The sequence below is a fragment of the Acipenser ruthenus genome, chromosome 6 (assembly GCF_902713425.1).
Source record: "Acipenser ruthenus chromosome 6, fAciRut3.2 maternal haplotype, whole genome shotgun sequence".
In the NCBI taxonomy this organism is placed as follows: Eukaryota; Metazoa; Chordata; class Actinopteri; order Acipenseriformes; family Acipenseridae; genus Acipenser; species Acipenser ruthenus.
In genome coordinates this window covers 17,821,788-17,893,876 of record NC_081194.1, presented here as the reverse complement: position 1 = coordinate 17,893,876, position 72,089 = coordinate 17,821,788, and the positions used below count along the sequence as shown (strand labels likewise).

The following is a 72,089-nucleotide window of genomic DNA, read 5'->3' as shown; positions in this document are numbered from 1 at the left end:
TGGTCCATGTTCAGGGTAGTGCACACAATGATACCAAACAGCACAGTGACTACTTTTCTCCATTTAAATAGGCTGAATGACTGATTACAAGATTGGAGACATGTGTGATACTAATTAAAGAAACTAATTAGTTTGAAATATCACTATAATCCAATTATTTATTATCTTTTCTAAGGGGTACCAACAGATGTGTCCAGGCCATTTTAGAGTATCTTTGTAGAATAAGCAATGATTCATCTCTTTTCACAGCTTCTTTGCTTTATTCTATGACATACCAACGGCATGCAAATATACATGATAAAATAGCTTTTCATTTCATCACTTTTCAGGAGGAATGAAGCATTATTTCAATGAGCTGTAAGGGTACCAACAAATTTGAGCACGTCTGTATTTGAAAGATCATTGGTCTTGTGTCTCAAAATGAACACTTAATGCAGAGAGTCTACGAATCATACATGATGGTCAAAAAACTGAAGCTATGTAAGAAAAACTGCAAAAACTGAACAAAGAGAGAGTACTTGAGGACTGTAAAATACCTTACATAACAGAATGAAGTTTAATAGTTAATGCCACAAGCACAGGTGCTATGCTGCTTGTTACTAGACATGTGCCTTGTGTGATTTTATTTCACAATCGAAACAATAGGATTACTCAGTGTAGCACGCTGTATTCTACTTAAGATGTTTAACTATTATTGCAGTACCCAAAAATATCGTGTGGGGTAAAAGAGTACACCATATCATAGCTTCCCGTAGAGGTGCTGCATTTAGAGAATCCAGATAACTTTGTTTTTTAACCAAATGAACATCATGAAAAACATTATTCAGCCAATTACCAACAACATTGTAGGTTGAGAATTAAATTTGACAAACTGACAGAACAAGTTCATTTTCAGCCCAATATATTTGCAATCAAAAAACCAAAGATGCGTGGAAACTGAATGTTTAATATAAAGCATTTTGATCAAAGTGCGACTATTGAGAATTGTAACAGGTATATCGGATTTTAAAAGACAAATACAAATGTGTATCAAAGCAGTTTAAGATTTACAACAGAAATGTAAAATATATTCTGACAATCAGTTCATTGTGTTTTTTAAACTTACATTTGCATTAACAGAAGTTGGCACATAACAAGTTAATTTGTTTTGCATCGTGTTAACTGACATAAACAGCAAAGCACACTTGCCATACTTAATACCATTGTAATAAATAGCATATTTTTATTTAAAAAAAGTTTTTATTCTGGATTATGTTTTTTGACAGATTAATTTATTGTAATTATTCATTGCATTCCAGATTTAAGTTACTCAGGAATAACTTTTTCTTTTGTGTGCCTAGGTGTCTTGATATCATCAGATATTTCTTAGCATGTAGCTTTAACGGATTACCATTAATCTTGGACCACTTTATCTAGGGTAACGTTAGCTAGTCCAAGAATAATGCCAATCTGGGTCTGAAACCAGCCATAAATGTCAAACAATTGTAAGATTTTAACTATATATATATATATATATATATATAGTAGCAGGGCGGTAGAGAGCCCTGTACGTATTTATTTATTTATTTGTTTTTAGAACGGGGTACCCCTCTGCCCCTGTGCAGTGTATTGTATTGTATTGTATTGTTTTGCATTTGTTTGTTTCCATGTGTGACAGGAATGGCTGAGACATGACGTCAGGCAGAGGCAGGAAGGTAAACAAACTGACACCAGTTAAAGGCGGCGCCGTTTTATTTAAATACAAAAATAAAATAAATATTTAAACAAAAACACTTGCTCACAGAGCAAAACAAAACAGTCAAATGAAACAAAATCACAAACATAAAAATACAAACTGAATAGGTCAGGCTCGGCTATCGCCTTCACTGTTCCTATACGGTTTAATTTTTAGTTTCGTTTTTCTCTCGTTCCTCTCTCCGCTCCTCTCATACACCCACCCCAAGTGCAGAGAGCTGCCGGTTTATATATCGTGGCCGAGGGGTTTAACTAGCTGGCAATTATTCTATTACCCCTCGGCCACAATCTGCACGAGTTTTCTAAATTACTGTGGACGGGGCTACCATCCACGCTACTAAAACAAAAACAAAAAATTCGGATACGCCGTCACTAAACAAAACAATAACACAACCCACGGTGCTTCGCCGTCACGTATACTTTTAAATAATAATAATAATAATAATAATAATAATAATAATAATCGACTACTACTGCAAAACTAAAACAAACGAATGCAAAACAATACAATACACTGCACAGGGGCAGAGGGGTACCCCGTTCTAAAAATAAATAAATAAATACGTACAGGGCTCTCTACCGCCCTGCTACATACATATATATATATATATATATATATATATATATATATATATATATATATATATATATATATATATATATATATAATATATATATATAATTTTTTATTTATTTATTTATTTCTTTTTTAAGATGCATAATGCCTTTTTCCCTAGAACAACCTGAACAGTTGTGACAGGAAGAGTCTTGAAAGAGATTTGTGTCCTGTTGTTTTTTTGGACATTGGCATCAACTTAACAAAGAGGACGTATACAAATCGTTCCATCAGAGGTCACATTTTTGTTATGATGCTAAATTAAAGTCATTAACCATTTCTTCCATACAAACTGGTGAAACAAAAGCATGTCTGTTTACAGCTGTAACTTTCCTTTTAAAATAAACAGCTTGTTCGTGTTGTATAACAGCACAGAACTGTTTTTGTGGGCTGCTTTGTTAAATTGTTATGACAATTGAGATTACATGATATTTATGACATTTACAAACATATTCTGCTTCTCCAAAATTGGATATACAGAGGCTGTTTTTAGAATGGCTTCATGCACTACTATGAAGTCTTCTGTCTGTCTCCATTGAATACTATCTCTTTCTTGAGCATAGTGCAACCTGTCACTACAAGTGTATGAAAGGTACTGAACAGAGGTGCCCACACAGACCAGTCATCAACACCAGAGAACACGTATGGGAGCATCTTGACAAGTAAAACAAAGAAGACCACACCCCTGTGATCAGCAAGAACTGAACATCTGGAAGCGTGCTCAGTCATTTAGAAATTCAAGGACAGTTCCTGTTATCTGTGCGAAACAAAAGTAAAAATGAGAGAAACAGCAAAAAGGGATTGAATTATCTATTTGTGTCAAGTGTAACTCAATAACAGTTTTAAAATACAAATCAAGGCTGATGTCTTAAGAAATCTAGAACTGAGCAAACGCAGCTAAGACACAATACTGTATTGGATACATTCAGTGGGTCCGTAGAACAAAATGCCTAACTGAAGTTATTTTTGCTTTAGGCAGTGATTTTTTTCTTTTTTTTGTTAATCCTGTGCCCATGGAAAGTGATTGAGTTTTGCAGTAAGACCAGAACTATCAGGAGGCTGATCTGAAGATAATGGCTATTCCAAATTATTATAATTTTTTTTTTTTTTAAACTCACTGTGGTTTACTAACTAAACAGAGCGAATACAACACAGAACCAATTTAATGACTGTATCCATTTTGTTTGGGTTCATATCATCACCTGTTTAATGAATTTCAATTCAGAGCATGAAATCAGCAGAATACATGCTAACATGTTATGCATTTTTTTTGTTTTGTTTCGTTTTGCATATTAGCAGAGGATAAAATAATGTAATTATTTCAGGAAATGTTCCATCTGCCCTAGATGTGTTTGATTCAGAAACACATAAAAAGTTAATGTTGCCATCATGTCTTCAGAATGAAAATCCTCATTTGGGCCTCTTTGTATGAAGCAGAGTACCTGGGAAGTATTGGATCTCTTCCATGTGCATGCTCTTGCTGTACATTTTGGAGTGCAGGTGGGATAAATGTTATATTTTGCTTGAAACAAGTTAAGGTCAAAACATGTGCTTTTATCTGACAAAATGACCAAATACATTTTGCATCGTTTTGTTTTTGTATTTCTTTTTTTATTACTTTTTTAAAGACAAAAACAGAAGGAAACAGACAGTGTATTTGTTTTGTAAATTCGATTTCAGACATTTGCACCATTTCTAAAATATATTATTTGAAAGCAATATTGTTTGTGTGTATTTTTTAATAGATTGTAATACATATAAAGAAAGGGATGTAATTCCAAAGGTTTAGTGCCCCATATTGTTTTACGAAAACATGTTGAATATGTTCATGAACATTCATAAAATATTCCTGTGGATGGAAAATTTGACACTGAAATCTGTACAGTACAGAAGCATCTCATGAAGATGCTGGTTCACATCTCCAGTGTGTCCCAGACTACGAGGATAGTCGAGGCAGACAGACATACAAACTGGTGTATTGCTATTCTATATTGAGATGTACATTTAGACCAATTGTGTCCATCTATGTCCAATTGTAAAAAAGTGACATTCTTTAGCTCTAAGTTATTATGTGTATCACAATCTGGTTGTCAATGAAAACTGTCTCACTTATATTTTTACATATATACAGTAAAATCTCTTTTGTAACTGTAATGAAACTTGCTATTAGAATATGTTACTGAGTGTATCATAATCTGGGGGTCACAGCAGATGTCTTGTGTAGTTTATACATTTCTTTCTATTTGTTGCACCAGACTGCATGAATCAGGGTCATTCAGATTTTGGATCTTCAGAGATAAACTTTAAATAAAAAATGTGGAGTATTAGAGAAAATGCTATTCAGAAGCTGCTTGTCCTGTGCTAGAAAATAAATAGAAACAGTAGTATCATAGTGTGTATGGAAAGGACCATGGAAGAGTAATATGACAATGGTGTTCTGACATTTTCTAGAATGCCTAAGGCTATACAGTTAGTTCAGGCATATCATGTTGGTATTGATATAGGACTGATCAATCATAATTATAAAAATCCTTGATTTGACTGGATGAAATAGTGATGTCACAAGAACTAATTATACCGAGACTCATTCAACTCTTTATGCCTGTACTAAATACAGAATGCATGTGGTAGTGTGTGATATGAGAACTGAATGCCCACCCAAGGGGTGAGATGCTAAATAAACCCTGAGGACAAAGCCAGAGGGGTTTACCAAGCAGCCCACCCTAAGGGTGGGCATTACATGCTCATTCATCACACACTGCCCTGTGCCGTATTTATTATAATCCCTGAGCAATTGTTTCCTGCCACAGTTCTAAAGTTCTGTGCTGCTTGTTGTGGAATTCCTTTCATTTTGACAGCTTGTGTTGGTGTCGCGCTCTGTTGCGGTGAGCCCATTGTTAAAATTGCTCACCAGTTATTAGAAGAAATAAATTATTATGTAATATGTCATTTTTAGTTTGAAAACTTGCAGTTTGGTGGTGTTGACTACTGTGGGTTGTACTGTAGTTTCTTTGGAGAATGCAGTTTAGCTGAATTTGCAGAAATATTCAACTAAGATTAGTAACCCTAGTACAAAGAAATCCAAGTTTTTTTTTCTTCATATTTTTACATACAGTTCTCTAAAATATATAATGCATCTAAACTATTTTTAAAATACAGTACTGTTCATGTACATGTCATGAACAGTACCAGGATCACTACAATATATATAAAGGAATGTGATGAAATATGATTATACCTCTGGTGTAAAACCCCCATGTTTATTATTTAATTCATAGATATACAGACATTTAAATAGATATAGAAAGTATATCTGACTCCTATGTTTTCCCATTTAAGCATGCAGACATGAACCCATCACTTACATCAATCCATTATTTCAATTGTATAGTAAAACATCCTGTTTTAATGCTGCTCAGATGCAACAATCAAGAATGAACACTAGGTGGAGATGTATCCATAAACTTCAGCTACAAAGATTACAGTAGTATTTTTATAACATTCAATTTTTTACTTTCTTTAAAATATATATATATATATATATATATATATATATATATATATATATATATATATATATATATATATATATATATACAGACGTGCTCAAATTTGTTGGTACCCTTACAGCTCATTGAAATAATGCTTCATTCCTCCTGAAAAGTGATGAAATTAAAAGCTATTTTATCATGTATACTTGCATGCCTTTGGTATGTCATAGAATAAAGCAAAGAAGCTGTGAAAAGAGATGAATAATTGCTTATTCAACAAAGATATTCTAAAATGGCCTGGACACACTTGGTAATATCCCTTAGAAAAGATAATAAATAATTGGATTATAGTGATATTTCAAACTAATTAGTTTCTTTAATTAGTATCACACATGTCTCCAATCTTGTAATCAGTCATTCAGCCTATTTAAATGGAGAAAAGTAGTCACTGTGCTGTTTGGTATCATTGTGTGCACCACACTGAACATGGACCAGAGAAAGCAAAGGAGAGAGTTGTCTGAGGAGATCAGAAAGAAAATAATAGACAAGCATGATAAAGATAAAGGCTACAAGACCATCTCCAAGCAGCTTGATGTTCCTGTGACAACAGTTGCAAATATTATTAAGAAGTTTAAGGTCCATGGAACTGTAGGCAACCTCCCTGGGCGCAGCCGCAAGAGGAAAATCGACCCCAGATTGAACAGAAGGATAGTGTGAATGGTAGAAAAAGAACCAAGGATAACTGCCAAAGAGATACAAGCTGAACTCCAAGGTGAAGGTACGTCAGTTTCTGATCGCACCATCCGTCGCTTTTTGAGCGAAAGTGGGCTCCATGGAAGAAGACCCAGGAGGACTCCACTTTTGAAAGAAAAACATAAAAAAGCCAGACTGGAATTTGCTAAAATGCATATTGACAAGCCACAATCCTTCTGGGAGAATGTCCTTTGGACAGATGCGTCAAAACTGGAGCTTTTTGGCAAGTCACATCAGCTCTATGTTCACAGACGAAAAAATGAAGCTTTCAAAGAAAAGAACACCATACCTACAGTGAAACATGGAGGAGGCTCGGTTATGTTTTGGGGCTGCTTTGCTGCGCCTGGCACAGGGTGCCTTGAATCTGTGCAGGGCACAATGAAATCTCAAGACTATCAAGGCATTCTGGAGCGAAACGTACTGCCCAGTGTCAGAAAGCTCTGTCTCAGTCGCAGGTCATGGGTCCTCCAACAGGATAATGACCCAAAACACACAGCTAAAAGCACCCAAGAATGGATAAGAACAAAACATTGGACTATTCTGAAGTGGCCTTCTATGAGTCCTGATCTGAATCCTATCGAACATCTATGGAAAGAGCTGAAACTTGCAGTCTGGAGAAGGCACCCATCAAACCTGAGACAGCTGGAGCAGTTTGCTCAGGAAGAGTGGGCCAAACTACCTGTTAACAGGTGCAGAAGTCTCATTGAGAGCTACAGAAAACATTTGATTGCAGTGATTGCCTCTAAAGGTTGTGCATCAGTTTCAAGTTATTTCAGAGAAAATTGTGCATTCTTTGTTTTTTGTGGAGGGGTACCAACAAATTTGAGCACGTCTGTATGTATATATATATATATATATAATATGGTTTATTTGTGTTGCTTATTCAGGCATAATCTTCACATCCTCTTAACTGTTTTGCTGTCAATGAACAGTAAGACCTAAGGAAAGTAATGTAATAAGCTACGGTTCTTACAGGAATTACACTATATTTAAATCAATCAGAGCTGTGGTAAACATTGAACTGTGGTTCAACAATACTCCTGGGGCTTATACAGGCTTATATTCAACAGTCCAAGTAAAATAAGGCTTTGATTTCCTTATATGGTATTTACAGCTTGTACTACTTTCTTTATTTGGTCTAGATTCAACTTGCACACAAACGCAATTAAGAAGGTTCGTAGTTAAAAAGCTTTCTGGTGAGTAGGAGGCGAGCTTGTGTGGCGGCTGAGAGCTGATTGGACATGATAGTGGAACCGACTAGCCTCCAAGCAAAATAACTAACACCTTTCTACCAATCAGTTCTCTTGTAAAAGTTTACCATAGTAAATTTACACAAAAATGTTTTTGTGTAAATTTTCTATGCTTTTCCCAAGCATTTACCATAGTTTGCCATGTTGTATGTTTTTTTTTTTTTAATATAATATTCTTTAACATATCTCTAGGCTTTAAAATGCTTACCTATGCTTTACCGTGTTTTCACTATGCTTTTACTTAAATAACCATTAATAAGGACTTATAGGACATAGAACTATCTGCTTCTAACTGATTAACAAAAACAAGGCTATAATTAAAATCATTGAGCCAGTCGGCTCATTTACAAACATTCCTTTTTGTTATTCATTCACAAAGATTCATTCACCCTGTCATTTATGGTAAGACTATTCTTCTTCACACTTCGGGTGACAAAGCCGCTGCTTCATGGCCCTCTTGGCCACCCAAAGTGCTTCTCACGAGAATTCATACAATGAGACGGGGTCAACTGTACATGCTTCGTGTTCAAAATCAAACATTAAAGCATCCGTCTGCCTAGTGTTTGTCAGATTCATCTGGCATTTTCTATTCTGTTTCACTTCACTAAACGTCAGTTTACATTCCTTTCAAATGGTTACGTTAACAGCAGCGACCACTTGCGACAAATTAATTTCCATAAAAGGTAAATGAGCGTCACTCATGATGAAAGCAATACTGTTTCACAAGCTCCGTCTGATTGGCTGTTGATCTGTTATACCTGTTTCATAATTCTGTCTACCTACCAAACCCATCCATGGCTGGGGTTTGACTACCATGATGTCTGGAAAGTCAACAGCTGTGTATATCAGAAAATCTGTTTGAAGGCTAGTGCTTCAGGGGCATCCACACATCCTGGAGTATCTACACATAACCCTAATCAATACCTTAAATCACAATTTTACACCAAACCTTTAACTTAATCCTAACGCTAAAGTCACCATCAGATGGAAAAACTGCAATCCAGTCTCCCACCGGGTCGAGTTAAATAGTACTCACTAATTTCCTCAATTATTTATTGGGGTGACCCAGACCTTTCATTCCTTCTTAAATAAGGTACTTTCCTTATTATCTTAATTCTAGGGTGTTAAATGCGCAGGAATGGCCTGCTGTGAAAGTGATTATTCACCAGTTTCTAAGATGGGGAAACAGGATATTTTGCGAGCTGTCCTCAGATATAAAGAGTCTACTGTGGGGGCTCCCGAGTGGCGCATCCAGTAAAGGCGCTCCTCGCAGGATGTGCCCTATAGCCTGGAGATCGTTGGTTCGAATCCAGGCTATGTCACAGCTGACCGTGACCGAGAGTTCCTAGGGGCGGCGCACAATTGGCTGAGCGCTGCCCGGGTAGGGAGGGCTTAGGTCGGCAGGGGAATCCACGGCTCACCGCGCATCAGCGACCCCTGTGGCCGATAGGGCGCCTGTGGCTCTGCAGCGGAGTCGCCAGATCTGTGTTGTCCTCCGGCACTATAGGTCTGGTAGCATTGCTGTGGATCTGCAGTGCGAAAAATGACGGCTTGGAAGGAGCACGTTTCAGAGGACGCGTGTTTCAGCCTCCGTTTCCTGAGTCGGCGGGGGGGTTGCGAGCGGTGAGCCGGGGATACAGATATAATTGGGCATGCTAAATTGGGGTGAAAACCGGGGTAAAAATAATTGGCGACGACTAAATTTAAAAAAAAAAAAAAGTCTACTGTTTTAGTTAGGTCATGGTATTCTTTTCAGAGACTACTGTTCTTATTATTTTAAAAAGCGACAATCAAAAATGTTGTACTGTTTGTGCTAATAGGGAGAAACTGAACTGTTTTGTTTTTGTAGCCCTGTTGATGGACCTTATTGTCCACTGAACAACCTGCTCTTTTTTCTATTGCTTTTACAAATAGTTTCTAGATTTTTTTGTTGTTTTGTTTTTTTGTAAAACGCTTTGTGATGGTGGTCCACTACGTAAGGCGCTATATAAAATAAAGATTGATTCATTCATTCATATACATTCACCTAAGTGTGTGTGTGTAATATATATATATATATATATATATATATATATATATATATATATATATATATATATATATATATATATATATATATATATATATATATATATAATATATTGTAGTGAAAAAGTATTTGCCCTGATTTTCTGTATTTTTGCACATTTTTCAGATTGTATTTGGTCAGATTTTTTTGTGGGTTGTAGTAGTATATAGAGGGAGTCGGAGAGAAAAAATGACACCAAAGTCTGGTGCTCCTTTCATTTGTTTGGTGTGCAAGGCAATCAAACATGCAATCTTCAGGTGTGAAAAAGTTATTGCCCCCCCCTAGTTAACTCAACCCAATTAAAGGTATAATTAGGGTCAGCTGTTTGAGTACTTTGGTTAACAACCAGGCCCGATTTGGGCCAGCCCTGCCCAATATAAATCTGACTAACTTTGGCCCTTACCATCAGAGTGAAGTTGTCAGCACACAGGTTCTACAGGCACATCATGCCACGAACAAAAGAAATTCCCGAAGACCTCCGGAAAAAAGTTGTTGATGCCTGTCAGTCTGGAAAGAGTTACAAAGCCATTTCTAAGGGTCTGGGGCTCCACCGAACGAACCAAAGTCAGAGCCATATTGTCCAAATGAAGAAAGTTTGGGACAGTAGTGAATCTTCCCAGGAGTCGCCATTCTGCCAAAGTCTCTCCAAGAGCAAGGCGTAAAATCGTCCAGGAAGTCACAAAGAACCCTAGAACATCCAGGGATCTGCAGGCCTCTCTCGCCTCGGCTAAGGTCAGTGTTCATAACTCCACCATCAGAAAGACACTGGGCAAAAATGGGATTCATGGCAGAGTAGCAAGGCGGAAACCATTGCTCACTAAGAACAACATGAACGCTCGTCTCAAGTTTGCCAAAAAGCACCTGGATGATCATCAAGAGTTCTGGAACAATGTTCTATGGACAGATGAGACAAAAGTGGAACTTTCTGGCCGACATGGGCCCTGTTATGTCTGGCGAAAACCAAACACTGCATTCCACAGTAAGAACCTCATACCAACGGTCAAACATGGTGGTGGTAGTGTCATGGTTTGGGGATGCTTTGCTGCATCAGGACCTGGATGCCTTGCCATCATTGAAGGAACCATGAATTCTGCTCTGTATCGGAGAATTCTACAGGAAAATGTCAGGCCATCCGTCTGTGAGCTGAAGCTGAAGTGCAGCTGGGTCATGCAGCAAGACAATGATCCAAAACACACAAGCAATTCTACATCAGAATGGTTGAAGAACAAGAAATTGAAAGTTTTGGAATGGCCTAGTCAAAGTCCAGACCTAAACCCCATTGAGATGTTGTGGCAGGACCTGAAATGAGCAGTTCATGCTCGAAAACCCACAAATGTCACTGAGTTGAAGCAGTTCTGTATGGAGGAGTGGGCCAAAATTCCTCCACGGTGCTGTGAGTGACAAATCAATAACTACAGGAAGCGTCTGGTTGCAGTTATTGCTGCTAAAGGTGGCGTAACCAGTTATTGAGTCTAAGGGGGCGATTACTTTTTCACATGGGGGCATTGGGTGTTGCACAACTTTCTTTAATAAATAAATGAAATATGTATCAATTTTTTGTATTATTTGTTCATTCAGGGTCCCTTTTATCTAATATTAGTTTTTTGTTGAAGATCTGATAACATTCTGTGTCAAGAAAATGCAGAAAATCAGACGGGGGCAAATACTTTTTCACGACACTATATATATATATATATATATATATATAAGTAAATGAATGATAATAATTGAAAGGCAAAACAAGTACATGACAGGGTCATTATTCTGTTGTGTGCAAGTGGAATCTTGAATTACTATTAAAGAACACTGAATTGTGTCAGTTAATTAAAAAAGAAGAATTAAACAACCTGCATCATTAATCCTTAGTAAAAATATATATATATATATATATATATATATATATATATATATATATATATATATATATATATATATATATATATGTTTGCCTTTCTCAGTAATCAACCTAACTTCCCATTAGGTAGAATTTATGAGTTAGAGAGATAACAGCAGAATGCCACATAAGTGGTAACATTTCCACACTGTCTCAAAATTCCTTCCTCTCACTGAGTTATAGCATTGGTTCCTTGTTCCATACACCGACAGATCTTGATCTTTCCACTTCAGATTGCTTGGTGAAAAGGCTTTTAAAGCAACAACAAAATAAGGTGCAAGACATTTTCAAGTCACAGTATGAGATAACATTGACTTTAAAAGCTATCAGACAGGAACAAGAATCACCATAGGATTGACCTTGTAATTCAAACTGTTGTTTCAATCTCAAACTTGATTCAGAACAGGAAACAATTACTGTCTGCAAGGCGTCACTTATGAGTGCAACTACTGATTGATACAGATTTAAATATTGTGCAACAAAAAAAGACTCCCAACCTAACCTGGTCTGACCTCTTGTGGATTGAATATCTGCTGGTTGCTCTGATCCTTTGTGAAGCGGATATCAGCTTGTAATACACTGAACAGAACTCGATATGATAATCTGTGTATTTTGTTCTATTTTGAATTATCGAATACACAAGACTTGTTATAAATGTATCTTCGAATTAAACAAACAATTATTTATTTTATTATCACCGATGGATTTCATGTAGTCATTTTGGTATTCCAAAATTATAATAAATGAAATAAATGAAACAACTCAGTAAACAGCACAGTATCTGAAACTGAAGACACTCTTGCAATCTCATTCCCACCCTTCACCCACCACTGCACTGTAGCTTAAAGAATGAGTCAGTATGTCTGGACCTCCATACTTAAATATAGCAGCCTGAGCTAGCGGGGAGAGACAAACCACGATAAAGCCAAGGGTTAAGCCTGAGCTAGCGTGGAGAGACAAACCACGACAAGGCCGAGGGTTAAGCCTGAGCTAGCAGGGAGAGACAAACCACGACAAGGCCGAGGGTTAAGTGTGAGCTAGCGGGGAGAGACAAACCACGAGAAGGCTGAGGGTTAAGTGTGAGCTAGCGGGGAGAGACAAACCACGACAAGGCCGAGGGTTAAGCCTGAGCTAGCGGGGAGACACTAACCACGACTAGGCCAGTGTTAGCTAGCGTGGAGAGACAAACCCACGACATGGCCGAGGGTTAAGCCTGTTCTTCTAGTACTGGGTGCAGGCCAGGAAATGCCCAATAACTAAATGTTTCTTAAATTGCATTGACGCTAAATATATTTTAAAAGAACATGACAGGAGCTAATAAAAGAAAGAAATATATCAAGGGTACATCAATTATAGAAAATGTGTATACTCTTTAAACAAATATTTGAGTGTTTAAAATCTATTCAGGAAAATGTTTTTAAAAAATGGATATTTGGCTACACCAATTCTCTGATAAATGGGTGTTTTTGAAGAAGTTAAATTAAATGTACTGTATAAGGAGACATTGGATAATCATATGTTAACTGCATATCTGAAATATAATCTAATATCCGTATATTTAATATATGATATATTTAATATATGATTATTATTCATATGTGGTATGACTCGTACCAGCGTCATATGATTTTAAGAGGAAAGCTTAATAATAAGATATGTGATTAATTTGCAGCAATGGCTGAAAAATACACTCAACAATATGAATAGTGCAGGTGCAGGTACTAAATAATATACTTTACCAATCCACCCAATGGCAGAAGCTGTGGAATGCTTTAAATATTTTCTGGTCTTCTTTGAATAAAAACGAAGCTCTCTATTTTATCTGAGGACTACATGCATTCTGCCGTACAGCTATGTAACATGTTTGCCTTATTAGTTATTTAATTCTTCAACTTGTATGAATCCTTTAATATGAACAAGTAATATTTCAATATTTTTTTCTAAGGACCATTTAACTGCATCTGCATATTTTAAACAAAGCTCTAACCTACCTAACCTGGCCCCAGTGGTTTCCTAGCACTAACAATAACCCCCTTCCCATGAGGCAGCCTGTCCTACGGGACTAAAAAGTGAAGGGCAGAAAAGGAACCACCATCACCTTACAGCAGAGTGTATGGGTGTTTTGCCTCTGGAGAATGACAGCATGTCAGTCCGGAATACGAGCTCAACATTTGAGAGGATAAGCGGACGGATTCCGGAACGTGCTCAGTAGCGTTTACACTAGCAAAAAGTGACCGGAATCCGGCCTCTTATCCTCTCGATCCGGAATATTTGTGCCAGTGTAAACGCACCTAGTGCCCGTCACTGGAGGCTACCATTTGGCTGTGGACCACAACAGGAGTTAAGCAGTCCTAAATTGAACATTTACCAGAGTAAAGCCTAAATGGCTAATTCTTTAGCCTTTCCAATTTGTATCAGTCTGAGGTCTATAGAGAAATGGTCTCACCATCAATCAATATCACAACACCGCAACACAATTTGCCACAGATGATTAAAAGAAACTCAGGATTAAAGGACAAGGTGTATTCAGAGAAAGCGAGGTTCTTCTGGTACCTGACAGGACCATGCTTGAATATCGTCCTCCATATTTCATGAGGATTTACAAGCACCGACATTTAAAGAATGACACAGTGATGGACTGTATGAATACTTGTTGCTGCCACTATACATTGATGTAATTTGATTCATACTCCTTCCTCTTGTCATAGTTGTTGTAGTGATCATGTGTTTCTGTTTGTTTTTATTTTCTGTTCATACACAGAGTATTTTGCCTTTGCTCCTTCATGCCTCATCTGTGGAGCATGGCTTTTTCTCAGTATCCCTGTAAAGCCTGGTACCCTGGGTCCTGGGTCATTTCCTTGTTCCTCTCACACTCATTTATGTTAATGACAACCACTCACGCTTGCTGACCTTATGCACCACATGTTTCATGAGCAGCTTGTCACTTTGTGATCCATAGAAAATGTGGGGTTAGCTCAGTCACAAAAATGACTTATTCACCTAATTTAGGAGATTGAATATAGGGATGACTGCATGTTCTATATGTCTCACTGATGATTTCCATTACACGAGAGTAGATTTTAAAACTTCATGCTGATTTGAACTCGGCTCTCGCCAAGATAAGCACCAACTAAGACGTAGCTTTACAGTAAACTAATGTGATCCATATGTGTCTCCCTCCATTTACGTTTCCTTCCATATGATGATGTAGATATCCTTCTGTCTGGTGTTAATGGCTGAAGTGTAATGCTGGCTCCAGGGATCAGCTTATTTTGCCTCCCTGGCGCATCAGCACACACAACGGCTGCGATGCTGGCTCCGGGGATCAACCAAAGTGCGGCCTCCCCAGCGCATCAGCATGACAACCGTCTGGATTGAGCTAAGTAGGGTACATCTCTGGGGTTTTCAAGTGGGCACCTTCCATCCTCAGTGTTTCGTCGACTAGCCCACGACACCTCAAGAGGGCTCGACGGTGATTCTGGCGTCCCAGCATCACCCCCCTCCGTCCCCCACTCAACTCAGCCCAGCTTACTTACCTGTCCCCAGCCAGAATCTTTCCGTCTCAACCACAGCCAGTTGCTGCTCCTCTCTGCTGCTTCAGATAAGTTCTTCACTGTGCGACGCAACTCTTGGCCACTGAATCCGACGTCTCTGAGAAACCGGGTTGTAGAGTGTGCCACAAATCCTCGACAACCCACTTCCACTGGGTAAACCCGAACTCTCCATCCTCGCTGTTCCGCTTCAGTGGCTAGTTGAGCATACCGCAGTTTCTTCCTCTCATACGCCTCATCTACAGCATCCTCCCATGGCACTGTTAACTCTACCAGGTGAACAAGGCGTGCTGATCCAGACCACAAGACAATATCTGGTCGAAGGTTAGTGGTGGCAATCTCAGGTGGAAAAATAAGCCGTTGACCAACATCTGCCAGCATATTCCAGTCTCTAGCAGCTTCCAGTTGTCCTGGGCGAGGATTGGTTTTAACACCTTTTGTTGGTGGTTGCTCTCCTGGGCGGAGGAATGTTGTCTTTTGTGTGTAATGTTTTGATGGAACAGGTGGCAACTTATTGGTCATGTTACGCTTGTCTTCCAATGCTAAGGCCAAACATCGCAGCACCTGGTCATGGCGCCAAGTAAACCGTCCTTGGCTAAGAGCCACCTTACATCCTGTCAAAATGTGCCTTAATGTTGCAGGTGATGAACACAAAGGACATGAGGGATCCTCTCCTACCCAGAGGTTTAGGTTCTGTGGTGATGGGAGAACATCATATGTTGACCTGATGAGGAAACTGATCCTGCTCTGTTCCATTGACCATAGGTCTTGCCAGCCAATCTTGCGTTGTTCCACACTCTCCCATCTCATCCATTCTCCCTGTTTGGCCTGGGAAATGGCCTTTATACACCTCATCCTCTCCTCCTGCTTTTGCACCTCGTTGACTACCAGCTTCCTCCTTTGAGCTGGGGCCGCCTTGTGCCATGTAGGAGGAGTTGAACTGAAACCAAGACCCCCTCTTCCATGCTGAACTTGCCCCATGATATCACCAATTCGAAGGGCAGCCTTTGCATCTTCCACAGCTTTCTTTGCCGCCCACTTTCTTCCAGTTTTCAACACAGGTGCTGCCTCCCTTACGCATTTATCGCGTGACTCTACTAATGTCATTTCCAGTCTGACCTTGGCGCACTTAAACTCCTCGGTTAGAGCAGAGACTGGTAGCTGCAGTATTCCTTTACCATAAAGTCCCACTCTGCTGAGGCAGCGTGGAACTCCCAACCATTTCCTGATGTATGAACTGATTAAAGCTTCCAGCTTCTCTACTGTTGTCAAAGAAACCTCGTACACAGTCAGTGGCCACAGCAACCTCGGCAGTAGACCAAACTGAAAGCACCAAAGTTTTAGTTTACCTGGTAGAGCGCAAATTATCTGATCAACCGACTACCAGCTATCAACCGTCTATAAAATGTTGCCAAATTTGTTGTCTTGTTCACAGTGACTGAAACTGACTGTCAACAGGGACATGCAGCTTTGCTGGAATACACATCTGGGATGCCATTTGTGTAAGAAATTAATCAGTAATGTAAGGGACATCCCATTTCTACAAATGTGTGTGACCCATACAGGGGCAGATCCAGACTTTCATGAAAGGGGGGGGTCAAGACTGTCATAAGGGGGGATACCTGATACGAAACATACCGTTAAAGTAAACAATACTTTGACATTTATTGTACAGTGTATTCTTTCTTTTGCATGGTTTATGCCGTGGGTGCATTCTGTATATAGCCTAGCTGTATATGTCATTATGGATTGGTTTTCTCATAAATCGTCGAAAACAGCCGTTGAGGATGTTTTCTTATGAATCTTTCAACAACCTTGTTAACATCAATATCCATGTGATAATGCACGTTCATTAGAATTAGAGCAGCCAACCCATCTTCCCCCATCGTAGACCTTAGCACTGTTTTGGTACGTCGAAGCACAGAAAAAAAAACTGATGATCTGCAGCAGCTTGTACAAGTTCGAAAATAATTCTTTATCACAGTGTCTTAAGGATGCGAGCAAACTGCTTGGCATTTGGTGCGACGTATCAACATTTCTGATCCACCTGTCTCTCCACATTTCTAGCTGTATTGCAAGACTCTCATATCGTGGCATGTCATTCTGGTAGAGATTGAGATCAGATGCCAATAGTGGAATGTCGTTCAGAGGCAACTTGATCAAAATTTCAGGAATCAGTTGAAGTAATGCTTGCACATTCTTCTTTGAGTCATTGGAAAATCTGGTTTTCAAATGACACAAGACGTGAACTGTAGCTTGTTTAGAACAATGCTGGTCCAACATTAAGCATTGTTATCTCCGACGAAATTCATACTACAAATAAAATTTAACATAATTGTCATTGGGAGCCTCTCCTCTAATGACTCATCCATTCCTCACATAACTAAGAAATACACCGTTTTTTTTTTTTCTATAATGTTGGAGCACTGTGTATTGTGTCGTCATTCAAGGAAAATTATTAAGAATAACTCAACCACCAATCTGATCTATATTTTAGCAGAATTTGTGTTAGACATGACAAGCCCTGGATTAAATTTAAATGTAAATTCTGCACTAGATTTATGATTGCATGTAATAAAAGTACAATGCACGTAACGAACAAACCTTTTTGAAACAAAGGCCAACATCGACCCTTGTCTTTTGCAATCCATGACGCAGTCTGTCTGGCTCTGAAATTTTATGGCAGGGTCCGGGGCAGCGTTAGCGGGAAGACCTTGTGGACAGATACTGACACGGAAATAAAATTTAAAAATTGCCACTAGATGTCATGATTCCAGTCATTTAGTGGTATAAAAAGTCGATCCAGTAACTACTTCTTTTCATTTTGTCTTATACAAAAGTTTTGGGGTTTTTTTTAACGAGGGGGGGGGGGGGGGGACCCCCGGTACCCCAAACCCCCCACCCCCCAGGATCTGCACATGTACACATTACATGTGTTTCCTTTTTTGTGTCTAACCCTTGTATGAGTGGGAGTATGTTCAAGTATGCATTTGTATTCACTAATGTAGTTTAATGATACTGGAGAGGGATTGAGAACCTAACCACTAACCCCACCTCCTTTAAAAAGATGTAGGGCCTTATTTTCAAAGTTGTCCTCCATTCTTTAATTTAACTCCTATTTTTTTAAAGGACAAAAAAAATAATGTTGGTTACATAAGGAGATACAAAACACACTGAGAGTGTTTAAGAGAACTTGAAATATATAACTTAGTTGTTTGGTTTTAGTTTTGTAAAATGAACAGATGTTTTGCCTCTTTCAAAAACAGGTCAATTAAAAATACTGGACTAAACACTTCGAAAATATGGTCTAGATTTTTTTTTTTTATGTGTCTTAAAAGGGGACACCCTTGGACAAACCCAATGTATAACTGCAGAAAGAGAATAATGCTTGCCAAAGTAGAGCTTCATTAATGGAAATCAATTTAAAAATATATACAAAATATAAGATGCCACAAGGTTACAATACTGTAACATGTGATTTGCAAGAAGCTAATTAAGATTTCACAACCAGAAACTTGAGTGCACATTTCTTTGAGTAAAACACTGATGAAAACACATATCTGTACATAACATACCTTAATTCCATATCAAAAGGTCAGACAGTTCCCTTTATGGCATATTAAACAATTTTTTTATATAAACTTTTTTTATATATATATTAGTTATAGAATAATAATATAATCTTCCACTATGATGTACATATTTGGTAACTGTATTTCAACTGCAATAATTTTATAGAATGCTAGAAAATACAATATATGCAGTATCTGACAATACACAGTTTTCAGTAGACAGTAAATGTTGTAACGATGCATTTTGGGAGAGATGCTGAAAAAGAACACAACCCCTTCTTAAAAAAATACATTTTGTGGCGCTGCAATAATACAGGAAGAGAGCTGGATTTCTGTTGTTATAATGGGATTTTTTTTGTTTGTTTTATTAAAATAATAATAAACGATACTTATATCGTACTTACATAACATATAAAGACATACTCCGCAGCTCATGTCATCTGTAACAAATGAAGTAACAACATATACTTTATTTAGTGTTATTCTATAATATTATTTTGTAAAAAAATATAACCCCGTTTGCAATTTACTTTAAATTCGCTTCTCCAAATCTGCATGGGACCTTTTTTTTTTTTTTTTTTTTTTTAATCTGTGTCAACAGACAGGAGTAGTAGAAATTCACCTGATACTGTATCTAAAAACCTACCAACCCTCTGCAAATCTATACTCACGTGTCTAATCATTTACTTCAACAACAACATAAAATTTTGCAAGTTTTTTTTTTTTTCTTTACTTACAACCCCTCCTTCCCTAAATTGTCCCCTTAGCCTAGGCCAAAAAAAATCTCGCGATAGGTGGTAGTCGCCATATTGTGTGACACTATTTTGATTCGTATTGGATCTGGAAGTGAGAAAGGAAAAGAAAAAGTAAAGGGAGAAAAAAAAAATAGAAGAACTGTCAAAATAACACCCGATAATTTAAAGCAGCGGGGGCTACGGCGTGCTATTGCCTCCTCCTCCTCCAGGAAAGCGGTGAAGGCCAAGGTGCTGTTTTCTTTACCTCTTTCCAAAGTTCCTCCTCCCTGCTTCTCTGACAGTACCCCCGGCCCTGAGGAGAATCGGTGGCGGTGTCTCGGGTGTTGAAGGTGGCCCGGGGAGCGGCGGCGGAGACGGTAAGAAATTGCTAAGGTCTACAGGCCCGCTCGCTGCTAAACCTTTTCCCCTTAAACTTGCGTAGCGATGCGCGTCAGGGTGCAAAGACTTTATGAAACATTAAGCTTTTCAGGTGTGTGTGTGAGTTTCTAGAAAGCGTTACTAGAGAGGGGAGAAAGGGTGGTTAAAAAAAAAGAAACCGCAACATACCTATTTTGTTTTATTATGCAGGTGGTTGTATAAATGTGTTTGTTTTTTGCACCTAATGTTGTTGTTATTATTATTATTATTATTATTATTATTATTATTTGCGTGCATATATATATATATATATATATATATATATATATATATATATATATATGTGTGTGTGTGTGTGTGTGTGTGTGTGTGTGTGTATGAATTCATGTGTTTATTTTTTGAGATTGCAGAGTTGGGAGGAACGCCTAAATTATTTAGGATAACCATTTGATGCGTAAAGTCTCGCTGAGTACACTGTTTTTTTTTTTGTGGTGCTCAAAGTCGAAGACTAGAAAGTTTGAAACACATTTTCCACTTTCCTTTGTTGGCCTCAGTAGCAGCATCTTACCCTGGTAGTAAAGTTAAATTGAATTCCAGTTCCTTTGTAACATTGACACAATTTAAACAGATTTGAAAAAAAAAAAAAGAAAAGAAAAATTACTTCACGAAGTGGGGCTAGAAATCCAGAAGCTGTATCAACACACAATTTAAGAGGGGCGAATGGCTTATGTGAACCTCAGCGCTTGCTGTTCGATCATTTTATTTATATACCTAATCAGTAACTTACACTAAAAAAAGTTTCCACCGGCGCTCTACTCAGCTGGCAGGCCCCAAACTGAAAAGCAGTACAGTCTGTGGGCGGTGGACAGACCGGCTGTAATAGAGACTGCCCAGTTTCTTCTATATACAAATAATATTTTACCGGCATCGTTTGATCTTTAGGGAGATGTAAAACATTTTGTTATTTTGAGGTGGGATTTGGTAAAACACACAATTTTTAAGAAGTGATGCATTGTGTCGGCTTCTGTAACTACTTGATAATACTAGTACCTACATGTATGTTAGTGAGCATTTTGTTTTAAACCATTGTTTTTTTTGTTTTTTTTTTGGAATAATCAAAATAAAGTCTCTTATCTGTTGACCATGATTAATATCTTTTGCGATATTTTAAATGTAGATTTTAACAGGCGTGCATTCATGTCAGAAATTTTTAATATAATATACAATGGTAAAGAATCATTCACGGAAGGAATGTAACCAATCTAAATGTATCTAGGATGTTTAAAATTGTAATGGTTCCTATGTGTGTATTCTGCCAGGATTAGTATTCTATATCCAGATTAGGAAAACTGGAGAAATCCCAGCTCAGCCTTAAAGTTTCCATTTTAATAAAAACCCAGAGATTGAAATATAAACATTTAAAAACTTGTGTACAGTTTTAGATTCCAATTGTGAAAAAGTTGATTCATAAGGGCATATTAAATCTCACTTTAACAACCCATGTGTCATTTCAGCAAGATGTTTTAATTTCCAGTGACTAAACAAATTGCATAGCCTTTGCTTCTGCATTGTCTTTGGCATTCTGGCAGTTGCATGTGATGCATACAGTATTTATGGTGCTTGCGATTCAGGAAACAGATTGTCATATTGCTTTATGTACTGTACTCTACTGTACCCAAAGTACCATCCAGCTAACAAGTGATATTTTCTGACTAAGTGATCTCATGGTGTGATATTCACTTATTTATCTGTATTGGTAAGTGGGTGTTAGGAAAGAGGGTCAGACTCAGGGTTACTACTTATTAAAATTTGAATTTAATTAAGTCTGTACTAACTTATAATTGGTATATACTTGGACCCCCTAAATGTGCTAATAATGTATCTACTTAAAAATCACATTACATTTTTCAGCAACTTAAAAGATTTTATTTTTCAATTATTAAAACATTGAATATTTTGATGTTTTGTTCCCTTAATTGGCACCAATAATGCTGACTGCTGTTTCGCTCAACAAGTGACTTCAATTCAGATATGTTTTTTTGTTAGTATACGGAAGGCATGGCAGAAGAAGTAAAGTGACGTGTGTGTTTTTAATATAATTATGATTGCATACAAATAAAAGAAAATGTCTACTTTTCCGCAGCTTCGGGAAAATTTAAAATATCCCACTGATTCTAACCAACTCAAATGCATAATGCAGTGATATGTTTACGAAGTTCTAAGAATCAGAAAAGAATGCCTTCTGATAAGACTGTAAATATGTCTAAATTTCCTGCATACAGAAGGACATAGTGGGCACATCTCTAACTTGTGGTCTGAATATAAAGGATATGGCTGTCCGTGGAACAATTGGGTACCCCAGTGTAATTAAAAATAAAATAAATCTTGCATGTTTGGTTTTGTCTTGATTAACTTTATAGGAGAGGTGGCGCAATGTATCACTATGTTGTCTTTGCATCACCGCAGCATTGCACAACTTGTTAGAAAAGCTACCAAGCCTGTTTTGATGCATGACATTTTGCTGTTTGGACTGCTGTTGTAATAAATGTTATTTATTTTGTTTTATTGTAATGTGTAGCTTCCTCCTGGCTAGAAATGACTCACTTAAATAGGTTTGATCTGTTTGGAGGAATACAAAAAAAAAAAAAAAAATAACTGTAGTAGGGTAGAGATTAGGGATGGGCTGGTATAAAATAAGTAAAAATAAAAAAAATACTGTGGTAAGTTAAACCTTAATATTACAGTCTACAGTACATCATGCAAGTTATAGAATGAAGGCATACACACATGGAGAAATAATACTGTAAATTACTGTAATTCACAAAAAATAACACAATCACACTTCCTTTCACGGAAAGATATACCGTAAAAATTGTTTTATCGGTCACACTGCCGTTAGTCGCTCCCCCTTTTTTGAGACTTAAATTTTAGAAAAGTACTTTTTTGGTGTTTTAAAATACTTTTTTTACAATTGTTTTTTTTCCTACATGCTCAACACTGATAAAGAAAGATACACCTGTTTAGTTTCGAAATAACCCTTGTTTGCAACATTTTATTCCATTAATAATTTGACAGTTCATTTTTAGTTGAACTGCTAGAAACTATTCCATTTTTCAAAATTTCTAAAATTTAAAAAAGTAATTAAGAGCGTAAAATCACGTTAGACATGCCACATCACATCTGTATTGACCTGTTTTATTTTATTTTATCCAAACAAGTTCAAAAACATCTTTATTGAACATTTCTTTCCAAAACAATACTTGGACAATAGTTCCAGCTGCATTGGCTTTTTAGAAATTTGTTGTATTAATTCAAATTTAAAAGAAAAGTATTAAACAGTGCTGCTTGCATCCATTAAAAAAAAAGCAAATAAACTAACGGTGCATCATCTAATAACCAGTAAACAAAAATGTTTGCATTACAATTGCATTAAATTTCCAGCTGTACAAATACATTTTTTTTTTTTGTTAATGAGAACCATAACCATACTTTACAATTGTACCACTGCCTTGCACTGACACGTAGAACAATTTACAGTATGTATAGTCATTCAAAGTACTCCATTCAAACAGAATGTTTTCTACATTAGGCCATAAACACTTTCCTCCTATCGGCTCGTTTCTTTCGCCATTTTAGGTTTGTCTTTGTTTCGTCTGTTGTCATGTACTGTTATTTTCAGCATTGCGATTGCCATGCATTTTGGCAAATTCAGCAACATGCAATTTCAAACCTGGTGTGTAGCAGTTTTGTTTTTTGTCTAATTGTCTTGTATCCAGTCTCAAAGCCACCTGCATTATTATACCATTGCAGTTACAATGAACAGAAGACTTGATAAGTTTACTCGGCTTTCTAACCAATAGATGTTTGCTACAGATCCCAGGGGCGATTCAGTCTGACTGTTGACAAATCAATGGCTTGGGAGAGTGGGGGGAAAAAGTAAATTCATAGACTGACAGCTGTTGTGTTTACAGTGAAGCTGTATAGCTGTACTGTTTTCATATTTATTTATTTTTTTCTCCACGAACGGGCTCATCTGGGTCGTGGAGGTCAGTCTGAAAGCTTATGTTTAACATTCAAAATGACTAAGGGTATTGAGAGTAACAAATTAAAACTTTTAATTAGGACAGTGGTTTTATGTTTCTCCCCAACAACGTGACCTGAGTGCCGTAGATCCTGAAAAAATAATGGGGTTGTTGACAGTTAAGTTTGTGTGAGCCATAACCATGGCTGTAGTAATCCCATTGTGGTGCTGGTACAGTAGTTTTAATATTACACACACACTAGAGCATACGCCGCACCAGTGTATTAGTCGCTCACCCCGGTACTTTTTAGGTGCTTTTTTTTTTTTTTAAAAAAGGCATAGCAATTTTATAATGATTTTTTTTGACAATCAGAATTTAAAAGAACACTGTAAAGTTGTACAATGTTATACTACCGTAGTATGTATTATTCTGGTAAGATATATAATTTGCTCAAAATAGTGTAGAGCTGCAGTTTGTTCGAAAAATTCTAACGTATAAAATAAGTAAGAAAAGAAATAATGTAAAGAAATAAAGTACTTTGTTCAGCTGACGGTAAACAGAATTCGGAATTGATCGGTTGTTGCTTAAAACACAAACGTTTACTCATATAAGTAATTTAAGAACAGAGATGAGTTGTTTATTTTTGGCACAGGGTAAATAAAATACGTATACAGACATATTTTAAAAATTAATTAATACTAAGACATATGTTATTGGATTTATGTCTACAGTTCACAAGTAATTTTACAATGCTGTTACTAATGATTACTAAACAGGTGGAGTTTGTACCATAAAAAATTCTTCACTTACCTAAAAAAGTTGGAATAGTGTAAATAGTGAGCATAAGTAGGCTATCTCACTGCAGTGGCTTGTCTCTGCTATTGAGACTTGTGTTCTGTGTCGTTGTTTCCTTCAAAACCATTATCAAAAAGATCTTCCTCAGACACTTTGCTAAGGTTACAAGTATCATCACTTGGTTAAGAAGCATGTTTGCAGCAGAAAAAGGCAAAATGGTGATTGACAACAAGGTAGAAGTGGATGGAATGTTCAAGTGTGAGGCTAGGTGAGAAAGCTGAGAAGTACTGAGACTTGAATAAGACATTGAATAAAAATGTTCATGTGAAACTGGTATTTTCCTTCGCTTTTGTTCATAACAGTAGGACCACAAACAAATAGTATAATATATGGGTCAGAGAATATTACCACCCAATAATATGTCTCGAGCTGGTTTTGAGCCATAATACACGAGTGGCACCGCTGGTTAAGTTATGTATTTTCTTGTTTGTACGACTGGTTGCTTTTACCTTCTGTCTTAAGCTGTGTTTGTTTGGCAGATAGTTTATTTTGTTTGTGTACACTACGACAGGCTGCTCTGAAAAATTCTGCATTCATAGTTATGTCTGCACAGGTAACGGGCAACGTTGCTAAGATGAAATTCAAAAGGTGTTTGTGCAGGGCTTTTTCAGACATCTGGTGAAATTCTCTTTTTTTTCTCTTTGTGCGGAAATATTACTTGCAGTTTATGTCCGTATTTTCATTTTCTTGCTCTTTTAAAAACGTTTGTTTAAGTTGTTCTGTTATTGGTGTGAACCTGTTTGTTTTTTTTTCCCCCGAATTGTCCACATCTTTGTTTTGAATGTAGCCTGTTAGGCCACTTTACAGTCCTTGTTGTAATATGGCAGCTGTTGATATTAAGCGGCACTGACTGCACACTGGAGAAGGTGATGACATAGGAAGGAGTCCTAATATGAACACAATGTTAATCATGTTCTGACGTATGAACATAAATATCAGTATTTATTTTTTCCAGTTTAGGGAGTCTGTTGCCATAATAACACAGAATATATAGCATTAACCATTGTATACCCTAATCGCGGTGTAGAGTAACAGGAACGGTATCAGTACCTAAACTCTGGTAAACCGCAAAACCAGTGTACCACCTCACTCCTAGCAAAAACAATCCAACAAACCTTTGTTCAACAGTACATGAGGTGGATTAACCTGTACCACCCAGCCCATTGTAATGCAGTTGTTTCAAAGGCAATATGGCCTAAACCAGGGGTCTCCAACCCTAGTCCTGGAGAGCCCCTATCCAGCAGTTTTTATAGGTGTCTTTACATCATCCGTGGCTAAAGATCTGAAACTCCTGTTAATCTATTTAAGCCAATAATTGGTTCAATTAAGTAACTGACAGATTAGTTGAAACAAAAACCAGCAGCTACAGTAGCTCTCCAGGACCAGGGTTAGAGACCCCTGGCGTAAACGTAGACTTGCTATGTGTCCTGTTAGAGAAGGTTGCATTAACCCTAGTTGTGGGACTCATAGTTCAGCTTCTTTTATCGTGTTTACACAATTGCGGTCCTAGAATCCCACTTGAGTATGATCATGTTAACATGATCCCGGTCCTTAAAGGGTTAATCTGCTTTTGTCTCCCCTTGTTCTATACCTGGCTACAAGTAGAACCCTCCAGTTAAAGAAAATTTATGGTATAGTTGTTGGACTGCCCTAGGCACTGTAATTTAATCAATAACACCTTGCATGATGACTTGGAGTTTTATATTTAATTTGTAAAAAGTAAAGGTACTACACACAGGGTAGGATTCCTTTTGACCCGCTTGCTCTCAAGGTCCCTTGAGGGGATTTTAAAGAAATGTGAAGCACAAATCAGGGGTCTCGAAACGGATTCCATGTTCTGAACACCACACAAGGAAATAAATGTATTTTATAATTTACAGTCTTGAGCATAGAAGAGCGCTCAGCACATTTTCAGAGATTTGGGGCACAATGTAAATATATCTTATTATACAGGACCTAACTTATTAGCTGGATGTTCTTCAGCTGCTCAAGAATTATGGAGGAAGTCAATGGATGGTAGCAGATAAGCGCTTACTCCAGTCTTTAACTGCTGTTTATTTAAAGAGGTAAAACACCTGTTAATTTTACAAAACTAGAACCAAACAATTGTTATAGATTTCCTAAATTCTGAATAGGTTTGCAGAGATATTCATGTACTGCATAATCCTTTACATTATTTTGACACTGGTTTTCTTTCCACTACAGAACGGTAAAGCAAAATTGTGCCAGTAGACAGTGCTATTAGTGTGTGTTAATATTAATACCTCCCTGACCAACCACAGCTCTAGTTACATAAGATTGTACTAATGTGATTAATAATATTAGGATTGTACAGCCACTACTGTGTTTAAAAAATTGTTTTTTTTGTTTTTACCGTGTTCTTTCACCTGGGACTACTGACAATAATATTGCACCGATTCTGACATTAAAACTCAATAAATGATAGTGAGACGAATCCTTCTTTTTAAAATAATAAATGTTTATTCTTTTATTAAATTGTTCCTCTTTTGAATTCATTCTGTTACTATTTCCATAATGTATTTCAGCACATTTTGAAAAACAAAAAAAAAATCTGTTTGGATGCCATGTGTGTGTGTTTTTTTACAAGCAGCGCCATCCGCTTACTGTTTCTAATTAGAGCCTCCGTCCTCCCGCCAAACACAACGTTTGTGGCATGCATATGTTACTTGATCAAGCTGAAGGGCTTTCATTTGGCAAAATGAAATCAAACTATACAGTCTATTTATTCATCTACCAGTACACGTTGAATGTGCTGGCAGTCTTACACAAGTAGGCCTACATTTTTCAAAGCCTTTGCCACCTTGGCAAACTTTGGGGGGAAAATAGTTGAGCCACAAGGGAAAACGTTTTGCTTGTGGCGAGCGGCTAGCAGGAACGTAGCTAACTACGTTGCTGGTCACTGCGAAGAGAGACGGAGATCATAGATATTCTATATACAACTCCCCCTTTACTTCCGTCACGCTGCGCAGAAAGGCAGGCGTTTTTGTTGACTGCAAGTTGAAGAAAGATGTTTGCAAGAAAGTTGCAACAAATACTTTTAAATGTAATAGTCCTTAACCCACAATTTTAAAAATATGTTGGTAAGGTTTGACTCCCTTTCAGCACCCCTAGGGCTGCTTCTGAAGTACTTGTCACAGTACAGTAGCTTTGTATAAAGCAGGTACTGTGATAAGATGTTGTCGTTTCCATGTGTCACAGTGTTTTTTTGTTAATAAAAATGTTTTTTGATGTGATAAAATACTCTGCTGCAAGTGTTACTGCTTCTTCCTTGTGCTTGTTCACTACAGTTATCCAGAATGCCTACCCTGTCGAGCAGCACCTATGGTGCCTCACCCCGAAAATATTCAGTTTTAACAACTGTCATGCCTTATTCCTACTGGATTAAATAACCACTAGTAATTCTTTAAATAAGATGAGCAAGGTGTTGTTTCTTATAAATATGTAACTAAGTGATGTAACTCTGAAGTACACAGCATTGCTCTAAGGCTGCATTCACACTGGGTCAGTTTCAAACGGACTCGGTCTGGTTCGTTTAGTTTGAAACAATGTACCCATGTGCTTGCTGTAAACACTTTATCTGCGAGCAAAGGGACCAAGTTCGTTTGGATGCAAACTAACGTTAGTTGTGTTTGGGTTTTTTTCTTGCATATTGCTATTGAAGAAAGCACTGGGGGAGTACTTCGCTAATTTAATTAATTATTACATGTATTAAATGCCTACAGTAGGAGTATAATCAAATTTACGCAATTCTGTCGGCATTAAACAAAGTAATTTAAGAAAATACTGAATATATTTTACTGTTTTGTGTTTTGTCCAGTTTGAATTTTGGTGTCTGACCAAGTTTGTCAGAGCTTCACCCTCTGTCCAGATATACACAACTCTAAAGCCATTAAAATAACAGTACATAATAACACAATGATAGTTTAAAAATTAAACATTGGGTGAATTTATTGCAGATCATAACAACTCTTTATTTTATTTATATTGTCATCTAGTCAACACATGTTAAATGTACAGAAAGCCAGATTAGATCAGCTATTGCCATTTTAACATATGGTACACACTCGTAATCAGAATGATTAAACTTATTTTTGAATGGAGCCAAAACAACCTAATACATTACTCTGCTAGTCACATGTAGAGCACAATGATGCAGTTTTGTACTTAATAAAAAAATAAAATAAAGAAATGATATGTATGTGTGTGTGTATATATATATATATATGTGTGTATATATATGTGTATATATATATATATATATATATATATATATATATATATGTATATATATGTGTATATATGTGTATATATATATGTGTGTATATATATATATATATATATGTGTGTGTGTGTATATATATATATATATATATATATATATATATTAATATATATATATATATGTGTGTGTATATTCTTTGTTCCAGTGCTGATTTAAGGTCTCGTATGCCCCTTGAGACTCCCTTGAGAAAGATATGTACAACATATCGAAACGTTGGGCAGCTGGCTCTTTGAGCTAATATATATATATATATATATACACACATACACATACACAGTGCCTTGCATAAGTATTCAACCCCTGTGCTGTGGAAGCTCCCAGTTTACACCGATGAAAGAAATTGCCCTAACGAGGACACAATTACCTTACCATTGGCCTTTACCTGTGAACCATTAAAGTTGCTGTCACATTTTCTGGATAAAAACCCCCACTGTTGAAGGATCATCGGTCAGGCTGTGAATCTTAAGGAAAATAAAGACCAAAGAGCATTCTACAGAAGTTAGAGATAAAGTAATACAAATGCATAGATTAGGGAAAGGGTACAAAATAATCTCCAAGTGTTTGGATATCCCAGTGAGCACAGTTGGATCAATAATCAGGAAGTGGAAGCTGCATCACACCACCCAGGCACTGCCAAGAAAAGGCCGTCCCTCAAAACTCAGTGCTCAAACAAGGAGACTTCTGAGCGAAGCCACAGAGAGGCCAACAATCACTTTGAAGGAGCTACAGAGTTCAGTGGCTGGGTGTGGAGTAATGGTGCACCAGTCAACCATATCAAGAGCTCTGCGTAACACTGGCCTGTATGGGAGGGTGCAAGAAAGAAGCCGTTACTCAAAAAGTACCATCTGTAAGCATGTCTGGAGTTTGCCAGAAAGCATGAGAGTGACCCAGCTGCGATGTGGGAAAAGGTTTTGTGGTCAGATGAGACCAAGATAGAGCATTTTGGCCAAAACTCAAAGCACTATGTGTGGCGCAAACGTAACACTGCCCATGCCTCAAGACACACCATCCCTACAGTGAAGTATGGTGGTGGTGGCAGCATCATGCTGTGGGGATGCTTCTCATCAGCAGGGACTGGGCATCTTGTTAAAATTGAAGGAAGAATGGATGGAGCAAAGTACAGGGAAATACTGCAAGAGAACCTGCTTCAGTCCGCTAAAAAACTGAAGCTTGGGAGGAAATTCACCTTTCAGCAGAACAATGATCCCAAGCACAAGGCCAAAGCAACATTGGAGTGGCTCAAGAACAAAAAGGTCAATGTCCTACAGTGGCCTAGTCAAAGTCCTCATCTCAATCCCATTGAGAATCTGTGGCACTATTTGAAAATTGCGGTCCACAAGCGTCGTCCAACCAACCTGAACAACCTGGAGCAAATCTGCCAAGAAGAATGGGCCAAAATCACTCCGACACTGTGTGCAAAGCTGGTACATACTTACCCCAAAAGACTTAAAGCTGTTATTGCAGCGAAAGGTGGCTCTACCAAATATTAATGTGTGGGGGTTGAATACCCCCACACATTTTAGTTTTAAACAAAGCACCGTTTCCCCGCCCACCCCCAAGCCAGAGGAGGCAAGCTGCACGAATGCATTTTGTTTAAAACAAGCACAACGTTAGCCCAGGTTTTCATGGATGTTTAAATCCTGAGTTTTTGTTAGAGTTACGATTTCAGTGGTAACTTAAATGTAGCTTTTTTCCATTTTTATAGTACTGTTTTAAAGACTTTAGAACCATAATGATATGAGTATTGTATTACTGTATACTTGTAGTATTTGCCAGATTGAGAGTGTAGGTGTCCACATTTTAATAAAACCATTGAAAATTCAGTTTTCAGAGTTACGGGTATTTCAGACTTATGAACAACCTCCATTCCCAAGGTGTTCGTAACTCTAAGGTTCTATTTTATGTACAATAACCTGAAGTTCAAAATGTCCACTAATCACCAGTACAGTAAACAAAACAAACAAGCGTTGTGTTTTTTTGTGCAGAAATGTACAGTACAGGTAGGCTACATTACTGCAAATTGTTTCCACCGGAGAACTCTGATATAAGCATCTGGACGGTCTTTTTTTGCAAGTATGTATGGCAAACTGTCACCGTTTTCTAAAAAAATCACAGTACGGCGCTATATTCAGATGCTGCTCCATAGCACGCCATGGTGTTAAAAGCGCGGCACGCACATATGTTGACATTCAGAAAAAGATTCCCCAGTCATCCAGGCAGTTCTGTTTGCTGGTAAACCACAGGCAGGTGGTGAACTCCAATAAAACAACGTGGGGTTTTCGATTTGTCAATCACATTTTTCACTGCCATCCATATTGCAACAAAGCAGGAAAATTCGTTCCTTTCTCGTTCCAGCCATGCTTGCTTGCTGTTGCAGTCAGTGCTGTTTATTTCAAACTGCAAACCTGACACTGCGTGCAGGGATTAAATAGCCAAGGTATAGTACAGGAGTAAGCGCTCAGTAACGAGGCGCAAACAGCTGATTGATCAATCTGTCAAGCTTTTACACAGTAAAGTGCTGCCGTTTGTATTGAAAGGTAACAAGGTGTAAGCAGCTGATTGGTGGATTAGTAAGAGTGATTACTAAAGTAATATGCAGTGCGTTTGTTATTTAAATCTATGTGAATGGCACACAACGAGATCCAAACAGCTGATTTTACCCGAAATATGATGTGCTTAACGCGGTATAAGCGATACCTTTGTTATTGAAATCAATGGGAACGGCTAACATTATTTGTCTGATATAAACGGTTGCCCGAAATAACCCTGCATGGTGTAAGTGGTGGATACTGTACTTATGTTCGCAGTTACATACAGCATTTCGAATTGTGTTTACAACGTACTTAGTTTATAAAGTACTGATTTCCATTGCCCCTAGGAGTCCGTTATAAGTGGAGTGCACCTGTATATACAATCGCAAAACCGTGACGATTAACAATTTTAATGTATCAGACCAGGACAACAAATTAAGGCTGAAACTGTGACAATCCCTGTTTGCACTGGATGTCTGGTAACCCTAATGTAATTCCCAGTTTTTCTGTTTTTTGCTCTACTGGTTTTCCTCAGAGTATGAACAAGAGACTATCCTAAGTGATTTTATATGAGCCTAAGCACTACTTCTGTGTTTGTTTTAATTTTCTTTTTATTAAATTTTGTATTTAAAGTAATATCACTTTTGAAAGTTTTATCCCTTGCCTTAAGGAAGTAATTGAAGCTGTACTTTTACTTGAAAATTGGTTCAGTTTAGGGTAAGAGGATGGCAGTCAGCCTTAAAAGAAATTGCATATTTGGAAATCTTGGGTTTCTTGGGTTGCATCACTCTTCGTTTGACTTAAATTTCTTTTGAGGTATGGATGCCTAAAGCCAATTTTCAACCATTTGTTTTTAATCTATAGTGGCCTTTTTCAATCATACTTTTTATTTTTTTTATTTTTTACTTTTACCTTTGAGTATTTCAAGTGTGCTAATGACAATTGAATAACAATTTAGTTTGATTGTTATTTCTAGCAGTTTAGTACTTTAGCAGTATATAAAACCTGAATCTAAGCATTCTAGTCCTCTAGGGATTTTGAGAAGGCTGGGCAGTCAGAATAGATGACAGTTTTTACATTGGGGAAATCAGACCATTATCCAGGATGCAAAACCAAATGTAATTAATATAGTTTGACAAATTTTAAAGCATTGATTTTATTTATTTTATTATTTTTTGTGGTGTATGATTTCACCTTCTATAGTTTTGGCTCTTTTTATTGTTTAAATACTGGACTTCTATATAGTTTTGTTATTTAATCTTTCTACTATGCCTGTTAATGGGCTTTGTAAACTATCCTACAATGCCTACAAAGTAAGCCAAATAAAAGAAACCAAAGCACTGGTGTATAAAAGGGGAGATGCATAATTTACAGTATATCGCATAATCTGGAACATATTGCACTATTGGGGGGGACCTTAAAGGAAAGACAGAAATACCTATATCATATAACTAGAGCCCAGGTGCATCAAGTGTACTTTCGAGACAGCTGTCTTCCTCGCTTGATTTAAAAACGATGTGTCTTAGTTTTTAGCCACATAGAGGACACTCTGCGTCCCTAGACTCTGGAGTTACCATAACAATACAGTATAACAACCTTCAACATACAGGGGAAAATGTTCAGTGTTGTACAGTGATCTGTGGATCTAAAGTAAATATAGTATAAATAATCAGGTCGGCCAGGGCGTCCTCGGCTCACCGCGCACCAGCGACCCCTGTAGTCAGGCTGGGCGCCTGCGGGCTTGCCTGTAAGCTGCCCGAGAGCTGCGTTGTCCTCTGACGCTGTAGCTCTTGGGTGGCTGCATGGTGAGTCCGCAGTGTGAAAAAAAGCGGTCGGCTTATGGCACACGCTTCGGAGGACAGCGTGTGTTCGTCTTTGCCCTCCCGAGTCAGCGCAGGGGTGGTAGCGGTGAGCTGAGCCTAAAAATAATTGGCCATTCCAAACTGGGAGAAAATAATAAAAATAATTGGCAACAACTAAATTTAAAGAAATGGCTTGATTAGGTCCTTGCTTGTATCAATAAGCAACCAAATGAGCACGATGGGCCAAATGGACCTCCTCTTGTTTGTAACATTTCTTATGTTCTTAAGTCAAATACAACATAGTACCTCCATGAATCTATACTGTTCAAGTCTTTCAGAAAGTAAAACGGGTAAACACAGTATAATGCTAAACTAGACTTGCCTGATCGATTGCATGTACACTGTAAAACATTTATTTTTAAACAGACACAGTAATGTATTTCTTTAGGGAATACACACAAATATTGTATTCCTTAATTTTAAACACTGTGCGTCCATTTTACAATTTGTATATTGTTAGATATTTTTAAAATCACCACTTCCAAATAATTTAATTAGTTCAGCGGATAAACGTATTTCTGGCAAAGAACTACTTTACACAAAAAAAAGGCTGCTAACATACGCAATTCAATAGTGAAAAATTCAAAGTTAAGAATTCTATTTAATGCTACATCTCTAAAACAAACAGGCCACTAATGTCAATGCCTTCCTCATGTGCTATTAGAACAGAATTCTGTTTAAGCGTATTCAAGCCAAATGTCTCCGTCCAAAAAAACGCCCATGTGCACCTTAAATAAGAACATAAGACATTGTACTAGAGAGAGAAGGCCATTCGACCCATAATGCTCGTTTTGGTTGTTAAAAATCTTGCAAAGAAAGTAAATTGGACAAAAGACAACCACTCTGGCTACTATAATAAACTTAGTACTTTTTATTGCTTTCATGCTGAACTTGTAGCCGTCTGCATTGGCGGTCTTTTACGTAGTGACTCTGAAGCTTTATAAGTCTTGTGCTTTCCTCTGCAGGTGAAGCGTCACATTGATTCTGTTGGGGAAACTGATATGCTGGCAATGAAATCTGTATTCATTCTGGTCTTTCCACTGCTCATGCATGCAATTCAAAACACAGGAGTTTCACAGCTATCACATTACATGCACATAAAATATGGATTAACGCAAAATCCAACAGAATATAAAAACACTGCTAACATTTTTGACATGCGGTAGAGTTTTATTGACACAAGTTGGCAAATTTATGTTTTTGCAGCTTCTAGCAAATGCACTGTAATGACGAAATAAACAAGCATCAATGAACTCCCTTTTGATCAGCTTCTAGCGCATTCCTGTTATGTGTTATCTTTGCTGTGACTTTTTTTTTAAAGTAACATGCACTGGGACTTATTTAAACTAAAAGAATGGAAGAAACTACAATAAAAAGTAAATGTCGTCAAAGAGATCGGGATGGTGATCTGAAAGCTGTTTCAATAAAGTGGTGGCTTTGACTCCTTTTTGTTTTTCAATTCTTTTAAAACTTTCAACATTTTGACTGTCCACCTTCAACCAGGTTTCTGTTGTCATCTGGCTGAAATCCAAAATAGTTCCACATCAAGCTTCTCTCTCCGGCATTCGCCGTGACTGCTGCAGTAATTTAATTTTCCCAGAACGTGCAGGGTAGTTGGTCACTTCCGCTAAACAGATACGAGTAAGCTTAGTTCATATTGTTTTTAAAGCACGCAATTACAGAGGTTTGTTTTAAAAGCTTAAAAAAAAACAAAAACACAGTATTGAAAAACCACAACACTTAGATATTTTTATTTCACCCCAATTTATTAGGTATTGTGGGATTTTGGTATCCTGATATACCATAGAGATATCGATATATACCACGGAACACTACGTCTACTGTACAAGAAAGCCTAGTTAACTGGCAAGATAAATGTATTGCACACAAGAAAAGCATTCTGTGGCATTTCCTTTCATAGCAATCACTTGATCTGACTTTTGAAAATGTAAAGGGGGGAGGAGTGTTCAATTTAAACATTGAATGGTTTGCAGAAAAATGCGTAATGGTTAGTGGCTTTGGCGAACAGTTTTCCTTGTTGAATATTCCTATATTAAGTCAAGGCTGTGGTTTTAAAATAAAGGCTAATGCTTTGGCTTGTTCCGAGGAAGTGAAGGCATGCAAAGCAGCAAAGTTGGTACACTCCCAGCGGAGGTTGGGTGAGGGGAGGGGAGGTGGGGTGGAGTGGGTATGATATGCACACTTGTCTTTCAACTGCCCTGCAGTCTACTTTCCCAAAAGATACAGTTCAGAAGTAATGAACACCTGGGAAACTGGGTCAAAGCTAAGCTGAATGTACTGAAAACGTTGACAGTTGATCTTAAAATCATGCAGTCTGTTGTCTGCAACCAACACAATATTCAGACATCATCTTTATCCTAGCAAAAATAAAGGTGGAGAGCATGGCCTACGTCCTTTTAACAGTGACAATAATTAAGAATTAACTTTGTATGTAACCAGTGCATTTAAAAAATAAAAAAATGTAAAAAATTCCATTCAGATCATCGGTATGCATCCTTTTTCACAGTACTACAGTAACATAGGCCAAATAATGATATCCTGAAAATTCTTTCTAGAGTTTTCACTTACTGTGTTTTTTTTTTTTTTAAATCATGTACAGTGTACATCCCTTTTTAAGAAAAGGAAGACCTAACGATATGCACACTTGGATGGAATGTACTGTAGCAGACAGTCACATAGACTGTTATTGAGGTGAACTCTGCATTTTATAGCCCACAGAAATTCTGCACAAATTAGCTGGGGAGGAACAGAAACAAGGAACAAGTTGCAGCACGAGTGTTTAAGAAATGCAGAGTACAAGCTTCTTCTTATCCTCCTGGACTTACTTAATGACGCCTTGTCTTCCGGTTTTAAAGAGAATTGCCCTGTTAATTTATATTTGAACTGCAGACTCACAAAAATATAGCCCTATACAATTTCAGTTATTGAGCAATGCCATTAAATTCCTCTGTTGCTCTGTACTGTACTGACGCCTGGCTGTGTCATGTTGCCGCTGAGGGTTGGGTTGCAGTGAACGGTGGCTGTGGCTGCCTGCTTCTGTGTTCTTGTCTGCCTTTCTCAGAAATGTGACACACAACTCTTTTGGATTCCAGAGGTTTTATTCCCAAGTATGTGTTACACTTCCAACTAGTTCTGCCCATCTGTATTTTGGGCAACCAAATGAGAAGAAAAATCAAGAAAAAGTCAAATGTATATTCTGCATTTAGTCATTATATATATATATACACACACACACACACACAGTACTGTGCAAAAGTTTTAGGCAGGTGTGAAAAAATGCTGTAAAGTAAGAATGCTTTCAAAAATAGACATGTTAATAGATTATATTTATCAATTAACTAAATGCAAAGTGAGTGAACAGAAGAAAAATCTAAATCAAATCCATATTTGGTGTGACCACCCTTTGCCTTCAAAACAGCATAAATTCTTCTAGGTACACTTGCACAAAGTCAGGGATTTTGTAGGCATATAGTCAGGTGTATGATTAAACAATTATACCAAACAGGTGCTAATGATCATCAATTCAATATGTAGGTTGAAACACAATCATTAACTGAAACAGAAACAGCTGTGTAGGAGGAATAAAACTGGGTGAGGAACAGCCAAACTCAGCTAACAAGGTGAGGTTGCTGAAGACAGTTTACTGTCAAAAGTCAAACACCATGGCAAGACTGAGCACAGCAACAAGACCCAAGGTAGTTATACTGCATCAGCAAGGTCTCTCCCAGGCAGAAATTTCAAGGCAGACAGGGGTTTCCAGATGTGCTGTCCCGGCTCTTTTGAAGAAGCACAAAGAAACGGGCAACGTTGAGGACCATAGACGCAGTGGTCGGCCAAGGAAACTTACTGCAGCAGATGAAAGACACATCGTGCTTACTTCCCGTCGCAGTCGGAAGATGTTCAGCAGTGCCATCAGCTCAGAATTGGCAGAAAACAGTGGGACCCTGGTACACCCATCTACTGTCCGGAGAAGTCTGGTCAGAAGTGGCCTTCATGGAAGACTTGCGGCCAAAAAGCCATACCTCCGACGTGGAAACAAGGCCAAGCGACTCAACTATGCATGAAAACACAGGAACTGGGGTGCAGAAAAATGGCAGCAGGTGCTCTGGACTGATGAGTCAAAATTTGAAATATTTGGCTATAGCAGAAGGCAGTTTGTTTGCCGAAGGGCTGGAGAGCGGTACACGAAATGAGGGTCTGCAAGCAACAGTGAAGCATGGTGGAGGTTCCTTGCAAGTTTGGGGCTGCATTTCTGCAAATGGAGTTGGGGATTTGGTCAGAATTAATGGTCTCCTCAATGCTGAGAAGTACAGGCAGATACTTATCCATCATGCATTACCATCAGGGAGGCATCTGATTGGCCCCAAATTTATTCTGCAGCATGACAACGACCCCAAACATACAGCGAAAGTCATTAAGAACTATCTTCAGCGTAAAGAAGAACAAGGAGTCCTGGAAGTGATGGTATGGCCCCCACAGAGCCCTGATCTCAACATCATCGAGTCTGTCTGGAATTACGTGAAGAGAGAGAAGCAACTGAGGCTGCCTAAATCCACAGAAGAACTGTGGTTAGTTCTCCACGATGTTTGGGCCAACCTACCTGCCGAGTTCCTTCAAAAACTGTGTGCAAGTGTACCTGGAAGAATTGATGCTGTTTTGAAGGCAAAGGGTGGTCACACCAAATATTGATTTGATGTAGATTTTTCTTCTGTTCACTCACTTTGCATTTTGTTAATTGATAAATATAAACTATTAACATGTCTATTTTTGAAAGCATTCTTACTTTATAGCATTTTTTCACACCTGCCTAAAACTTTTGCACAGTACTGTGTGTGTGTATATATATATATATATAAATTGCTGTATTTTCAGGCAGCACACAGTAGTGGTGTGGTAAGATTACCAGAAGATATGTAATGACGTGGTTTGGAATACTCACCCCACCTTGATGTTGAGGAGTCTGCTGAAAAAAAATGTGTTTGTAAATATTTGAGACTAATGAAATAAAGGATCAACGGTTACTGGGTATTCTTGTTACTGTTACATGTGATGAAGACCTCTGCAGGTCTTTTCCCTGGAAGATCAAACATTGTTTAGCTTTGTAGTGCAGGCTTGGGTAGAACAGCCGCTGTGTACTTCTCTGCTTGAGGATGGTGTCTAAGGCTGTGTTGGATATCTGGGGAACCTGCCAACAGCCTTTAGAGGATTGACTGCCAGTGCCAATTCGGTACTTTATTTGTTTAAAATTCTTTGGACTGTAAGGCAGGTACTGTCTTTTGCCCTATTCAATGTTCAGAAAATGAATTAATGTGGCAGTTTATTGCTTTTGCTTTTTTTATTACTATACATACACTGTATTTTTAAAACATATGGTTGTCATAGGTCTCTAAGAACAAGCTGTATCAGACAGTAATGTTGCTTACCTGCTCCAAAGACGGGAGGATGGGGGAGGTGAAACGTAAGGTTCTTGTGATTCCTTTTGTCAAAATAATCTGTTCAGGATATAGAACGCTGTCCTGCAAGCATTAAGATTTTGCATTACACGTCTCATTTATTGTAATGTACTATTGTTCGCGGTTCTATTGACAGTATAACGATTGTAAATTCCCCAAAAAAGTGGAAAGAATTTGTAGTTTTGCTGCAGAAGAGCTAATAGTTAGGGTGTCTGATTTTTGGGGTTTGACCCGATTTAAACCAGATTTTCCGCATTCAGGTTAAACGCGAAAACTCCCCAGATAGGCACATACTGTATAAGAATAAACACATGTGCAGTTGTCTGATTCAGATGCAACGGAGCAGAACTGGCGCCGATGACGGTAAGCTGATTTACCTATTAGAAAAATGTGGCTTCTTGGTGTTTATATATAGATAGACAGATAGTTAGATATGTATTTGTATTTTTCAAAATTACAGCAATATAGTTTTTAAGGTCTTTGTTGTTTTTTGCACACTTTTCTTCCCAGTTATTTGTTTTATGAGTGTGTGTTTAAGCCAAGAGCATTTAGATGTAATATAACAGTCGATCGTTTCTCTTTGTAAAACAGCGTGAAATAAAGTTGTTTAGTTTTCCCTTATGTTCTGTGTGCAATTATACTTGCAATTCCACTACAAAATAAAACTTGATTGGAATGGAGAAATGCCTCCATATACAGTGTGTTTGAGAGAGAGAAGGGGAGAGAGATAGATGTCGTCAAGTCTGCATACCCCAATGTGTGGAAACATACATACGCTGGGGATTTAAATTGTTGACGACAAAAAAATAATTTCAGTTAATATTGTTTTTAATCGCATATTTGATGCAATTACTGCATCTGTCTCATTTGTTGTTTGTTGTTGTTGTTGTTAATAATAATATTACCAGTATTATCATCTTCCAAAAAATCTTTATAGTTTTAAATTTATTTTAGTGCTGGGACGAACACAGGATTTTCATGTTTGGACATTCACTTAAGTATTTGTTCGGAAATTCGTTTGTTTTTCAAAAAGTAGTAAAAGCCATTATATTGCTCTGAACGCAAGCAGAGATAACATAGCAGTAAGGACAGGGGGCGTGGCCTTGGCCCCTGTGTGTGTGCCTTTACAGCAAGACCTTCCAATATGTAACACGTTTTAAAATAGAAAAATATCCCAGGAGTAAAGAATAAGTTCTGTAGGACTTACTTTACCCCAGTGAATTGATTACAAAGCAAAGGATACCAAATAGCAGTTCAAGTTAAATAAGAACATAACAAAGTTTACAAACGAGAGGAAGCCATTCGGCCCATCTTGCTCGTTTGGTTGTCAGTAGCTTATTGATCCCAGAATCTCATCAAGCAGTTTCTTAAAGGATCCCAGGGTGTCAGCTTCAACAATATTACTGGGGAGTTGGTTCCAGACTCTCACAATTCTTTATGTAAAAAAGGGCCTCCCTATTTTCTGTTCTGAATGCCCTTTGTCTAATCTCCATTTGTGACCCCTGGTCCTTGTTTCTTTTTTCAGGTAAAAAAAGTCCCTCGGGTTGACATTGTCAATACCTTTTAGAATTTACAATACCTGCTTGAGTCAGATTGTCGCGTAGTCTTCTTTGTTCAAGCCTGAATAGATTGAATTCTTTTAAGCCTGACTGCATACGACATGGAATAAACCTGGAATAATTTTGGTCGCTCTTCTTTGCACTCTTTCTAGAGCAGCAATATCCTTTTTGTAGCAAGGTGACCAGAACTGAACACAATACTCTAGATGAGGTCTTACTAATGCATTGTAAAAGTTTTAACGTTACTTACCTTGATTTAAATTCAACACTTTTCACTATATATCCGAGCATCTTGTTGGCTTTTTTATAGCTTCCCCACATTTTCTAGATGAAGACATTTCCGAGTCAACGTAAACTCCTAGGTCTTTTTCATAGATTACGTCTTCAATTTCAGTATCTCCCATATGATATTTATAATGCACATTTTTATTGCCTGCGTGCAGTACCTTACACTTTTTTATATTAAATGTCATTTGCCATGTGTCTGTCCAGTTGTGACCTTTGCTGCAGCAACAGTGTTTGCCACATTTTTGTGTTGTCTGCAAATTTAACAAGTTTCTAAATCATTAATGTAGGTTAGAAATAGCAGAGGATCTAATACTGTGGTACACCACTGGTTACCTCGCTCCATTTTGAGGTTTCTCCTCTAATCAGTTTTCTACATGTTAACCACTCCCTAATCCATGTGCATGCATTCCTTGAATCCCTACTGTGTTCAGTTTGAGAATTAATCTTTTATGCGGGACTTTGTCAAAAGTTTTCTGGAAATCTAAATAAACTGTGTCATATGCTTTGCAATTAGCCATTGTCGATGTTGCATCCTCAAAACATCTGATTTTTCTATCCGAAAACATGTCAAAAAATATCTGTTTGGATATTTGTCCCAGCATTAATTTATTTACAACCCAGCATTGTTGTTAAATTCTTGGAACCAACTGCTAAATCCCAATGGACTCTAGTGTATTACTCGCCTTAAAGCATTTATCAGTTTCCTTTAGAGTTTATTTTACTCCATAAACTGATGTTTTTCGCAGCCATTTAAATAAGTTGTTTAATTTTAACATATCTTGATCACTTCTGTAAATATAACATTGTGCCAGTATTGGCAATGCTCTACATACTACTGCATACCCTATGCTCCAGTATACTGTTGCTAGGCTGAACTGTACCTTGTCTGCCCATATAGTTTATTTTATTTATTTATTTATTTTTTTTTTGACCACCTGAGCAAAACTGCATGCCCACAGTCCTACTTGAAGTGTTCTCTATTGTCGCATTGTCAGATGTCCATAATAGATCATTCTATTTAATCTGATGATTTTGATGGCGAACAAACTGCTCAAAGCCCAATTACTGTATAGACTTTTCACTTTAAACATCTAGTGACAAATCATTTGTTAAATATTGCAATAGCAGAAAAATCTTTTTGAATACTTTCTTTTTATGCTTTCATCTACAGTACCAGTAAATAATGTTATTAAAAAGCTTTGCTCATTTTTTTCATGAACAGGTGTCTAATTAAAACTTCAGTTATATTTGAAGTGGCAGTGTGAATCTAGAATGTAAACTTGGACAGAATTTACTTTCTATTTTAATCCTGCTATGAAGGAAGTTCTAAAATAGAGGAGGTTATAATAAGTAGGGTAACTGTTGTCATGTGTGAAAATGGGTCTTTCACTATCAGCTTGGGTTTAAGTTTTCATTCATTTATTTAGTTTTGAGGTTAAGCAAAGCAGACTTGGATTTACTGCAGTATAAAAATCAAGAATAAGATTCATGACAGTTGAGACTGAATACGTTGTTTACTGTCTGTAGTACAACGATTTAACTGCAGCTGATTTCAAAAGTGAATTTCTTTCACTCCACAGGGAGATTTATACTGGCTTTATCTGCTACTCCAAGATTAGAATGGCATGTTGAGTTAAGACTTGATATAAAGCCTGTTCTTCCTCTTTAACAGCTGCTGTTTCCTTTAGCTAGATTGAAATAAAATAAGGTTGTTACTACAGTATGTACAAGAGCGCAGAGCTTGAATGAGACCTCATGCAGTTCAAGGTTTACAAGAGTAAGGGATATCTTGCCCATTTTGTACAACCTTCATTTTAAGTTCCAGTATTGTGTGTGTTTGTGTGTGCTATTTTCCCCCCTAGGGTACTATTGGTGGGGCAGGGTTTCAAAGTACAGTAGCAGCATACTGTAGATCAGAGTTTGCATGGAGTAGTAAGGTTCAGGGATTTGTTTTTTCTGCAATGAATTGTAGTCAAGTTGCATTTAGTAAGTAACTGCAATTAGTTTAATTTACCCGCTGAGTAAGCATTTGTTGATTAGTTCAGTAGCCATGAGAACTATACTGTTGCATTTATTGTCGTAATCTCCTTTTGTTGAAAGGCTCTCAACAGTGTTTGAGTCCATAAAGCATCGGACCATGATCATTTGTTGCAGTAGTTGCACAATATAAACCTTTATGCTTTACTAATTTTGTTTCACAGAAGATGCTTGAGAGGAGGGAAGAGTGCTGCCGCCACTGAGGCCTAAAACTGCATAACCGAGCAAACAGCTCTTGACCAGGCAAAACACGAATGGCCCAGGGAAGTCAGCAGATTGATACCCAGGTGTTACATGACCTGTGCCAGAAGTTTCCTGAGGTACCTGAGGGTGTTGTATCCCAGTGTATACTGCAGGTGAGTGTGCAGTGTCCCACTCATCAAGATTGTTCTTGCCAGTGCTTGGAATAGGTTAACCCTAGTAGCTAGCCACCCATACGTTACTGCAGTTTAAAAAGCTGTACTGAACTGTTGCTTTCAGTTGCAAGCGTGCAGAATAGGGATGCACTAACTGATATATAGATAGAGATAGATGGAGAGATAGAGAGATAGATAGAGATATTTTTTTTGGTGGGTTGGGGTAATGGTGTGTGTGTGTGTGTGTAATCTAATTTCTTGCTTGTGAAGTTACATTTGTGCCGAAACCGTCTTTTTAGAAAAAATGCAATAAAGGAATTATTTAATATTAGTACTTTGTGTGTGCCACAAATCTCTTCTTTGCACATGCAAGAAATTGTATGTTTTGTTTATTCTGCTTTTGCAGCACCTAATTGAAGATAATGATATAAACTTTCTGAATGCTTTTGTTGAACACCTGTAGCACAATACGAATTTACCAAATTAATCAATTAGGTCCAAGAACAGATTTATGGCGCACACAAAGTATTAATATTAAATAATTTCTTTATTGCATTTTTTCTAAAGACATAGCGATGTACCGGTTTCTGCACAAACGTGCCTTCACAAGCAAGAAATGTGTGTGTGTGTGTAATATATATATATATATATATATATATATATATATATATATATATATATATATATATATATATATATATATATATATATATATAATATATAATATAAAAAAAAATCATAAAAATGACTTTGTATAAAATTGTAAACCATCACTTGAAATTGTAATTATATGCTTTTTTTAAAAAAGCTTTAAACTGAGCACATCGTGCATACATGTTTTACTTAGTTTATGTATTTTTATAGGTTATACTGTACATTCTGCCATAAGTGAATTTAGCAAAACACTGAAATCAAATAGCATGTGGTATGTTTACTGAACTTAAATGTATATACATGCACCGACGGGTGGATTTACTAAATAGTAGTATTCAGAGGTCATGCTACACTAAAACTTGCATTTTATAAAGGCATACATTTGTAAATACACATTTTCAAGCTCCTAATCTGTTTTACAAATGATATTGCTTTATTCTTATTGCACTTTTTAACATTTCAAACATGAAATAGCATCGTTACCATAAACTAGTGCACTAGTAGAAATACAGTAATAAAAAGACAAGCTTACTGTACATTAAATGTTTTTATTTGGAAATATTTTCGTACATAAATATACTAAGTGGGTAAATAATAATGTGCATCGCATACTTATTTCAGACACATAGCCTAAGAGAAAATACAAACACAACATGTTAACTGTACTGAATACATTCTCTCGATCTAGCTTTGTTAAATATGTAAAAGCTTGACTAGATCACATATATGCAGGCCTATTTTATTATTTACTACTGGCATCTGATACAGAAAGGCAATGAACTGAATGAAAAGAATTGAAAAACGGCAAGCATACAAACAGTGGGTAGCATTGCTCACTTAGATGTGTTTCTGTGTGATGCCTGTTAAGTTTAGACTTAATGTAAAGGCTTTTGTTTTTTCTTGGGCTATTTACGTGTTTTACTGTTTGGATTCCTGGCTTGGACTGTTTCTCTGGTTTTAGAAGTGTGTTTGTTTGGCCTGCATATTGTTCTGTAGACCTCCGTCAAATAAGCACTTTTAATTATGCAGTACCTGGATGGAACAGAACTTTGCCCGGAGTTTTTTGTGCAGTAAATATTTTGTTACAGTAACAGTTCCTAATCTATACAGTAGTACTCTCTGTATCCCCAGAAACAGTGAATTCTCTCTTGTTTATGACTTCAACATGATCGATTTAATTTAATTTCTAAAACCTGCAATTCTACATTTAGATAACTACAGAATGAAAATGAACAGTGTATTGATGCTGTAATCTGTATTTCAATACTGAGCAGAAGTTAAAGTAAATGATAATGACGGCGTTGATCGTTATTTTTTATTTTCGTGTTTTTGGTTTTTTTTCTTTTTTGCATTGCTACTGTAAAGTGTCATAATAGACTTTGTTTTAAGCATTAGTGTTACTTGGTATTGATTTAAAAAAACAAAACAAACAAAAAAAAAACCCTGTCAAAGGAATCTCCTCATTTCAAATTAGTGTTTTGATTGTTTTTAAAGCTGACAAATACTGATCAGATTGATTTAACCCCCTTCCCCCCGAAATCTAGATCCCGAAATTTGCAATTACAATTAAAACTGCTATTTTGTGTAATTGGTTACAATTATGCTGTAGTAAGCACTATTCTAATTACAATTACACTAAAAAGTAACAAACCACTGCTGTTGGAAAATATCAACTGACACAGTAAATCAAATCTAATGTATATCTCTTTTTTTCTCTGCCCCCATATTGAGTTGGTTATTTGTCAGTGGTAAGATGCAAATTAAATAATAAAGTGATTTTATTTAATTTTCTTCCTCTCTCTCTTTCTTCTGTCTAGAATAATAACAATTTGGATGCCTGTTGTCAATTCCTGTCTCATGAGAGCACCAAGTATCTTTATGGAGAAGGAGATCTAAACTTCCCTGACGATTCCAGCATTTCCGGACTTCGAAATCACATGACCCAGCTGAACCTTGGCTTGCAGTCGCAGAATGTGTATCACCCATCCGGCTGGGAAGGAGTTAGAATGAATGGGAGCAGGACTCTGGCCCACAGCCTCAGTGACGGGCCCCTCCAGGCCGAACAGCCAAACACCGAATTTTTTCAGCAAGAACCCCAGTCAGCTCCGGTGCAAGGGCCTTCCCACTTAAACGTCTTTGGAGTTATGGACACAACGCGAAACCCACATCCTCCGCAGCACCTTGGACTTTACCAGTTGGGTGGCAAAGGAAACTCTGCAAGCTCTCAACAGGCCCCTAGATTTAACCCTATCACAGTCACACTGGCCCCCAATATTCAGACTGGCCGAAACACCCCCACCTCTTTGCACATACACGGTGGGCCCCCGCCGGCTCTAAACAGTCCCCAGGGTAACTCTATCTATATTAGGCCTTATGTCACTCAATCTGGTACAACCCGGCAAACTTCTCAGCAGCAGCAAGTGGGTTGGTCACAATTTGGTCCCAGCTCACAACAGCAGCAGCAGATCTATCAGATCACCCATCCTTCCCAGTTGCCTGGCCCCTGTACTCACCCATCCCAGTACAGCTCTACACATACCTCAACGCACCAGCCACAGGGCCACCAGACGTCTCACGTCTACATGCCCATCAGCTCACCCACTACTGCTCAAGCGCCTCCTTTCATCCAGGCTGCTCCCGGCAGCCAGCCTTCTTCATCTTCCTCTTTCAGCCAATACAACATTCAGAACATCTCCACAGGGCCACGCAAGAACCAGATTGAAATCAAACTTGAATCACCCCAGCGGAGTAACTCCAACACCACCACTGCAGTGCTGCGCCCTGGAGGAGTAGGATCAGGCTGCGGCGGACCTCGTTCATCCTCCTCCACTGCTGTCCCTTCCTCCTCTGCTGCCACCTGTTCCACAACACCCTTATCCATCAGCAGTCAGTCACTGAGCCGCAGCCAACCCACCGTTTACATAGCTGCCAGCCCGCCCACTTCCTCTGCTGCTGCTGCTGCTGCTGCTGCTGAGGAGGCCTCAATGGCTTCCTCTGGCTCCCGCACCCACCCCAAGTTTTACATTTCAGCCAACGCAAACCCCACGGGTGATGACCCTAGTCTCCGGAACCCGCCCACACTCTACATCTCTTCCAATCCACAAATGCCAGGGACAGCTGCCTGTCGGAACATGGCAGGGCAGGTGAGCATGGGCCCCGCCTACATCCACCACCACCCGCCCAAATCCCGGGCTTCCATGGGCAGTTGTGGCACCGCCACCTCGCCCAGGGTGGTGGTAACTCAGCCCAACACCAAGTACACTTTTAAAATCACAGTCTCTCCCAACAAGCCTCCGGCCGTCTCCCCTGGGGTGGTGTCCCCCACCTTCGAAGCCACCAATTTGCTCAGCGTTCCATCTGATCACTTTGCTGAACCCGAGGCCCATCATCTTTCGGACCCATTGTTAGTGCAGAGGGAAAGACCTAGCGAGGCCAGAAAACTCAGCATGGGAGCAGACGATGCAGCCTACACGCAAGGTATTATTTATTGAGTTGTTTTATTGCATTTATATAGCACTTTTTATACAAAAGTATCGCAAAGCGCTGTACAGTAGCAGAAACAAAGAACACACCACAATACATTCGGAAAGCATGTCACACATACAACTGCCACAACCAGACCATGTAAATAACCGTATACACATAATAATACAAAAGCAGTAATTATAAAGTTGCATTAAAACCCACTAAGATAAGAAAGCCATTTTATGAAAGTGCATTTTTAGTCTTGACTTAAACTAACGGTCCCAGCTTCCCTGACAAACGAAGGCAGAGCATTCCATAATTTAGGAGCTCTACAAGAAAAAGCCCTACCTCCCGTGTTGCTTTTGTTGACCCTAGGTATAACCAGCAGCCCCGCATCCTGTCATCTCGGAGTGCGTTTTGGAAGATACGGGGTCAGTAACTCCTGCAAATAACTAGGTGCTGCATTCAGGGCCTTGTAAGTTAACGGCAAAGTCTTAAAATCAATTCTATACTGCACAGGGAGCCAGTGTAAAGAGGCCAAAACAGGGATAATATGTTCCTTTTTCCTGGTTTTAGTCAGAATTCTAGCGACGGTATTCTGAACAAGCTGCAAGCGGGTTACCACAAGTTTTGGCATACCAGAAAAAGTGCATAACAATAATCCATTCTATATGAAACAAAGGCATGCATTAGTCTCTCGGCATGTACGGAAATAATTGGCCTAAGTTTGTCTATTTTTCAAATGGTAAAAATATACTTTTAGTAACTTCCCTAATATGAGTCTGAAATGATAGATCAGAATCAAAGATGCCCCCCAAACTTAATTTCTAGTTTAAGTTTTGATGAGAGACTGCAAGGGTTGAGCTCATTTTATCCCAAATTTCTGTGAGCCCACTAGCATAACCTGTTTTATCTGAATTCAACATTAGAAAATTCTCATATATTAATAGGGTTATCTAATTTTCTTTCAAAACCTGTATTTACATTGCTACCATTTTACTACGAGTGCATGTAAAATAAAGAACTAACTGTTTTTACAATTTAAATAAATGTTTACCTTAGGTAACATAGCATAATAAATATGGTACATACCTCCCAGTCGTGGTATACGTTATGCTGCATGAAGCCTTCTAAATGTAGTACAGAGTTAGTGCTGGGACAAATATCCGAATATTCAAACGAATATTTTTTGACATGTATTCGGATACAAAAATCTGATGTTTTGTATTCGCTAGAAATTACAAAAATACCTTGTACTTGTACCAGACAGTTGCGTGACAGTTTTAAAAAATGGCAAATGAAAAAGCTGTGTGTGATATGAGACTCTGTCTGTCTATCTATCTATCCCTGCTGCTATGCTATCTTTGCCTGCGTTCTAAGCAATATAATGGCTTTTTATTCCTTTTTGAAAACAAATATCCAAACGAATATTTAAATTGAGTGAATATCTGAACATGAAAGTCCTGTGTTCGTCCCAGCATTATACAGAGTAGATGCTAAATCATGGAATGTCATTAACTAAAAGTTAATTTAAAACTACGAAACATGTTTTGTTTAACCCAGTACTTCAACAGTGTTGATAGTCAATGTATCTTGTTATTTGCTCCTTTGTGGAGTGCATTTGATGGAGCAAGCTAGAATTGTTCATTGTGATTTACTGGTACTTCTGCTGCTTGTGCAAGGCATACTCTGTCTTGCAGTCAACAGAGCCTGAGGTTTATGGCTGGGCTTCTCTGCAGATAGGTGGATACATGCTTCTATCATAGGTGGTTATTGTCCCCAGCGCTCCAGATAAGGTTTTGGTTCATTGAGTAATTTACTCTCCACTTTAGACACTATATGAGAAATGTGTTTTGGTTGAGTAAAATGCAACATTACCTTGAAGCCATGAATAATTTCAATACATATTGTACATACTTTAGCGCTAACTTATATGGCATGCATTAACTACTGTACAAAAACGTGTTCTTTGATTAAAAAAGTCCCTTTCCTTTTTATTTATTATTTATATATATAATATATAATATAATTTTCAAATCGGACTGGATTTTTTTTTTTTTTTTTTTTTTTTGGTTTATTGGCTGCAGTCTCATTCATGTTCTATTTGGTATTGGCTTGCTTATTGATATTAACCACAGCGGTTTACAGTAAGTATAAATAATTACATGACCGCAGACAATACCGCATGTATGGTGTCTCTTGTAAAATGCTTCTCTAGTTTGTAACCTCTTGTATTAATTAAATATAGTTAATACGCTGGGCTGCAGCAGCAGGCTTAGTATGGTGAATGGGTCTGTTCAGACAATTTGTTGCAATACAAAAAACATTAAGTGTTATTTAATTTTCTAAAACATTTACTATTTTTTAATTGATTTATTTGAATAAACGATTATACGTGCCCATGCCAATTATATATTGTTGAGGGGAGAACTACTGACTCGATAAGCATCTTTTATTTTTTTAATTTTGTTCAGACCCTTATAGTGTTTGCATGGTAGGATGAAAAATTGTGGCGATCCAAGAATTTGAATGATTCCAGATGAATCCCTAATCTCTTTAACTTCTGATTTCTGCACTACTGGTTATTGTTTCCACACCCATTTGTGGAGCACTGTTGAATCTCTTTATTCTCCAACTTTCCAGAACTGCTGACCTCAAATAATGCTGGGCAGATGGAAATAAGGATTGGGTGGGGAGTGGGAACTACGAGCTACAACCACTACTGGCAACTGTCATATCTTTGTTCTTTCTGTTTTTTTAAATAGCCCATTGAATATGTAATACTAACTTTTAGCATGTATAACAACCTTTTTATTTGAGTCTGCCTTGCAAAAATTAGAGACTTTTACATAGTTGGGTGATTTGATCCAGCGTCCATACTGAAGTACCGTTTTCATGTTTAGTCTGGCTTAATGCATCCACACATGTTGTTGTTGTTGTTGTTGTTGTTGTTTGTTTATTTAGCAGACACCTTTATCCAAGGTGACTTAGAGACTAGGGTGTGTGAACTATGCATCAGCTGCAGAGTCACTTATAACAACGGCTCGCTCAAAAGACGGAGCAGAAGGAGGTTAAGTGACTTGCTCATGGTCACACAGTGAGTGAGCTGGGATTTGAACCTGGCACCTACTGGTTACAAGCCCTTTTCTTTAACCACCGGAACACACGGCCTCCTATACTTTGTTAGAAAAGGCACACATTAAAAAAAGAAATTTGACATTTAGCGAATACCTAAAATAACACACATTCTCCATTTATTTAAACAAAATTAATTCATAAACAAAATTAAAAGGTGTTCAGAACATCTTTTCCACTACAGATCAGTGGTTCCCAGCATTTTTTTCTACTGCAGCACACCATGATATATTTAAAAAAAAAAAATTGGAGGCACGTCATCCTCTAAAGTCATTATATATTATTTTGTTTGTATAGAATCTCATATGTCGCATTTTGATAAAGCTACCAAATAATATTAATAACTCTCTAGTTCCATTAAAAAAAAATCTCTGCGGTAGCCCACCGACCTCTGCTCTGGATTGCTCAGTGTAAAAGCGATTCTGGCTTTAGGCTTGTGAGATCAGAGGACGCTCGCATGCCCTCAGAACGTTTGTGCTGTGTGGGGACTCGCTGCAGTAAGAAGAAAGAAACATAATTTGATATTTCAAATTGGCGGGAAAAAAAAAATAATAATAATCGGTCACTCTAAAATAAAATTTAAAAATCTCAATGTCCAGTTTAATTATTTAAGCTGTGAAGTATCACTTAAAACAAAGAAGCGCTTGAAAAACAAATGTGTTAATTGCAAGATGAGATTCCCTCCTTTTCATTTAATGTATGATTTTTTCACAACCAGTTATTAACAATAATAATAATAATACAATTCTTACAATCCCTACACTTTCACATGATTGGAGTTATTTTAAAATACTTTGATTACAGTTCTTAGCAGCGCAATGAACAGTGGAAATTAATACGATAGTATCCCACCGCGCACTGTATTTTATTTTAAAATAATGTGTTATTCTCCATATTAATAGAGGTTCATATTGCGAAAAAGAAATAAAACAAGTATTTTGGAAAAGGTAAATGCAGACACATACAAGTAGGGCTTGAAGTTTTTATTTTTAATCCGGTCCCTTTACACAAATGGGGCTGATTCTGTTTCATAATTAAACTCAAAAAGCGGTTCATTACAGAACAGTGTTTGTTTTTACCTTCATATCTTGCCTGACCCTAATTCTGGTCCCCTTAATTTTATTTCAAACAGGGCTGATAAATTACGTGAATTGTTCATCCCCGATCATACTTTTAACTTGCATTACATATTTGCAGTCGCCTAATTTAACGTTGTGTTTTTGTTCTTTTCCCCACTAGTTTAACAGAGATGTCCTGTTCATTTGTTTTAAGTGTTACATATCAATGCATGGAAAAACCTGCTTCCCTACATTTGACTTACTGTTTTAAACCAATTTTTTGGCAGAAGTGTTTTAAATCTTTAGTGTAAGTTTATTTTAGACTAATGTAATCTAACTTGGGTAGAACCAGACCCACTTTAAAGCCACGATAACAGTCTAATGTTCTAGTAAATCGGCTAGCACTATTTCATTTGCTAATATTTCATAAACCATGTTTTGCAGTCTTTTCTGGAAAAAAGCAAATAATTCACTATTTTTTGTTTTAATATTTTTTTATGTGATCAATTTGCATGGTAAAATATTTAACTGGTGCACATCATTGAACGCAAGTTATTATATTTGTGTCACTAAACTCCCTTGCAGCTTTAATGATACACCAGAAGGCCAGGATGGAGCGGCTCTGGCATGAACTTGAGATGAAGAAGAAAAAGCTGGAAAAACTAAAAGCCGAGGTGAATGAAATGGAGACTGACCTTACTCGAAGACGTCTACAAAGATCCAACTCCGTCGCCCAAATACCTTCAGTAAGTTGGTTCCCCCTTCGTTAAACTAGACATGTTTGGAGACAATGTTCAGCGCTAAACAAAGTGCATGAAAAACAATCTATAGTTTAATTTAGTTTATTCACTTTGTGCCTGCCAGGGCAAGCACAGATACAGTACATTTCAACAGTGCGAGCACTGATACAAAGAGCTGCCTAAATTGTCCATAGTCAATAAAATATAAAAATACAACAATAAACTGGTATGTCAAAATAGAGTAAGAATACCTCTGAAATAAGCTATTATGACAAGTTGAGAGAATAAGAATATGTGGGGTATATGGTGGAGCATGCCTTTATGGAAGTATGTGTGTCGGTCTTACATTTTTAAACGCACATACAGTGGATGTACTGCAGGTCATAGTGTTCTCCTGATTACTGTGATGTTTTCACAACTATAGTGTGGGGTGTAAGTTATAAACTTCTATTTAAAAAATATGGCACATTTAAACTACTGTGTTTGCCATATTTAAGACGTTATTGTATTTATTTATGGTCTATACTATGGGAGAAATACTGCTAAAAACAAATATGAAAAAATAACTTGTCAAATATAGTCGTGTAAGGTTCCTGGCATCCAGCAGCTAATGCTCAGTCACAGTCAGTCATGTGCATTGTGTAGCCTGCAAAATGTATGATGTAACTTTTTTTCCCCACCTTTTTTAAAGCTTGAGGAAATGCAACAGTTAAGATGCAGAAACAGAAAACTGCAGATAGACATTGACTGCTTAACCAAAGAAATTGATCTCCTTCAAACAAAAGGTATGGTGGTGTTTTTTGTGTTTCAGAAAATGCATAAATGTTTTAGCATTTTTTTATATAGATAGATGCATGTGCCATTTTTAAGAAAAACTTCTTGTACAAGGGACAAAATCTACTTGCCCCCTCCCCATCACACAATACACACACAAAAAAATTGAATATAATTTGTAGGATTTTTGGTTGTAATTAACAGTGGACACAATCAATCAATTGATGATTAACAGGGGCGGATCTAGTTGTAGCTTGACAGGTTCACTAAATTCTTCAATACACAAAAGGTTCCCTGTGACCTCGCCTCAATAAATGTATAACATACTTTAAGGAAATGTTCCTTTCAGTGCAGTTTGTAACACATTTGTTAGTACATTTAAGTAACTATAATAGCAATATTTCTGGAGTTATTCAAATATAAAAATAGCTTCTGAGTGTGTATTTTATTTTTTATTTTTTTTGCTTTCTCAAAGTTGAATTCAATTCCTGATGTACAGGTGTTTTAGTTTGTTGCATCACATATATGAAATCATTGCCAACTATTACTGCTGTTTTGTGGAATTCTGTTTTTTCTTGACGTTCTTTCAGTTTTGTAACTGCAGAACCCCAGATTTTTAAAGGACTTGTGTATAACCTGTCAAGTTTCATCTACTGTTTTTCTACCAAAACACGCAATTTACAGTTGGCTCCATCAAATTCTGCAAAGACAATGGTGTTTTTTTTTTGTTTTGTTTTTTTTCTTCTAACTTTGCTGCATTTAAATGTCAGGTTCATGCATTAAGAAAGCAGTATTACTTATTTGTTCATTTACAAAAATATGTAAATAATACCTTCAGTTTAAAAGATTAGTCTGTGCCTTGCCAGAGGCTCTCTTTGGCAGCAATTTTGGGGTTTCTTTGTAGCCAGTAGAAGATCAGCTTTTTCCACAGCTAGCCAATCAGAAGTGATAGGGGTGGGACATAAACACTTTTTAAAATGTTTGTGTGTAGGACTTCTGCAATTCAGTTTTCAGAAACTTGCGTGGCTCTAGAGATATACCCAGAGTGTTTTTTTAGCAACAGAACTAACATAGAAATAAATAAACTATTTGTCCAACGGGCAAAATATAATGACAAAACTTGTCCCTCACACAAATCTTGTTGTCCCAGGCAACGGGCGATATGAATTGCACACCCCTTGTATATAGATAGAGAGATAGAGATATATAGATATAACATGACAGTGGATGGTTTGGATTACAGAGGGTTTAGTAAAATGAAGCTTGAGTTTGGGTAATCACATTGCCTATTGTGATATGCACTTGTTTAATAGTGTGTGAAAATCAATAGGAATATTTGTGCTCTGGTTGTATGCTAAGCTGCAGAAAGTTATATTCCCCTAGTAACGGAAAGAAGTACATTTTCCTTGTAGGTGCTGCTATTGTAATATAAACTAGCAGTGATTTCCTGAATTGCATCCTGTTGCTGGTTGGTAGCAAGGGATTTATGGTCTGCCTGGAAGAACTTCACACAGGTTTTTTTCATATAGCCTACTAGTCAAATGACTTTGGGGAATACATAACGGCAGATATAGAATACTACTTTAGGTCAACTGGAATGTAAAGTATACTTTATGCAATAGACTACAATGAAATTCTACTTTTTCACTAGCACTTAACTACAGTAACAATTTTTTTTTAAACAAGGGCCAAATACTACTGTAAATGTTCAAACAGAAAACACTGGAAAACCATGATTACTAGTCAAACTGTGGTCAAATCATTCCTTATACAATGTATTTTATTATAAATAAAAGGTTTGGCATTATTTTCATTTGATGGTTCCAGAAGTTTCCTACTACTAAATTCAAGTCCAAAGAAATTAATTCTGCTTGGGTTAAAAAAAAAAAAAAAAAAAAAAAAAAAAATGCTCCCACCAAGCACATGTACTTTCATATGTGTATTCTATTTTTGAGTAGAGATGTTTTTATTTGAAGATGTAAACCAGACTCATGTGGAAAAGTGTAAGAAAGCACTTTAAGATGATGTGTGCTCTGTATTTATTTATTTGCCACGTACTCCAATCTCACATCCAACAAATACAAATTTACTGGAGGGTGTCCATCCATAGCTCTGCATTTTGAGTTATTTGGTGAATAGCAGAACTAAAGAAATCCTATTTTATGGTCAACAATGGATGAGACATGGGGGAATTGAAGACTTCTATTATTTGGAGAAAATATAGCCTAAAAAGCCTGAAGTTTTTTTTTATTCAGCATTCCTGTGTTTTTGTCATATAATGTGCTGTGCAGTACAATCACTGTTTGTTTTATTTTGTTACAGGACCACACTTTAATCCCAGCGCTATTTATAATTTCTATGACAACATTGGCTTTCTAGGTCCTGTTCCACCAAAGCCCAAAGGTATTGTATCTGTTGCTGAGTTGTTTATAAAGTGTAGCATTCTTGGTTTTTATGTAAGAGGTTTTGGTACATCTCGTCATTGCCACAGTAGGAGAGACAATAAAATGACAGCTCTTGTCAAAGGATCTGAAAGGGTTTAAGGAGGTATAACCAAGCCTTTAGAATTCTATTTCGTACCTCTTGTTGATATTTGCAGCATTGTCTGTTTCATTATCATTAGACATATGCAGGTTTTTCAGGCACCACACTAGCGTAAGATATGAATAATTTTTTCTGGTACTATGGTCTGGCCAAATTACCTCACTGTGGTAGACCATGTGAAATAAGTACGGAAATCTCCATATACTAACTGCATATTAATTTATTTTAAAGCCTTGGTTATGACTTCTTGAACAATGCATATTATGTTAACCAGTTGCTGCATTTCCTTTAATTCTTGTCGCCTAACGCAGGGATATGTGAGGAGTAATTGATACATTTTTGGTTTTAAAAAAAAGGGGAAAACTGTGCAAAGTAGTTTCTAATTCCCTCCACTGAAGTTGAAAAATATAATTCTAAATGTAATGTACACATGAAGAGAAGAATACAGTAGGGATGGACCATTCCACTCCTAAAGGTATATTAGTACTTTAGCAACTGGATCGTTTATGCAACATATACCCCTTCAGATATTTAGTAGGTTTAATACATGGTTTATGCTATATATTTTTCACTAATAAATAGTTTAACTTTTTTTTTTACACGTGTAAAATACCTAAGGGACTAACATTTAATGTCCATCCCACAAAAAGTGTTTTATAAGATACATTATAACTTAAGTTAAATACAAGACCACATGTTTATTACTAATGTGATGCAAAGGTAAGAAATAGCAATCCCAGGTGTGTTCACCTCCAGTGTATTTGGGTTGCAGGTTACTTTTATTGAGTTCAGCAGATAAATCCACAGCCCAGCTCTTGCAGCTACTTTAAAAAACTGCTGGATCGGCTGCAAGATCTGTGTAGCCAGCTAGCTGGAGCTGCACGTGATGTCATGCAGCTGGCCCTGTCAAACGGAAACATAGCAATATAGCATATGTTGTTGCTTGGTAACCATCTCATTGGCCCCTTTTTTACATTTTGTCTTTGTTTTTTAATTCCACTACCCAGGTCACTCTTGTAGTAAGTGGTTTCTGAAAATACAGCAAACAAACTATGATGCTAAAATTAGCTAGGTGCCAAATCCATTTTATATTTCATTTTGTGTTGGGAAAGGAATACATTTCATTGTTTCATTGTGGGGGGCAATTTTGGAACTAGTTTCTTACCTGCCACTAGGTTTATTAAATGCAAAACAGATTTATTTTAGCTCCTAAATAATAACAGATGTGTATTATTGTGTGTTTCTTTTAAATAACCTAAAGTAATTAATAAATACATAAGACAAAGCCACTTATTAAAATGCAATATCTTAAGGAAGCAAGCTGAGGTGACATGGCTTTTCGTTCACTTCATTAAAGTATTTAATTTATTTATCTGAATATAAATTCATGTTTTTGTGTGTCAGATTTTATTTATTTTCTTTTACTTGTAACAGATATACATTGCAGAATGCATTTATTTGTAATTGCTGCATTACAAATCTCATCTAGAATTGTGTAACTCCCTGGAATTACAAACTTCCAGTAGTACTTGAGCGCACATTGTTTGAGTTTTTTCAAATCTATAAAATGCAAAAAAAAAATCTGCTAATTTTTTTCCTTGGGGAAAATAATTCCTATGTGGACTACATTTTTTCATAGTTTTCATAGACTCTGTATCAAAGTTTTTATTGTGTTTTTTTTTTTTTTTTTCTCCACATTTCCTAATGGTAGCTGTCTGTAGGTAAAGATTCACTCCTCCATGAAACCTGTTTTACCTGTTGCATACCATTTTGAACAATTCCATTTGCTCTCTTTTGTCAAATAAAACTAATTGTGTTAATTGCACTGAAAGTAAGACATGGCTCAACTTGCTTTGTAAAATGGTTTGGGCAAACCTATAGCTCTCCGTCTGAAAAGCATTTAACCCATGATACCCACTTGAGGTGGCTTATCAGTTTATCAGAATATTATAGTAATGGGTTTTCGTTCTGCAAAAAATCAGTTTTAACTAATGTTTAATACTGGTGCTGCAGTTTTATTGTAGAACTTGAAAGCCTTTGCAGCTGTAGCTTGGAAGGCTGGAGATGTTGTCTTTACAACATGTTTTTTCTTTTTTCTTTTAGCCTGTCTAGTGCTGAAATACTTCAATTTACTGCCACATGTGTTAACCACAGTTGGTAAAGACAGTGGTGGTTTTGAAGCGTGGAGTCTTGTGTATTTACCATCGGAGCAACACACCATAACATCCCTCTTACCAAGCATATCTCAGATAATCATCAGTTGTTAGTCAACAGGGAAGATTGCTACATTCAGGGTATCCATTACTCAATAGTCATCAGGCAGTCTGTTTTGTGGTGCACAATTTTTTTTAATTATGTGCATGTTTATTATTTGTGTGTGTTGAATTTCAAAAGTATTTGGCAGACAGTCATTTCCTGGATTTTGCTTGCCTTCAGCAGAATGTTACTAACATGTATTTATCTGTGTTTTTATGTGATCTTTTTTTTTTTTTCCTCCAGCAGAGCAGAGATCTCTTGTAAAAACACCAAAGACTGTACCAGACACAGAAGAGGATGAAGGGGCTCAGTGGAATTGTACTGCCTGTACCTTCCTGAATCACCCAGCCCTTAACCGCTGTGAACAGTGCGAGTTTCCTAGGCATTTCTGAGCCAACAGTTTACGTTAAGCATTTTCTTCTTTTTCTTTTGTAGAACAGACATCTAGAGGAGCAGGAGGGCATTTTTTATCCTGTTGGTAATAGGTTACGGACAGGGTTTTCTGGAGCGCTTCATTAAAGTTCTTGTGGTAAAGCAGAAGATGTGGCCACTGAAGGCTCGCCTGATTAGTGTTTACAGGTTGTGTGCTTAAGCCCTTAGAGCTGATAATACCACAACTTTGGGTTGAGAGCAGTTGGGGGAATTTGTTAAAAACTGGCAAATCGCCTGGCTTTATATTTAAATAAAAAAAAAAAAAAAAGAAAAGTGAAAACACTTTCACAAGCAGCCTCTACCATATGCAGTATTACCAGTGCCTCCTGTTGGTGTCAAAGCATGGAGCTGAAAGCTATTTTGCCCTTTTTTCCTGTAGTTTTGGGGACAAGGCCATAAGCGCTTCCTAGTGGAAACACTCCACTGTAACACTACAATTGAAGGGAGAAAACATAAAGGAATTACTTTAACAATCTAGTTGGTCACTTTCATTAAGAACGGGAAGAGTTTCTGATATCACTGGTACCTTTACCTGCCTTGTACCACCTTCTCTGATTGCCTCTACAATCTCCACAGTCAAATCTAAAACACACATTGAAAATAAACTGCATGCTTTGTCTACAGTGGGGGAAAAAATACCCCAAAATACTTTTTTTTACTGTGCATAGTTTTAGAGCCTGCTTTAAGTGACTTTTTTCTTCATGCTATGAGTTTCTTGTATTTCCTATATGTATAGTATAATAGACTTAATAACTAACCTATTTTTTTTTTTTCATTTTTAAGTAAGCACGATGTCCCTTTTAAGCTTTTACTTGATATTTGGGAGAAGTGAAGACTTATTTAAAAAAAATAAGAGCAATATGAAACTCTGCACAATTTCAGCGTTCTCTGCTCAGTCTGTTCATTGCGTCTGTAAATGCTGACGTTCTAAGTAAGATCTGCAGATGCAGCTAAGAAACAACGTTGAGGTAAAGTTCAGAGGGTTAATGAGTTTTGAAAAAAAAAAAAAAAAAAACTCACTGAACTTCACAGCGGGTGACAAACAAATAGAGGGTGTAAATCTCATGCCGCTACTGAGAATTATTTCTGTCTGGTTCCGTTATGTGGAACTAATTTTAAATTTCTTTTGCAACTTAAGTGACAAAAACGTTTAACAAAATAACGGTAGTGTGACATGTTTTGAATCGGCAAACTTTAAATAAATAAACTAAAGGTTTTTTTTGTTTGTTTTTATATACAATAAATGGAAATAGATCAGTAACAGGTGGAGCTGTTGACATGTTCTTATTTGTAAAGTATAAAAATTATCTTTTCAGCATGATTTGAGAATTACAAAAAATATATGCAATAAATGGTTAATACAAGACTATAATATAATAGTTTTTAATAATCTTTGGGGTTATATGTTAACCAGATGTTTTGAAGCACACATACCGTTTGTTATATATACTTTCAGTTTACTTTCATACAATGTTCTATTAGAAGATTTTAAATGCAATTCATTCTTTAAATTATGAAAAGGATCATTGAAAGTTATTTGTGAAATGTAAGTAAATATGTTTTTTTCTTAAGTCAAATAGGGAATTTTGTGCAAAAATACCATATTTGAATTTAGCTTTTACTAAAACTCTTTTTGTTTACTTTTTTAAATGAATTTTCATGTTTAAAAAAAAAAAAAAGTTTGTCACACACTGAGATGCTACAGCAGTTTTTTTTCTTTTCTTTTTTTTGTAGAATAAAATTCTAGAAATGATCTATGCAAATACAAGGAAGCCTTTGTTGCTAAAAGACTTCAGTTGTAGATCATGGGAATACATTTGTTGGTAAAATCCCAGAGCTGTATCTCTGAAGCACTTGCATCCGACCTTTTTAATTTTTAAAGAGTGATCTGGTTTTCAGCTTCATCTGCAGTTCTATGTGAAGATTGACAGATTTGGTTTATTCCTGTTTTATTAATAAAACCTAATTTGGATATCTAAAGTTGGTTTTTTGATTTTAGCTGGGAAAACTGTCTTTGTAACAGATAAGTTATTTGTAAAAAATAATTAAAAAGTCGTCTGGATTTGCTTGTTTTATTTTGTGTGTATGATAATTAAGGTTGTGAATTGGAAATTAAGGTAAATATATTAACACAGTAAGCACATGCTTTTTGATCCCTGTCACCCTTTTGCAAGGCCACAATTTAAAGGCTTCATTTTGGGTGTTAGATTCTATTTAATTTCTAAACACTAAGTTTAAATATTGTTAATATTTGGAACAAACATTTAGGGGGTGATGTGAGGATATGCGCAAAGTGAATGCGGGTTCAAAACTCCGATAAGGCTGCCATAAATTGTGTTTAGCAGCCGTAAAGTCTGATTTTTACCGTCTGCTAAAAATGCAGCGTTTGTAAAGAAAGGTGTTCACCTGGCATTCTGCAGCCGCTATCAGATTTGCACTTTGCTATCATTAATCCATTAATTATATTGAAATGCATTCAAATGAAGAAAAGAGCATGGAATTGGGCGGGATCTAGATACTAAGCGGGCACAAACATTGGGCACTTAGGCAATTACTGACCTCAAAAACTTTACACCTCTTCTACTAGCTGCAAACCACTGTAGAAGTTAGTCACTAAGAGCTGTATAAAAGCACACACCTGCAGAGACATGTCATTGGCTGCTGTGGTACACTTCCTGATGCTGTGATACTTGGCTCTTGTTGAGGAGAGACAGGAACACGTTTGGCGGAGAAGAGCAAGATGAAGACCCAGCATATTCAATCCCAGGGTCACTTTGTTTGGGTTGCCAGAGGATGTGGTGGTAAAGCGTTATCGTCTCACTCCGCAGACCTCTACACATGTGAAAGTGCTGTGTTCTCTGCACTACTTAGCTTCTGGTTCCTTTCAGACCAGTTGGAATGTCTGGAGGGATAGCCCAATCCACCTTTCCCAGAGTGCTAGACAAATTTCTGCATGTCATGCTAAAAAAGGGCAGGCCAATACATATCATTTCCTAAGGATACTAGCATAACTGATGTTGGCTGAAGCTTTTATAAACCACTACGTTTCATGCTGAGTGACCTCAGTGGTAAGGACTCTCCGCTCCTTCTCAGAAAACGTTTGTGCGCCAAGAGGACTTTGCTGCCCTTTCTCTGACACACTTTTTTTTTGGTTTGAATTTTCGTGCTCTACAAATGTCATACAGCGACTACTGCTCTTTGTACTTCTAACTCTGCAAGTGCGACCACTTAATAGACCAATGCGCTCATTGAGACCCTCTGTATCATAATTGCAGATCATTATTTGTTCGTGTTGAGTAATTTGCATTGCTCTTGAGCTTACATAGGGTGCAGTGCAATTTGAATTTTGCATCCGCAATTATTTGCACTACGCCTATACTTAAGTGTTTCTTAGAACATAATAGCTTTATTTATTTTTTTCCTTTTGAATTGGAATTTAGTTGTATAATTATTAAATTATATATAATTATGTTGGTGGTAATACCGGGGGAAAAAAAAAAATCTGACAATTTAATTAAATTGTTGTTTGGTTGTGACATTGTATCTATCCTAAAATAGTGGTAGAAATGTAGAAGTGATGATTGCTTAAACTGGAATTATAACTTTAATCCTCCAGGTATCTGCCATTTAACTTTAGCTGCAGAGTACTCAATGGATGGGGTGCATATAAGGTGGGAAATTGTCCCATTAAAATTCTGAACAAAAATGTATTGGGATTTTCTTTTGCATCACATTTATAGCGTAGTTCCAGATTGAGCACAGTCAAAATGGTCAATCTTAGCAAATAATGTTTTATCCGTTTCACCTAGTGCGGTACCAGCTGAAACGTTGTCGTCTACTTGACTCGCAAGTATACTAGAATCATTTTTGTTGCTTTTGTTGTTGTTATGTTTATTGTCCACAAGAGGGCAATAGAGTTATGTTAAGCATATAGCTGTTGTGGAGGACTTCAGCACATAACTTGTATAAAGTTAATTATTCCAAATCAGAGAAGAAAAAGTTAGTATATGCATATATTCTGAAATCACACAAATAATGCCACTGTGATTTACACTAGTTTGATTTCTGTTTTATCTTTTTTTAAATAAGTGTTCTCCACTTTTCATTGCTAGCAGAAACGCCTTTTCAAAATCCGATTTTTGATAATGCTGAAATCTAAATCATTTCAATAATGTCCTATGCTAGCTATGATACGTTTAGCTGCTCTTGTGTTTATACATTTCTTTCCTGCAGCTTTAACCGCAGACCTAGAAAAACTAAAATAAAGTAATACATTCCACAACAAATGTTTTGACTACAAGTCTTTTATTATGTATTTCAAAAATAATAGTGATCTAAATTCTTAGAATTGCATTCAAAATATCTCAGACCTGTACTTAGAAGGCTTTTCAAAGTAACCACCCACACCTGTGCTGCTGTTGTGGGTTGAAACTGAACATCATGTCTGCATATCAAACATGATACAGGATGTAAACTTAGCTTGCAAAATAATTTTAAAAAGCCAATTAAGAAATCAGACCTGCAGGCAACACTATGACATTTAAGGGTTTCACTTTGAAGTCATGTGGAAAATGTAATGCGTCATAATTGGAATTAACGATTTGGAGTAAAAAGAAGTGAAAAAATTACTATTTTCGTTCATTACTAACATGTCCTATTTTTGTTCAAGGGTACTTGCCAACAAAAACGAACCCAAATATGTTTTAATCCTTTTGGTATACATTTGTAATATTAGCATGTGCTGGAGAAAAAAAATGGCATTAAAGGAAGTACCAGACTTCACGTACCAACGACATATTATTTTCTATACTGAAACATCACTGGACTGTGAGAATAAGTACAAGAGCTATATTACTGTGAACCACAGGCGTAATTTGCACAGGGGACATGTCCCCCTCACTTTTTCAATGATAGGGAAATGTCCCCCTCACATTACAACAGTACTAAAAATGTTATTTCACGATAATTTATTGGTATAATCACTAGTCAGTACAGAAGTCAATGGGAATGGGATGGGATTGGATCCGGGATCACTGGAACCGGTGCTCTGACAATCTGCTACCGCTCAGGATGAGCAACCCACACAAAGTAGGCATGCCCACACAAAATTCGCCTGCGCTGTGATATTTTTTTGACTTTACTTCCTCCCTCTTCAATACACGCCAATAAATCCGAGCTACCATTTTCGATGTTATAATATATTGGCTTAGAAACTTTGTACAGGTATCAAATACGGTCAATATTGCTATTAACTATAGATAGGAAAGCATGTATGGGCTATCCAAAACCAGTGTAGCATGGAAAAGTGCACCCCATGAGATAGTACACACCCTCAGATCCACGTCTTTGATCACAAAGCATCACCTGATTTATAGTATTAAAAATCCTTTAAAAAGCATATTTTGTTGAAATATAGTCTGCAAGCTTCTCAGGGTATAGTTTACTGCCTTTGAATGAACTTCTGCTATGCTTGTTCAATCAGGGTAGCTCATTCTGAGGGTAGCGCAGTTTGTCAGACTAGTCTGACAATCTTCAGAACACGCAAGATCCGGAGTTTTACTATGAGGATCTAGATCTGGCTCCACTGATGCGTGATGTTGATCAGTTGCTTGGAGCTGCACACACCTTAACATGGAAACTGACCAATGAGAAGTGAACATATGTGGCGCGCATTTTCAAACTAATAAATAAACAATTACCATAACAAACATGATTGTATTCATCATAGTAAAGTTGAGTTCTTATCTGTAACCAGGAACACGTTTAAAGTTTGAAACTCATTGTCTGGAGCTTGGTGTTATTCCTACATTATCGTCGATACACTGCATTTGAGTTTCAAGCTATCTCTACATATTTTAAGAGGATGGAAGCTGTTTAGTGTTAAAATGAAAGATGGTGTGATTGGGGGTTAATGTAGGAATGACAGGCATACTGGGTACACAGCAAATTAATTTATAATAAAACATTTTTTAAAATATGCAACACGTGGCATATTATTGGAAAATACATTTATTCAATATGTTCTTGTAATCGTGGACGTTAACATTCGCTTATCCACATATACATAGTATTGCAGATCTGTAGACTATTCTATAAGTAGCTGGATGAAATGCAAGAATCATAATTTATCATACACTGTCTGTCTGACGTTATTGTCTAGCCTTCTCATCATGTGACACTACTATCAAATTTGATTGGCTGGTATTGAAATTGTTGCCTGAAAAATAGAACATCGTCCTAAGTGGGAGACATATTGCCAGCGTGTTGCCCAGGGTGATCATCTGCCGCCTCCTTATTGCCGTTGACCAATGTCTCCTGTGTGAACAGGCTTTAAAGGATTTGATCCTGAATTCAGGCTCCAATCTGAGTGGAGCTTCAGTGCGCTTCGAAGACTAAAGCCATGAATAATACAGCTATTTGACATACTCCGCACTCATGACAACATTGTGGCAACAATTTATTGTTTTCAGTGATTGCCACAGAATTTATTTGGATCTTTTAATTAGACATACAAGGGATGCAATGTTTTGTTATACTTGTTGTAACATATTTTATTATTTCAGCTAGAATAATCTTCATGCATGCACCAGCTACTGAAACTGCCCCCCCACCCCCTGAGAGCTGCTGCTGATCATTTGAAATAAGTGTGAGGGTGTTAACTATTCCAGCATTACATTATAAACCTCATAATTACAACCAAATAAAACACAGAATTTATATATATAAATGTTCTTTAATAAAGCTCTGAGTTACACTTTTGGTTCTTTTGAAGAAACACACATTTTAGAAATGTCATACTGACGTACTTAAGTTTTGGAACAACTCCAAAAGTATTTTTATGTGCAGATTTGAAAAGCACAAGAGCAACTATTTACATAGTAACAAAAAAAAAACCTGACGCTTATTTTGCCAAGGCTATTAATCATCTGCCCAGGAACTGTGTATCATCTGCACAGTTACCAAATACTGTACAACAGCACATAAATTAAAATACAATTTCACTCATTTGTATTTGATCAGACAATAACCAATTGAGAACTAGGTCTCCTTTTAGCAAGAAGCGTTTTTGTGTTAAAAAAAAAAAACAACAAAAAACAACTTTAATCAGTTGTTTATCACTTTGTATACACGTGATACCTGTATTGGTATCTTACTTTTAAGATGTGGCAAATACAGATGCATTCCTTTAATGTCACACAGAGTTGTTTCGCATTGTTGTTTTCAGCAAAACTAATGCTTGATGTTCTTACCGTCCAAATTCATAACATGAGTTAACATTATATCCTTCAGAATTATTTCTACATCCTTGCATTTTATTACATACTTACATACCAACACCAAGGTAACTATATTCAAATCATGAAACAAGCTGATATTTAACAGCACCATTGATGATGTTTTATATTCATTGCTCAGCTTAAGTTCGTGTAAACACCTCACTGTGAGGTAACTTCTGCTAGCAATACAGACTGCAAGATTTATAGTCCAGTTACTCATCAATGAAATTTCCACAGCAGTGCAATTGGTTTGTATTGTCACAGTAATATCAACAATTAACTGTGCATGGTACCCTGGATTGCTTGTTTTACAGCTAAAACATACTATGGATTTTAAAAACGGGTGTGATTACTTTTAAATTGGTAGATTAATGAGATGAGATGTGTTCTGTCTAAAACATTTGGGTACAAAGACATGACCTGATCCACTACTCCCTGTGGAAAGATGGCACATAACTGGCTTCGGACATACTTTTTCTGTTCAGTGAGTGAAAATCTCTGCTCTGAAGAGAAAGTGTAAGCCTGGTTTGCTGCTGGAGACCCCATCTGTCCATTTCCCCAGCTGTTGTTTAGGGTGGCGCTGTGACCGAGTGAAGAATACTTCTGCTGGTTAAAATGATAATGATGTTGCTGCTGTTCTTGTACTGCGAGTGGAGCCTGGTTGCTTGGAGGTGCTGTTAAATCACAGGACTTTTGTTTGTGGATTTCAGAATTGTGCATGGGGAGAAAGTTAGCATATAAACCAGGGCTTAGTGTTGGACTTCCTGGCACCTGTGGCTGGCTACCGCAGCTCTGAGGTGTTTTCTGTGGGGGGTTCCTGTAGCAGAAACAAGGCTTTGGAGCAATTCCAGTGGGGCTGCACCTGTGTGAACGAGCACAGTCCATTATACAATGGCTTGGGCTGTCGCACCAGTCTGAGCATGAGGCCCTGTCGTACTCGGTGGAACAGAAGTTACCCTGTTTGTATGGCTTCCCCTGAACGAACATAGTGGAAAACTTGACTTCCATGGACTCAAATCCTTCATCGCGCCCTGGATTTTGGAAGGCAGTAGAATACTGAAAATAGGAGGGACTTGCACTTTGTTTTTGACTGTCTATCAAATGATTGGGTGAATACCTGTGGAGGACTCCTTCGTGACTCAAGGGCGCAGCTGAATGAAGGCCGTTGCAAACAGACACTTTGGCATCCTGTCCGTAAGAAGCAGCAATGTTAAATGCAACCGCAACCTGATTAGCAGACGTTGCTCTGACGTTAAGAGGCTGCTCATCTTCTTTAAAGGGTTTGGGTGAAGTTGACTTTGTTTTGGCTCGGAGTTCATCAGCAAGTGACATGTGTGACTGATTGGATCTTTCGGGATGGTAGAACTTGCACTTCACGCCGTATGTACACTTCTTTCCTAGAAGCAAGGAAGAAGAACTTTAAGGATCTACTACATCTTTGTTTTCCAGAAGATGATAGGAGGCATAGAGGCCAGTCAGGCGGTCAAATTGAGTTTTGCTGGTGGCAGAGGCCAACCTTATCTGTTCTCCACCAGAACTTCCTGCCACAACAGCAGATTATTATTTTTAAGACAAGAAGACTGTACTAATCTGAAGTGTCAGCTATCAGGTCTAGACAAAACCATAAAGTAAAATACAGTGTGGAGTAGTGGTTAGGGCTCTGGACTCTTGACCGGAGGGTTGTGGGTTCAATCCCCAGTGGGGGACACTGCTGTTGTACCCTTGAGCAAGGTACTTTACCTATATTGCTCCAGTAAAAACCCAATTGTATAAATGGGTAATTGTATGTAAAAAAAAAAAAAAAATTGTGATATTTGTATGTTGTGATATCTTGTAACAATTGTAAGTCACCCTGGATAAGGGCGTCTGCTAAGAAATAAATAATAATAATAATAATAATTAACTTTCAATTCCCAAATCATTAACCAAATGGTTGGGTTGGATTCCCATGGTAGACTGATAACAGCTAGATACAAGACAATACAAAATGAGTACACTAAAGTACTAGAAAGAAGCTTATAAAAAAAATCTTACCATATGGACAATGCTGCCATTTGTGTTCAGGAATGTTAGGTGTCTTCCTCAAAAAGTTTTCAATGTGGGGTCCACTCCTACCCAAAGGATCATCTGGAGGCATAAACCTGCAGACAAGTAGAACAGTGTTTAATATGACATTCAATGCCTTCATATCACATCTTTATTTTCTCCATTTGACTTTATTATATACGTTCATAATTTGTGTACTGCTGCCTGTAACTGCACCTTTGTCCAATAATAACTGACTGCTTCAAAAAGCAGTGACAAAATATAAAAAGTGTCTAAACAAGAAAGGTTAACCAAAACCTGATCCAATACCTGGCGTCGAAACAGAGATGTATTTTTAGCCAAGAAAACAATAATTCCTGATATAATGTTGGAACATGCAGGTAAGTCACAATAATCAGACGTAAATCTGGTGACACCTTGTAGATCATATTGCTGTATTTAGCAGAAATCTACTGCAGGTCTACATTTCTTTTATGGCCTTTAACAATAGTTAACTGATCTCCACATTCCTTCAACTAATAAAACAAGGCTCATGCAAGTATAGAGATACTAAGTCTGGAGATGAGTCCACTGGAAAAAATGGTACTTTCCCTGCAAGATCATTAAAGCAATTGAACATCAAAAAGAATACTGACTCCAGGCTTGGAACAGTAATTTTAAAAAGCTTGCTAGCATTGAAAAATCTTCTTTCCTTACTCATATTAGCTTACATACAATGCAATGATATGGTTTTTATTTTATTGTGTGTTGAAATGTGTCTCATTAGAATTGTGGCCTGTAAACCATCTTCAGTAAAAGAAACCCTTATTTTCACCTCTATGTCGGTTTGGTGTACCACATGTGTGAGCCCCACTAAAACTCCACTATAATATTAACACCTGTGGGCTATACTCACTTGTCATTTACAAAAGAGTACATCAGAAGCCTGCCTTCGATAAATCTTTTCCAGTCTTGTTTCTCGCTCTGCAGGTCGCGGTAGTTATCATTTGATACGATTATCCCATCTGACTCGTAGGCCAGTTTCACAATGTAGCGGTCGTCATAGCACACCACTCTCTTCCCCTTGACGCGGCGAGACGGGGTGTACACAAGTATCTTTCTCTTTTCTAGCTCATGGAGTATATTCTGGTCTGAAAGAAATAATTGGGCTTTAGACACATACAAAAATACATTAAACGTACACAGCATTTAAATGGAGAGATTCTGGCTGAAAGGGTAACATTTTATTTGGTACACAAGTAAGTATTTATTAGCATTTTTTTAAAAAAATTGCAACGTAAAAATAGAGATCCAAAATTAAGTAATATGAGCATTTTTATTGATTACAAAATACATTTTCTGTAAACTACCCTTTTGTAACATAGAACTATATAGTAGACAATCAGCCAAACACCAGTACCCATGGGGGTAGCAGCTGCAGCGCGATGCGTCACACTGTACCTGTAATGGGAGTCTCTGGTCTGGGCTGCTCCTTCCTCCAGGAGGGGACAAACACCGTGATATCCCGGTGGCCTCTTTCCCAGAACCACAGCACTGCCAGCTGGATCCCGTGGCATGAAAACACCTGTTTGTTTCCATGACTGGAAAAAAAAAAAAAAAGGTCAGAAACTGAAACAAAAAAGAAAAGAAAAAAGAAAGGAAGAAAATGCAGTCACTTCAGAGGCACAGAATGTGTTTGCTTTCTTTAAGAAAGGTTCTTTCATGGACAATAAAAATGACGTCTTTTTTTTTTTTTAACAGAAAACACATTTGCACTTGACACCTTAAACTACTAAAACGTCACTGTAGATTATTTTGCAACAAGTGGTTTGTATGAATTGGTATTGAATTTTGTTTTAAAATGTGGATTATCCATCTCCACAAAGTAATCTTATTTAAATATGAAAAAGCTAAACAAAAAACAGTCAGCCATCCGGTTTGGTAATGCAACAGGACGCTTTTGTGACTTTTTGGCACTATGATAACTAAATTAGCTGATTTGCCTACAGTGAGTAATTTCCCTGGTTTCACATGCCTCCAATCAAGAAGTGGAGACTGTTTTGCATAACAATGGCTAATATAGACCAAGCTCTTCAAAGTGTTTAAAGTGATAGGCACAGCCAGTGGTGATTAGAAAAATATACTGATACATCCCCTGCCACACTGTAAATTCAAAATCAGAGTTTATCGGTAGGAGTAAAAAATGTCATCCTTTTGATAATTTGACAAGTCCTGTTTTGTTCCACCCTGCCTTTCCTTTTCTAGACAAGTACTATTTTTAATGCATTATTAGCACATTGTATGTACTTTGTAAGGCTTATGGTTATGTTTTGTTTGTTTTTTATTCTGTTGGAAACATGGTTATCTTAGATCAGCCTAGTCTACTACTGCAGGTGTCTTGGTGGGCCACTATTTCCATTACTGTGTTTACTGTAGCCACGCTGGCAGATTTTGGAGCCTGTCTTGTTTGTGCTCAGCTCCAGCACTACTGCAAGCATCTCAAATCAGTCCAACAGCAGCACACACCACAGTTGTTTTGTTAATTAAGCTAATAATAGAGAGGAAAATTGAAATACATGTAGAAAATGTTGGTCAAATGCAGCTGAACCCCTTTCTACTGTATCTGTCTACTCACAGTTGAGGTGACAGAAAGAAAGAAAGGAAATAGTCTTAAATAATACTATTTAGTTCTTGATTTGTGTGATTATTATTTTAGCATTTATCATATACTTCTACTATACACTGCATGTTACAGTGCATACTTGGGAAAAATCACAAAGCATTTTACTGCAGAATTAAGAGTGAAAAAAATACCCTTTAATGTTATAAAACTAGAGCCCTTAGATCAAATTCCTTGCTTTTTTTGTTGTTGTTGTTGTTGTTTTGTTTAATTCAAAATTGGTAACATTAATGGGCGTGTCTCTCCTTTCAGAACAAAACAGTTCTGATAACACTTAGTGAACTGCTTTGTGAATTCCACTGTGTTTGACAGCAGTGCCATGGTAGCTAAGCCAGGCTGTCCCGGCATCAGGTGGCAGGTACTCACCTCATGGCAACATTGCTGCCGTCAATGACGATGGGCCGCAGGACACTGCAGTGATCACTGTCCTCCTCTTCTGCCAGTGGTCTCAGCTTCACAGGTTCTTGGGGGCTGCAACCTCTGGGCACAAGCTGTGGGCTGGAGCTCCTCGGTTGCTCTACCTCAGCCTTTTGGCCCGTTTTAATCAGCTCCTCCAAGATGTCATTGGTCAAGGCATCCTGTCGGAGGCTCTCCAGCACCCTCACAATGTCTTTCTCGGAGTAGCCCAGTTTGAGGAAACGCTCTACTTTGCTCTGGTGCCTGCTCATGTTCTCAGGTTTGTCGTGTGTGCCTGCTTCTACCTCTGCAGCCTGTGCGTGTGTGTGTCTCCTCAGTGACACCTTTTAAGTCTTTGTCGAGGATTTGCCAAGGGGGAACCCTCGCTCTATACTTTTTATCTCATCTGGTCACAGTTTCCACAGTGACTGTATCAGTTTTGGAAAATTGACAGCCTCCAATACAACCGTGTAAAAGGCATTCTCTGTCATACCCTAGAAATGCAGGAAGTAATAAAAAATGTCAGAGGGGGTTTCGGAAAATGATGTGGTTTAGTCTCTATGATGTTATCTCCTTGTTGGTTTCAACATTGCTGCAATTGCACCCCAATATCATGTCTGTTAAACCCCCCCAAAAAGAAAAAAAAATCTACGATGGAATACCTCAGGAGGGAAAAAAAGATTTTTAAAATATAAATATAAAAAAATATTTATATAAAAAAAACAAAAGAAACAACTTGAATGCAGGGGATGTGAAGTATTTGCAGCTACTTCTACCCAGATTTAGATCAGAGCATATGCAGTATAGCACTATTCTTTCTTTTAAATTGTATAATGTAATTAAAATGAGTAAAGTTCATTTTTTCGAGGTAAAAAATAGCAAACTCCTTTTTATACAAACTTTAGTTTGTTTATGTAATCATGGGAGGTTGCAAATGTCTCTAACAGTCCTGACCAGTGCTACAAAAGGACAAGTTTTGTGAGAAATTATTTATATATGTATGTATGTATGTATGTGTGTGTATATATATATATATATATATATATATATATATATATATATATATATATATATATATATATATACACACATACACACACACCCCTCTTCGAATATGAAAAACATGTCACCTTCAAAACCTGACGAGGTATTAAGACCACATTGCTAGAAATACCACCTGTCTTCCTTTACAGAAATCTACCACAGTAAATTTGCAGTTTCCTTATGCTTTCCCCATGTTTATACTATGCATTTACAACAGTTTACCATGTGGTTTTAATATGTTTTACAATAGTTCCTTATGTTTTAACATGCTTTCACAATTC

At 37.2% G+C, this 72,089-nt stretch overlaps 3 protein-coding genes across 6 annotated transcripts in view; 2 read left to right on the top strand and 1 right to left on the bottom strand.

Moving 5' to 3' along the window:
• Nucleotides 1–1,235, top strand: part of usta (uronyl 2-sulfotransferase a) — a 107,899-nt gene extending 106,664 nt beyond the window's left edge. For both annotated transcript variants that reach the window (XM_034017941.3, XM_059025154.1), the window contains exon 8: nucleotides 1–1,235. This exon is cut by the window's left edge and continues 2,441 nt beyond it. The gene's annotated coding sequence lies outside the window, so the exon portion shown is untranslated.
• An 18,441-nt stretch (nucleotides 1,236–19,676) lies between these two features.
• On the top strand, nucleotides 19,677–60,448 carry LOC117411419 (TGF-beta-activated kinase 1 and MAP3K7-binding protein 2-like). 3 transcript variants are annotated; one of them, XM_034018935.3, is made up of 7 exons: nucleotides 19,677–20,040; nucleotides 43,137–43,328; nucleotides 45,800–47,459; nucleotides 52,226–52,386; nucleotides 53,072–53,165; nucleotides 55,477–55,557; nucleotides 58,201–60,448. In XM_034018935.3, the coding sequence occupies exons 2-7, from the start codon at nucleotides 43,227–43,229 to the stop codon at nucleotides 58,344–58,346; spliced, it is 2,244 nt and encodes a 747-aa protein (XP_033874826.1). In that variant the 5' UTR covers nucleotides 19,677–20,040; nucleotides 43,137–43,226; the 3' UTR covers nucleotides 58,347–60,448. The 3 variants fall into 3 exon arrangements, with proteins under 3 accessions (XP_033874826.1, XP_033874825.1, XP_033874827.1); XM_034018934.3 differs by having other exon boundaries at nucleotides 58,198–60,448; XM_034018936.3 differs by lacking the exon at nucleotides 43,137–43,328 and having other exon boundaries at nucleotides 58,198–60,448.
• Nucleotides 60,449–65,457: 5,009 nt separating this feature from the next.
• The window catches only part of LOC117410933 (probable ribonuclease ZC3H12D), a 7,816-nt gene continuing 1,184 nt past the window's right edge, over nucleotides 65,458–72,089 (bottom strand). The window contains exons 2-6 of the mRNA XM_034017895.3: nucleotides 70,735–71,258; nucleotides 69,150–69,289; nucleotides 68,605–68,839; nucleotides 67,698–67,804; nucleotides 65,458–67,060 (exon numbers count right to left, since the gene is read on the bottom strand). Of these exons, the coding sequence (XP_033873786.1) occupies nucleotides 65,997–67,060; nucleotides 67,698–67,804; nucleotides 68,605–68,839; nucleotides 69,150–69,289; nucleotides 70,735–71,036 (1,848 nt within the window). The 5' untranslated portion in view covers nucleotides 71,037–71,258 and the 3' untranslated portion in view covers nucleotides 65,458–65,996. The remainder of the gene's footprint in view (nucleotides 67,061–67,697; nucleotides 67,805–68,604; nucleotides 68,840–69,149; nucleotides 69,290–70,734; nucleotides 71,259–72,089) is intronic.

Coding starts and splice junctions, on each gene's coding strand:
- LOC117411419 (XM_034018934.3), top strand. CDS start 43,227: ATGGCCCAGGGAAGTCAGCAGATTGATACCCAGGTGTTACATGACCTG. Junction 52,387..53,071: donor CCGTCGCCCAAATACCTTCA/GTAAGTTGGTTC, acceptor CCTTTTTTAAAG/CTTGAGGAAATGCAACAGTT. Junction 55,558..58,197: donor TGTTCCACCAAAGCCCAAAG/GTATTGTATCTG, acceptor TTTTTCCTCCAG/CAGAGCAGAGATCTCTTGTA.